Source organism: Strigops habroptila, chromosome Z (assembly GCF_004027225.2).
Source record: "Strigops habroptila isolate Jane chromosome Z, bStrHab1.2.pri, whole genome shotgun sequence".
NCBI classification, from domain to species: domain Eukaryota; kingdom Metazoa; phylum Chordata; class Aves; order Psittaciformes; family Psittacidae; genus Strigops; species Strigops habroptila.
Genome location: NC_044302.2, coordinates 58103324 through 58175412, shown reverse-complemented (window position 1 = coordinate 58175412; position 72089 = coordinate 58103324). Strand labels below are relative to the sequence as shown.

The window sequence follows — 72089 nt, the reverse complement described above, 5'->3', positions numbered from 1 at the left end:
TATGTTTTCCTAATGATTTTATTTGCTCTCTCTGGTCACACTGATGAACTACATGCCATATTTGTCTATTTAGATGTTGTTTGTTTTTTGTCCCAACTATAATTTACTTTAGAACAATACTCAACTCCAGGAATCTGGGAGGGTATGGTAAAAGTAACAAGTATTTTTAAGTAATCAAGACATTTTCTGAAGGTGGTGGAAATAAAATCATTCACAAATGTTTTAAAAGAACAAATGTCCATCACAGTGGTGGTTGCTTCTAGGTGGGAAAAAGGCTATGGCTAAGAGCATTTACTACACTGAGTTTTGTGCAAGTATGGATAAGGCAGTGAGCACCCTGTTGCCAAAACATAATTAATTTAAATAAAGTGATAGCCTAAAGGCTGAGAATAATGATGAAATCAGGTATGTAACAGTTGGAGATACTTTCAAAAAGGTACCAATATTGTCTAACAACTTACTTTAGTGCTACCATCCACTAATTCTCTTTCATAGCACAGATTTCTGCTGAGAAGTTATGTCTTTATCAGTATAGGACAGATGATTTAGAAAAGTAAGTATTCTTGAGAAATAAAAATATTTTGGCAACTATAGAAATAAAAATCTATGCTGGCCTTAGACTTTGGGAACTCCGGAATCCTGGGCCCTGAACAGTCTGCTCAATGACCTTCCTTTGGTCTGCCAGCTGGTGAGTGAAAATTACTTCAACTTTGCCAGTTTTATTAATTTGCTCCTGGGTCCTCATATAGTCTTTTGTTTTGGATACCTTATGGCCATTTTAAAGAATCTGTGTCCCTAAACTTCTGTTGCAGGAAAAAAAATTTCAGCAAAAGAAGAAAAATCTTTTTTAGAAGAGTTTGGAGTTTTTTTTGGGGGGGTGTGTGTTGTTGTGGTTTTTGTGTTTTGTTTTGTTTTTTTTTTTTAAATGAAAAGATGTTTCCCACAAACAAAATACTGAATTTTGGTATTTTCTGCCTTCGTCTGACTTTTAATCTTTTTCTATGTCTTTGGAGTATGATAGGAGTGAAAGTTGTTGGCAGGGTGATGTGAACTTTAGGGTCTCGTGTTTAATAGCATAAGAGCTCCTCAAGTGCTGTATGAATGTCATTTTTTTTCAAACTAATTTCCTTAGAGATAGTCATGCAGTTGTAAATTGTCCCAGAAGGGAAAGGTTCTGAGTATATTGGAAAGCACAGACAGAAGAAAGAAAAAAACTCTTCCCCTTCCCCCCCCCATTCAACAAAAATTAAATTAATAGATATATGGGGGAAAAGAGAAAACAGCCCGTTTCCCCCCATTCTAATAATTTAGTGCAATTTTATCTGGTTAAGTGTTATATTTCTGTTACAGCCAGGTAAGTTTAAAATTATTTCTGTATCTAGTTATGTTCTGCCCAGCCTACTTTATATGTGATAATTGTCCTTTATAATCAAGCTATTAGAATGACATCAAAATTTAGTCCTCAGAAACAACAGTCATTTATCAAATGTTGCGTTAGCCCGCTTGACATTTTAATTTACAAGCTTTTTCTTATTAGTTTGGTCTCTTGGTTATTAATTGCTTGAAAAACATGTCATTTTTTATGTTTTGTGTAGACAAATACGAGAAAAAAGTTCAAATTTTAGTCTTGGTGAAACCAGCGTTAAGTCAAAGATAACTGCACTATGTCAGTAAAAGAGTTACTCCTGGATAAGACAGAGAGACAGCTTCTCCCATATCTAAGCAGACTCAGAAGAAAGTTTGCGTCAAGCATGATTTAGGAAAGACATAATTTCTTTACTTGGATTAATAAAATATTTTAAGCTGGGTTTCTTTTGACAGCAAAGGAAAAGTGTTTTTTCCTCTCTTCTTTCTCCAGTAGTAAAGTCATGTAGCGCATCATGTAATTTCTCAGCTATGTTTCTTCCAGTCAAGCTATGTCCTGAAATGTTTCCTGTAAGGGCTTGGGTGTCATTTTCTGAAGCCTATAAATAAGGACTTCTTGAGCAGAAAAAAAAGATGTAAAATCACCTTCTGCTCCCATTGAGAAAGCACTGGACTTCTGCTTGTTTATGAACTGATATGTATGGCATGTATATTTATCTTATTGAAAAATAATGAGTTTTGCCGAGAAAACTTGGTATTGATGTAATGTTTATTGTCATTTTATTCTATTGTTAGGACTGTGATTACCAGACTGCTTAATAATTTGCAAGCAGTACGTGAAAAAATTTGCCAAAATCCTCTTGTTAAATTGTTGGTGGTGAAAGCAAAATGTTGAGCACGTATAACCAGCTGACCTGGAAAGCACAGTACTGTACATCAAATCTAGACTTGCCCTTTACATTCACATCTCAAGCAATAAACCTAAAAGAAGTGATCAGCTAACACTCGGAGGTGCTGTCTGAAGATATGTGGCCTGTTTTTTTTTTTTCCAGACACCCAGAGAAAGCAAGCATGGTACAGTTATCAATACTGGAAGTACGAGGAATGCTCTGCTTGTTTACAGAGCTTTTTACTTACAAACCTTGCAGTATTTTATTTTAATGTTTTAATTTTATAAATGGGAAGAATGAGACTTTGAGGAGTAAAGTGATTTGTTCAAAGCAACTCTATAGCTGATCCAGGAATCCATTTATTAAACAACTGCAGAGAACCTGCACTATCCTATACTTGCACTGGAGACTGAGACAGAATCTTTCAAGTTCTTCACTTTCACCACGTCTCCTTTTTCATCTTAATGTGCTTTCTTTGGGCCATGCTTGGGTATGAACAAATGCTGGGAAAAAGGATCTGTTGTTGTGATGTTTCTAACTCAGGAAAAATCGGGAAGTGTCAGAAATCTTTCACATTCTGGTTTTGCCATAGAATCTCAGTATCCCTGTAAATAGGGCTAACATAGCTGTGTCACCAGTGAGTAATAACTTTCCTCTCTGTTTCTTCTTTTATCTTTCAGCCTCTTTTAGCCTACTATTTTCTGAATTGCCATAATTAGACACAGGTAACCTATTTTAAAAAGAAAGAAAGAGAAAAAAACTTTCAGCATAGTATCTGAGTGCCTTCACTGGCTTTAATGTGTAAGTAGAGATCATAGAGAACGCCTGTGTGTGTTATGAAAGCAACCTTATTTCTGCTCTACCATGGGAAGTCAAGGCATAAAAGAACTGACATATTATTACCACTCTATATCTTCTACAGACATACTGTAAGAAGTTACTGGCTTCCTCTGTATTTTTTTTTTTTTTAGTGTGTTCTCACATTCACACTCATCCTTTTTCTTGCTATCCTTTATTCCCAGATAGCATCCAAGATCTTAATCCAAATAACCCAGTGAAAGACACTCACTTAATCTGTTAAGTGAATGTGACCTGATTTAAGTGATGGGACCAGACTTAATTCAGATTAAGTCTGCACATTTTGCATTTGATTTGTGATAGTTTTCTTATCTGTCTGGTTTCCGCAGGTCTACAATTCATCTTGTCTACATAATTTTGTTTTGGTTTTTTTTTTTCTCTGTAGATATATCTTTACCACACCTCTCCTAAGCAAGCAAGGGCCTTTAAAAGACCCAGCCCTAAATCTGTAGTAGCTGGACCCAACACTGTATTTTATTATGATTGAAATTCTTTTTCAGTCCAGATTGAATGACATGCTAATATCAGAACATATCAATGAATTTGATCTGAATGCAAGAAGAAAAGGAAACTCTCTCTTGCGGATTTCCTGGACCAGTCCAAATTGTGTATCACTTCTCACTATAGGCAGGAGATCCTCATCTTCCTTTTCGTCAGAAGAGGAGTTTTTAGGATTTGGAAACAAGGTTAGAAAGCTGTACATACTGGAAGGTATGTGAGTGGTGAACATGGAAGAAAATAGGAACAAGGAAATGGAGGAAAGCAAAACTATGAAAATGAAAAAAATTAAGTGGATGTTTTATTTATCTACCCTAAATAACCCATGCATGGCTTGGAAAGTCTACGTTCACTGCTCCTCTGTTTTGAACTGAGTTTTCAGACTTACTATAAATGACTGAACAGGCAGTTTTAATTATAGTAAAGCATGACAACAGAAATGAATCCTCATGGTTAGCAGGTCATAAGACTGCATCACAATCCTCGGGCACTGAGATGGCGAGGACTCAAATGTTTCTAAATAGTGCAGGTGTTGAAAACCAATATGAGGTTATCTAATTTCTTGACCAGAGAAATGCCAACACATGTCTTGCAGCATTGTGGTGTGTGACAGTAGATTTCTGGTGGCAATTTACAGGCAGGGAAAAAGCTCTGTGATGTCACTGAAGTTGGAAACCTTTACATTTCATAATCACTCATCACCATCTCAAGATGTGCTAGCTTTCAGACAGAAATAAGACTAAGAAAAAGTGGCCAGCTGTGCTGCTAGTTTTTCAAGAAGAGATCCACATGGTTTATGTGAATAAGTTTTAGCCCATTATGTATGAAATATTACTGTTATTAGTTTCAGTTTTTAATTATTCTTGCATGACTGAGGATCTAAGTCTCACAACTCTGTATCTACTATTTAACAGCGTGACCACAGCTTCATGGAAGAGCAGAAAAAGTGATGAATGTCTAAAGATAAAGACTATCTGTCAAGGATAATTGGTATGAAAACAGTGCAATTTCTGTAATTGAGAAATAACCCACTGTCATATGTCCACAAAGAGACAAGATGGTTGTCAAAAAACCTGCATACCGGTGATATAGGTGAATACCATTTCTCTGAATAGATTTTTGTAAGGTTATCCTCAGGACTCAATATGAGCATAAGAAATAGCAGATTTTGTGAGATATTGGAAAATATATGCAATACTTTCAGGGTAAGATTTTCAGGACCATTTTTCTGTTTTGTTTTCGTTTTACTTTTCTGAAAGAACTTGCATTTCTGTAGCGCTACAGATATATTACTTCTATAATTGCTCACTCAAGCCTCTGAAATGTTACAATAATGTAATTTTAAGTCAAATGATAAGACACTCCATTTAAACTGCACTGTTGCCCTGAGCTGTACTCAGAGTCCTCTGTAATCCAGATTTATTGCCTTCCCTATTCTCAGCAAGCATGAGCAAACATGAAATAGTTTTCTGTAATTATGTGAAAAAGAAATATAAGCAAATTTTCAAAACCTTCTATGAGATGTCAAGGTCAGTTATATGCCACTGAATAATTTCCTGAGCATCTGTTCATTCTGGCTATCGCAGTGTCCAACAGTGCAGATATGGTGTAAATAACAACGATAGTACCATTTACTGGGGTCTAAACCTGCAACTGTATGTTTTGTAAAAGTCCTGCTGAAGGACATGGAGTTTTCAATGTGGAAACTTTGTGGGGCTGGGCTGTGATTTTAGACTGATCATAAAAATCAGAATCCCGCTTGACCTTCACTGCAACTATGTGCAAGTACAGCCTGAAATCACACATGTAGCTACACAAAGGGAAATACAAAGAGTTAGTATATCCCAGCATGGGGAATTAGCTGTCCTCTTCATAGCTGGACGTTGCAGAAGACGGGGGTTTGAAATGTGATGGGCTGCAACACTTGGCAGCTGTTAACTGGTTCATAATAAAAACTTGAAAGGACACCTCACTTCTAAGTGTGGCTTCTCAAATGACTTTCACAGGTTCCTTTTAATGTTAAGTTCATAAAGATATCAAGAAACCAAAGACTTGCTAGTTCACAATCTCTTTTCACAGATTAAATTGTCACAGATTTTATGCCACGGTTACACTATTTTTTTTTGTGGATATTTCAATTGTATATCAGATAAGAGAGGCATTATCTTAATAGCTTTTTGGTGGGACTCCACTGTCTGTTGTCATACAAATACATATTTTTATAACACTGTGAGAAAGGCCTGAATCAACTAGAAAGATTTGGTCCCTGTTCAGGTCATCTGTGGCTTCTTTGGGCTTCCTGGCAGCCATTCCTGATGGCCCTCCAGGAGACAGAAACTCTACGACACTAATGACACACAGACCTTGTGTATAGCTGCCAACACTGCCTTCCTAATCAGAGATTGTGCCTCTGATGTTGTCTCAGCAGATAAGACTCTAAAAGAGGTACTATTTAGTGTCTCCTGAAGGCTGTGATTTTGCCAAGATCAATTTAGCAGTGTATCTGTTCCAGGCTCACTGAGCAAATGAGATGCTTTGAGATACCTTTGTGGCTGAAAATTATGGTAACATGCTTCAAGAGCTCTTCTAGAGAACGCAGCAGCCAGCACATGTCCGAGGTGTTGGCAAGGCACATACAGATGTATTTGCGGCCCAAATCCACATCTGAGCCTGTTGCTTTTCTAGCCCTGTGGAGGAGCGTGACAAGCTGCTTGGGGAAAGTGGGCTCAGTGCTTCGCCGAGAGAGGATAGGGCAAATTGCTTTCATCTGAGGAAACAAGCCTTTAATTATGACTGTTGTAGTGAGATTTGCCTTTTCTCATAGTTCCATAAAGAAGTGTGGAGAGAAAATAAATAAAGAATTGAAGAAATTGAAAACAACTCTGTATTTCAACAAGACTAATACTTACAGTAAAAATAGAAAACAGCTGTGTTTTGAAAGAATAAGAAAAGTCACCTGGATAATTGAATTGTTAAGGAGTACCAGTTGTAATGAATAAATTTAATCAGGAAAGAGGAAGTACAAATATTTGCTGTCTTTTGACTTATACTTTCCAATCTGTGCACTTCTGTCCTGGCCCCTTCTGTTACCTAATAAAAACTAATGATTACTTCCGTGATGAGATAATGTATACAGAGGGATAATGTGTTTAATCTAATTTAATTATGACTAACGTAAGTAACATTTTTTCCCCTCTGGTAGCTCTGATTCTCTGTGATGAGAGAGACAACAGAATTGCACTGGACTCCATTGCACTGCTTTTCCCTCATCTCCATCTAACAAACACAGAGTGAAGGATTAGTGTTCTAGTTGCTTTCTAATTTTAATTTGTTTTTAATAACAGATAAAAAAAAAAGTACATGAAATATATCCCCTTAAGTGCTTAAACCTTACTTAAAAAAAAAATAATTGGGAGCTAAACAGGATTAACAGAGCTTTCTGAACTTTCTGCTATTTCCTTAACTACATGTCAGTGTTTGCTATCTTACAACAAGTTAAGACATGGATGGCCAGCTAGGGTTTTATGCGATTCCTTATGGGGTGTTTTTTTTAACATAGAGCAATGCCAATCAGTTATCAGGTCGATCAGATTGGGGATATTGCTACATGTTTGCGTAGGTGGGGATAGGAAGTGTAGAGCCTGATGTTGTTGGCAGAATTAATTCTGCCAACAATCTATACAGTGCAGCTGTATAGATTGCTTCTGAAAAGTTGGCTGAAAACAGAACTTGTCCCATGTATGCATAGAACTCTTTTGTCCCAAATTAGGCTGGGTGGGGAAAAAAAATCTATTTCTGAACTCTTGATGACTTCTTTGTCTTTTTTTGAAAGGAGGAAAGTATTTTAATCAGGTTGCTCTCATGGAGGAAAAGACAAAAGCTCTTAGGCCCTATGGGGAACTAGACAATCTGAAAGAAAATGTTTGTTAAGAAATTTTTTTACCTCCTTCCATTACATCAGCTGACATGTTTTTAGGCAAGATGTGTTGTAGTCCACATTAGGAGTGAAATGTTTACTCTTGTGCTGGATAGAGTCGTACCTGAATCCATTCTCCCTGCTGCAGGAAATGGCTAAATTACTGCTGGTCTGTACAGGAGCAGCTATGATGTGATCGAAATTCCCAACACAAGAAAAGGTTGTGAAAGAGAAACTATTGCTTCTGAATCAGATCCCATCTGGGTATGAACATACGTTGTTTTTCTTATACCCACCTCACTGGCTGTCTACAGGCTGGCAAACATGGAGCTTTTCTGGGTGTAGAAGTTATTGTGAGACATGGTGCCAGAAAGATTACCTTGAACTTCCTGTGTTAGGATAGCAAAGACCTCTTATTTACCTTTGATTTCTTTCTAAAAAAAAACCAAACCAAACCAACAACAACAAACCCAAAAAAATAAACCCCCCCCCCCACATGCCCCTCCCCTCCCAATAACCCCAAACCAAATCAAAACCTGCTCTTGACAGTAAAGATATCAGTCACTGAATATGATGAGAGTTAATGAAACAACCAGGACCTAAGGGTGTTGTGTGTACTTTAGATAAATATTGATATTATGAAATCTACTCCAGTGTTCTATGTATCATAAGCAGATTCCTAAGACTGATGGAAAGATCAGCTTTCATTCAATTTGTGTTAAAGACTTCAGGCTTAATAAATACGTAACAATAAACCATCATTGAACATACATTTTAGCATTCGGCTTCAATGGTGTGCTAGGTCTCTTATGATGGGCATAGACATAAATCTGCTCTGCAATAGCTCCAGACTCTTCCCTAGAGGTAAAAAACATATGAAAAGTGGAAATGAGATTGAATTTTGTGATCCTGCCAGTTTTTAGTTTCAAATGAAACTTTTTAAAGTAGAAAATAGACACTTTGATCAGTTAGTTACTTATCAGAACTGAAAAGGCTCTGAGTGTGCACAGTGAAAAAAAGATATCTTTATTTTAAGGCATGTGAATTTTACAGCTCTGTTGAAATAAAGAAGCATAACTGAGAACCCAAGATAAAATTGTTAAAAGAAAATAAAATCAGTACTGCTATTTCTGCTTTTGCAAGGAAGGTTTGATATCTTGAAATTTCCCTATGCTGTATTACCTGGTTAAACAATGTATTTCTACATAATTTACATGTTGGAAATGCAGTTTCAAAATTCTGACAAGCATTAGTACTGTATGCTTATCATTTGTAAGTGTAAGAAATGGAAAGTGTGTTTGAATTAGTTTGGAAATAAAAATTTATTTACACATGGTAATAGTAACTAGAAAGGTGAAATACACACCTAAAACCCCAATACATATTTAAGAAGAAAACTTTTAAAACTGTGATGTAAGAGAAAACTTTCTCTTGAGAAAAAAAAAAAAAACTAAACAAAAAAACCCAACCAACCAACCAAAACCAACAAACCACCCAAAACCAAAAAACCCCAAAACACCAAACATCCCCCTCAAAAAAAAAAAAACAAACCGAAACCCAAACCCACAAAACCAACAAAAACCACACCCCAAACAACTTTATACATAATGTTAGAAATCATAAAGTTTGATCAGCTTGATTAGATTTCAATCATCAATATATATAGAGAGAGACTATTTAGACTTATTGATTTGGTTGATTTGTGTTTTGTTAAGTTTGTTACTAAGTCAGAGAAGTCTGTTAACTAGGATGTGGACATTGATGTACGAGACTATCCAAGCGATATCCCTATAAGGTGATGGTCTGGTAGAGACAGTACTCTACAGAGTATTTCAAAGTAGAACTTTTAAGATAAGAAGCAAAGTTGCATACCAGTACCAGTCAAGGAGAGATAAAAGAAAGAGCGCTGGTGCAAGCACGATCGTTGAGTCTTATCCAGAACTCTGAAAGGTGAAAAGGACATAGCGAGGAAGACGTCTAACTTCATCTGAGGAAGACTACTTACTTCATCCTGACGACCACCAGAAGGGGGCTGCGCAAGCATAGAAACGACTGATGATGTAATCAGGAGATGAAGCAATTTTAAAATACATATGCATGAGAAAATGTTGTAACCTGTTGAATATACATTAGATTGTGAAATCTCAATAGGATAAATTGTGAGCACGTTGTAACGGTCTTTGGAACCAGATTTGGGTGCGTACCTCTGGTTCCCGGGGCCTCAAAATAAAGCACCACATATAACCTCCTTAGAGTGGTTATGTGTTCTTCTCTCGGCTAACAATAACACTAGGAAAACAATTTTATGTTTATCTTTTCAGTAGCTGAAATAGACAACTAGCAGTGTTAAGAAAACCAGGTAACAAGTACATGAAGTTTTTTGCTTTCACTGGAAGAATTGATCTTTGAAGACTAATTAATATGGCAACTGTTGGATGATATAAGGCCATTTGAAGATGCAGAGAAATGCAGGGGTTTACATCTTTCTTTCCATTTCCAGGAGAGGTGCCATCCCTCTAGTGTGGTGGCCCTTCCATGCATGCAGCTGTAGGGAAGACGGACATGGAGGTGCCCTGCAATCCTCCCACCACAGGCAGATAATCAGTCAAGCCTGGAGCTGCCAGCTACCTGAACCTCCATATAGGAACTGTTTTGTCAGTCAGGCTACCACTGTTTTTTTCCTTTCTGTTACTCCTTACAGAAGCTGCCAAAACAGTGGGAATAAGGCTGGTGCAGAAAGGAGGTAGGCTTTATGCTGAAGTCTCAGTCCTTCAGACCTGGGTTCAACCTGCATTCAGTCAGGTGAATTTTCTTTTGTGAGACCTGAACAAATAGAAAACTTCCATTTAAATAGCTTTAAATTAAGCAGAAACAAGAGTGTTTGCCTGGGTTGTTTCAAGTTCTTTCTTCCTCTAAACTACTTCCTTTCAGCCCTCCCAGAAACTACTTCACCTGAACAGGCAGTGATGGAGGGTCCTTAAAGACAGCGTTCACAGTTTTGAAAGAGCAGCAAACAGCAGCACTCAGAACGTTTAAGAAATGACTGATGAGATTTTATGGTGCTTAGGAGAGAAAATATCTAAGTATTCATATGTAAATCTCAGATATTCACCAGAAAGTTGCTTTTTAAGTGCTGCCATATTTTTCTTTGCAAGTGCACAAGTGGAGTAAGTAGCTGGAGGTAATGTTCCCTCTAGAGACTCAGAAATTTGTTTTAATGTGAAACAAAAATGTCAGAGTACTAAAGCTCTCAGGCTTTTTCTTCTGCTGCAAGGAAAGTCCTCAAGGGAACACAGATAAAAAAATTCATTCAAAAGAGATTAACAAAATCCAATTAACCTGGTAAAACCATTAAGTAAATTAGTAAATTTGGTAATCAGAATATTGTCCTTTTTTGTTTGCTCAATTCTAGAGTAATAGCTTAACATGGTAAATGTTTAACAAAGATGAGCCTTCTTTTTTTTGTCACACGAAAGCACAGATAAGCTCATGCATTTAGAAGACTTCTGTTTGAATTGAAGAGCCTCTGAAAGAAGTTCACCATAGTTGCTCAACTATAATGATTAACATCACCTTGTTTGCATATAGAAAGCCAGGGGTTTTTTTATTTTAGTATATTGCGTATATATTTTTATATATAATTTATACATTGTGTATATGTACATATGCACTATGTACATAGATAAATATAAATCTAACTGTATATTCATATTTCTGCATGTGTACTTTTTTTTCATATGCATGTGTGTATGCGTACACACACACATATACTCATCAGTTCTCTTCTTCAGTTTCTGGTAGGTCAGACAGATAAATTAGAATCACTTACCACTAAAAGTAAGAAGATTAAAGTGTTCTTCTCCATTTGTCTTCCCACAAGGGGTAAGTTTCACACTTTGGACAAGCCTATAAACTCCAGATATTGTTTATCCAGGCCTTTCAAGCTTCATATTGAATTTAATGTGGAGAAAAAACCCCACCCCTAAATAATCCACTAAAAAACCACACTAAATCCAGACCTCTACTTTCTGAAGATAACACCATAAATTGAAACTGTGAAGCAATGTCCTGCATGTGCCTAAAATCTGGATCTACAGATGTCATTGTAGAGCAGAGAAGTCTACACTTGTTGGGTCAAATGTCATTGATCCTGAGGTAGAAAAGATTTGGCAAGATAAAACCTAAAGTAACTAGTGATGGGCTGGCCTCCAATGGGACTGATGCTGGCTAGCAGAGCCTGTTTTCATCACACACCTCCCCCCAAGTTCTCACCTCCCCGAAAAGCTTTCTGCCACCCACACCCAACAACCCCAAACCCCACCTGTCTCCCTCCAGTTTACCTCAAGCCACATCCACTCTCTTTATTGTGGGGAGAGTTAAGTGTTACCTTTGTAGCAATTATGACTTTACACCACATTGGTGATCAGGAACATGAGCACCTGGTTATGGTCGGGGGGAAGCATCACTAAATGCCTAACACATTTAACACTTTGATGCAGTCAAGTGAATTGACTCAGCGATACTCAGAAGCATGAATAACAAGACTGGACAGCTGGATGCTTGTATAATGACTCACATCATAGAAGGCATCCTGTGTTTCTTACCACAGACATCTCTTAGACCATGAGGAAAACAGTGAAGGACCCCATGGATACACTGGCAGAGCAGGCATCTGTCCTTGGTCTGCTTCTCATGCCTCACCAGGCCACAGAATCTGTGATGTTAGGAAATAATAGCAGTAACGATGATAATGAAAATAATAATAAATAATAATAAAATAAAAGCTCCAAGCACAGGAGTGTTCTGTCCTGACAAGAAGGAAATGAGGCAAGAAGGCCAGGAGGCCTTCATGGATGGATAAGGAACTGCTGAGAAGACTTAGAAGTAAAAAAGAAGCTTATAGAATGTGGAAGTGAGGACAGGTGGCCTGGGAGGAACCAGGGATATTGCCCAGGAAGCTAGGGATCAGGTCAGGAAAGCTAAGGCCCAGTTAAAATTGAGTCTGGCCAGGGATGTCAAGGGTAACAGGAAGGACTTCTATCGGTATGTCACAAACAAAAGACAGACTAGGGATAATGTGGGCTGTCTCCAGAAGCTAGCGGGAGAATTGGCTACCATGGATTTGGAGAAGGCTGAGGTTCCCAATGGCTTCTTTGCCTCAGTCTTCACTGGCAAGTGTTCTGACCATGCTGCTCAAGTCTTGGAAGGCAGATGCAGAGATTGTGAGAATGAAGACCTTAGGCCCACTGCAGGAGAGGATCAGGTTCGAGATCATCGTAAGAACCTGAACGTGCATAAGTCTATGGGATCTGATGAAATCCATCTGTGGGTCCTGAAGGAGCTGGTGAATGAAGTTGTTAAACCACTGTCCATGACATTTGAAAAATCATGGCAGTAAGGTGAAGTTCCCAATGACTGGAAAAAGGGAAATACAACCCCCATTTTCAAGAAAGGGAATATGGAAGACCCAGGAAACTACTGACCAGTCAGTCTCACTGTGCCTGACAGGATCATGGAGCAGATTCTCCTGGAAGGCATGCTAAGGCACCAACAACAAGGTCATTGGTGACAGCCAGCATGGCTTCACTAAGGGGAAATCCTGCCTGACCAATTTGGTGGCCCTCTATGATGAGGCTACAGAACTGATGGACAGGGGCAGAGCAGTTGACATCATCTTCCTGGAATTGTACAAAGCATTTGACATTGTCTTGCACAACATCCTTGTCTCTAAACTGGAGGGATATAAATTTGATGGATGGATCACTCAGTGGACAAAGAATTGGCTGGATGGCCACATGCAGAGGATTGTGATTAATGGCTCAATGTCCGATTGGAGACTGGTATCAAGTGGTGTCCCTCAGGGGTCGATGTTGGGACCAGTGCTGTTCAACATCTTTGTCAGCAACATGCACAGTGGGATTGAGTGCACCCTCAACAAGTTTGCCAATGACACTAAGCTGTGTGGTTCAGCCGATACACTGGAAAAAAGTGCCCTAGGAAGTGGAATTACGTGTCTTAGCAGTACGCTTGTTATTATTTCTGGGAAAAAAATCCACTCCACGTTTTACTCACCTGATACGCTTATCATGTTCACAATGTCTACCAGTAAAATACTTCGGACATATGCAAAATGTCCCCAGGAAACAGGTTCCTCTATTTTGGCAGCAGTTCCTGTTCAGCTCACGGGCTACAGTCAGAAAAGAAAAGTTATTGCAGAAAATTTGTTGAGCAAAAAAGGTACCCACTTCAGCTGCAGACAGCTAGGCCACCAGTTTAAGCCTGCTGCTTTTAATATTTGCTTTGTTTGCCTATTGCAAAGACTCTGCAGTTATCCCAACTTATTAGCAGATTCAAAAGGTTGAAGACGAAATTAAGCAGCACCCTCATAGGCTTTAATTACTCTTTCAGTAACAGATACAATTGCCTTCAGGCTTTTGTTTTGTTCCTGTGCTTAACCAGAGATTAAAAGTTTACATAGACACTCAGTCAAGGACCTGACCTTTCACATGTTATTTAAAAACATAGCAAGAATTACCTTCTTTGTTACAGGTTTCTAGCCGTCATGTCTGGAAAAGACATGCAAACCCCGCTGTTCAAACAGATAACTACAGCTCTTAATTAGAATATTTCTGGGCTAGAAGTGTCTGGATTCTTAATAAAAGATAGTGGGTAGGAAGATGTCACCAAGAAGAAAACTCTTTTTACTGGGTGTATTTTCAGAGATGTTTTGGAATATACTTCCAGATATGGAACAGAGACAAGTGCCACACAGATCTAGTGATCAGGCATTGCACATATTGCTGCAGTTGAAGCTTCTAACACACCTTATATCACGCCGAGAGCAGGCTGTGGGAAGCATCTTTATTATTGTAATTTTCTTTTTTTCCTCTAGGAATTTAGAATGGAAAATTTAGAATTTTAGAAATTCTCTTCTCCCCAAGTGAGGAGAAGAAGAGAATTTATAGGTGGTGATAACCAGTGCTGCTAATGCATGTGCCTCAGACGAGGGGGGCTGTGACTGGCCGCCTGGGCCCTGTGTATGAAACACAGGAAGTTGTCCTTTTTGCATGCCAGCTTCTTGAACTTGAAACTACCCTTACACATCAAAATCAGGACTTGAAAAGTGTTTTTCTCATCACGTACCATCCAGTGTTTAATTGGCTGTGCAACCTGAAGTTGGTGCCTCACCTCTGAAGGGGAGAAGATTTGGTACAAGCTTCTGAATTTACCTCCACATCTGCTTCCTTTTTTAAAACAAAATCATCAGCCCTTTCTAGCTTTCTGCACCAGTTAACAGAAGTAATGCAATGATCATGCAACACTTGAAGTACTTCAAGTACTTCAGTGGATGTTTTATCAGGCATTTGTGATGTCTTCAGGAGCACAGAAAAGTGCATTTGTGTTCATGAAAGGGCTTGCTAACGGTGTTGCCAGTGGCTGCCTGCATGCTTATCAGGCTTCACAAGTTCAAGGACTCTCTGCTATCTGCTAAGGAAACCACACTGTAGTGTAAAGGACCTTTGCATGGGAGTCTGCATGTTTTCATTCACATGTAGGGCTTTTGTTTGACTATTTAACTAATACAGCTATCAGTAGGTATCAATGCCTTTTGTACATTTGACTGTCTTTTTAAAAGATGATAACAGAAAGTATACTCTGGAAAATAGACTGTTATATGACTTTCATGCCCTTTTACCCTCTCTAGAACACTTTCACAGAGGTCATGAAAATCAATTATATCCTCATGTGATGAACAACTTACCATGTGTTAACCCAATGACAGGTAAGATGTCAGAAGGGTTTCTCATTTTCCTCTTGGAACTGAGGTTATTAATTTCCTTAAAAGTGTTTAAAGATGTGCTCTCACTTTCCTGGTTTAGGGAGCTGTCCCAGCTTTCCCCTTAGCACCTTTTAAACACATCAGTTAAAAAAGGACAGTGAGATTCCTGGGAACAACTAAACCACAGAATTAGCATATGACACTATTTAGAAAAATTCACAGCATAAAATTATTTCTTGTGAAAGTAATGAGCATCAAAGCTGTAACTTTAGAAAATGTTAGAGAGGCTGTGTTTTCTATCTTATGTTAACTTTTTTGCTTTCTGCTTCACAGTTCAATCCAGTGTCATTACACAGGTTCAGAAGGTGGTGGGATGGTAAAATGAAACACACTAGAATGTTTCAATTGTTAATTTTGTTATTTACATAAAGAGTAACAAGGGATCAGGGCACATACTGTGCATCCTGATAGACAACAGGTAGATCCTATAGCTAGGTGCTGCTCACTCTGAAACTCCATGTGGACATCCTTCATCCTTCATAATGCAACAGAGTCTGGCTCACTGAAGAAGTCAAAGTGGGCAACATTGCAGAAAATCTTAAACCTACAAAGATGAGGGTAATGTCACTAACAAGAGTAACTCTATTCATGCTCAAAGATGTCTGAAAACTGAGACTATAAGACAGTAGTTATTTTATTGCTAGTAATTTACGGGAGGGGGATGGAACACTCTTTAGTTTTTAATTTGCTTGATAAAACCACAGCCCATTAAAAACCAACTAACCAAACAACAAGAAATAAAGGTTATGTCTTCCCAGTTTCAAACTGAAGCACTTGTATAAGTAGTGACATACTTAAAAGAAATCTGCAATGCAAAGATAAAGATAGGTGAATAATGAATACACAAAACCTTATTAAATTATAGCGTGAAGTTAGCAAAATGTAATTGTAACTATAATTTTGGAACATATAAGGGGAAGGGGAGTAAGCCATTGTCTAGATACAAACCAAATATTAAGAGAGAAGAAATCCCCCTAAGTTTTAAGTAACTACTAGAAAAAGAGGTGTGAAACACACAAAATACAAGGAGTTACTAAGCAAATAGATTCATAGATTCATATAAGCAAATCGGTTCATAGATTTGTTTCTTCTGTAAGCAGCAGCAAACATTTTATAGACTGCACTTTTATTATTATTAAAAAATAAAAAATCTTGCCAAAAAATCCTTAATTTTTTTTCTCTCTGCTTGTATTTCACTCCTTTCTTTGCACATGAAATTCCTCTGCTATAACTTTGTATCTCTAGGTACACACACAAAAAAAATTACTTTGGCAATGAAGTTTTGGTGAAATATAGAAATGAAAGTAAAGCAAATCCTCTGCTTATCATCCAAGAAAAAATTGGTGCACTTCACTGTCTGAGCTTTAACAGTTTACTCCCTGAAGCAAGTAATTTTCAGATGATCAACACCTTTCTACTCTCGCCTCCCATTTCCCTGCTTGACCTCTCTTCATTAACCCAGCAATTTGCGATGACATTGGTTGGTGGATTTATCACAGGGCCTTCTCTGAAGTGGTCTCTGGGGGCAACAGAGCTAAAGGTAAAGCGAATTTCCTATGTGAAGGCTGCTTTTCCTTTTTCCTGTTTTTCTTCTTCTCTTGTCTTAAAATGTAGTACGATTGCCATGAATCAGGTCTGGTTAATGACATAAATATAGAGCCATATGGTCAACATATTATAATTGCTAGAATAAATCAGGATTTGATCTGAAAGGTAATATTTTAAACTTGATTCTATTGTAATAATTTCTATTTTCTATATGCCTTTTAGGCTTAGAGTAAATTTTTTATTTTACGTGTAGTCTTTTCAGGATTGGTTTATTTTAGCTTGACAGTATTAGGGTCTCAATATTACTGTCCTGGGAGGTGAGAAAAGGAATTTTGAACCTAATCTAAACCAAAACCCATTAAATGCCAGAATTTGCCTTGCTTTAACTGAAAAAATGTCCCTAAACTAGTGCAAGTTTGAGTGGAAACCTTTGCAATGAAGCCCATCTCCCTCCTAGACATTTGTATGCCTTAAAGATCATGTCTTTCATATACCATCTGCAGCAGTGTCTAATCTCTGCTGTTTTGAAATAACTGGTTGACCTCACCAGAAAATGTTCTTCAAAAAGCTGAGTTAGGCCTGAGCCTTTTGGCTTCACTTGGTTTGTGTTTTCTTTCTTGTTATTGCTTTTATTTTCTAGTTTCACTTTTCCAAAGATTGCTCTGCACTCACAAACAGAACAATCACTGAATTTCTGTTAAGTGAAGAACAATGTCATGCGACTCTGTGGTTCCAGCAGTTTAGATTAACAGTAGATTGACATGCCGGGAAGAAGGCATATGGTCTTTACATACAGAAAATACTTTTCAGAATTATTTGCTGGATTATGGGAATTTGATCAGAGATGGAGCCAGTGTCCTGTTGCTCTTTTAGTTTTGCCCTTGGAGTTCAACCGGCAAAGAGCACCTATTTAAGAAGCATAATGAGTAAGGAGTATCTTTACTCTATTGGACTAATCTTCCAAAAGCAAGTCATTGCTCCTCTAATGATTTACTCGCAAAACTGATGTGATCTCTTCCCACCATACCTTCCACATGCACATATACAAACGACTTTGAAACAATTACCATCCTCAGCATCCTGGGACGATTTAAGGAGAGTAAGACTTGCAAATTGAAGCGGCAGTAATTTCTATCGACTTGGATTTAGGTTAATGATTGTAAATAGTAATTAGTAGTTGCTATTTGAACACCTTGTCATTGAAAGCTCGCCAGTGATTACAGCACATCTAGGTCATATAGATGAAAAGTTCCCCTCATTCCAAGGCAAATGAGCAGGATTCGTGGCTGAAATCTAGGGCCTTAAGCATGATTAAAATTTTGCATGCCTTGAATAATCCAGCTGGAAGTGATTCAGTGCACTCTACTACATTTGTCTTGTGTGAATTACTGTTTCACCATTTTGCCTCTCAAGATGAAAATTCCTACAGCGGGCATGATAGATGAATGATTAAACCCCCTAGCATTTCCTTTTTTATTCTTCACAACATTTATCTATTTTTAAAATTATATTTAATTAAAAATTAGGATAAATATGCAGTTGCTGTAGTGAGCCCTGAGGAGTTTAGGATTACCTCAAGAATACTAAACTCAAAATGAGCTTGATTAGTTACCAGCCATTACTAGGAAGTTCAAAGTACTTGCTGCATTACTTCAATCAAAGCCTATTTGCTTTCTCTGCTATCCTTTACTTTCTTTAAAGTTTGATATTTGCTAAGGTTTATTAGTAGGGAATTTATTTTGACCAGTGATTTTCTTAGAAATCTCAATAAAAAATCAGTTTATCGAAGATTGTTTTGAAATACTAACTACTGTTTTAAACTTTTTTTTTTTAACAAACTAAAGTGTCATGAAACCTCAAAGTGGGTTTTTAAAATCTTTTTCTTGTTAAAACAAAAATAAATATTTACTGCTTTACCTTTTGATTCTTTTTTTATTTTTCTTCAAGACAAAATTGAAAGGCAGTGCTTTTGGGTAGTTGAAATAAAATTTAGCAGCTTTTTAAAACCTAATGGCTCTCAGTGTAGTAGTGTGTGGGTGTCAGGGCAGAGGGCATGGAAATAACAAGGCAGTTAACACCAAGATTGTTCCAGTTTATCATTGCTAGGTCTTATCGTGATGTGGCCCTTTGCCTTACTCAGTGTCTGTGGTTTTTCAAAAGCAACAGGTTAAGTCTTGAGAACATTGGAACACAATTATTTTTTTTCCGGTTCTATCGATATAAATTACAGATTTCCTGAACTTGCTTACTTCTTAGATGTGCTCTGCAGTTTCTTTCTTGTTGGTGTGTATTTAAGCCAAAGGTATGATCAAATCCAGTGTTGCTATAGCATAATACTGATTAAAACTACTTTAATCACTATTCGCTGTATTCTAACCATAACTTAGCATGAGTAAGGTGAGTAAAGCTGGTAAATTACACGTTTTCCAAAAACGTCATCCAGAAAGTGCTAATGTTCCCTTACCTGTATGTTGTTTCATATCTCTGTGGTTCAGTTCCCCATTTATAAGAAACCAGATGAAAGTATTCCCTTGCATCAGAAAAACATTATGAGCTCTTCATAAAAGTGAGGAGTTACATAAAGATGTTCATAAACATATTACTGAGAAAGTAGCATTACAAATGACTTCAGGATGATGGGCCTGCCTATCTAATGGTTAAACCATTTTCAAAACAGTTGTTAAGATTATGGTTTTCATCTTTTTGATACACATATTATACCAGGAAAATGCAGCTGTCTGAATCCTGTAAAGATGATGTATAACTCTCTTCTCCCTAAGGTTATGGAAATTTTACCCTGGGTCACTGTTGTAAAATGTCAGTTTCGTATTCTACATTTGGCTAGAGATAATTTACAGACTCACCTGCACATTTTGTGCAGCCCAGTGGCACCATTATGTAGGCATTTCTGCATGTGTTTTTCGAAGGAAATGAAGGCTGCTAGAATGCTTGAGGCATTCAGGGTTGAAAAGCAGAAGAACAGGGAATTTTGAGAGATTAGAGTTGTTTAAAACTAGGTTCTTTGTGCAAAGTAAGTCCATGGTCCAGGTAAAAAAAAGAAAATAAACAAACAAAATCAGATGTTAAAGTCAAATTTTACAGGTAAAATTTTATATAGAAATTATGCTAATCCTTATGATTCTTCCTGTTGTCAAAATTTTTAGGGGAATTAGGGAAAATAATTCTCTCTAGTGGGTTTAATTTTTTTCTTTGTGATGAGAACAAACGAGTCATCCAATGAAAAGAACTGATATACTCAACCTGGACAAAGTCTCACATTATAAAACTGAGCATGGGCGCCAGTATGTTATCTCTTTGGATGACGATTGTTTTAAACGTAGGTAAACCTGTGTGTTTCATTCAGTGTACTGCACTATCGTAGTAGATGTGCCTTGATTTATTATTGGCATTGTCCAGTCAAACAAATGTAAATCGAAACTTACTAATTGGTGTTTAGGAAAATCCATTTCCCTGCCAAGTTCAAAATGAGAATATAATGCCTTGTTTTTCAAGAGCTGCCTATTTCAAAGAGAGGTCATGCATGGTACTGACACAAATAAAGTGAGAGTTAATTTCTTGTTAATGAGTTAAAGATGTCAAAAGCACAATAGCTTTAGGGCTCAATTATGTCTCTGTAGAAGCAGAGACCAGATCAGTTTTGGTTTTTTCCTACTCAGTCATGTTTTATCATAGAAATGTCAATGTCTTCCCCTTTTAAAAGTCCTTTGGACTCACACCTGCTGTTTCTGAAATAAATGGTTTGGTATTTGGAAGTGTACATATCAGGAGTTTGAGTTATTTTAACACAGTTTATTTCTGTGATTTGTGTTACAATTTGACGCCATAAATATTTGTGTTGGTAGTCTGAATGTGCATAGAACTGTGACACAGGGCTAAAAGCCAAGATATGGTGTTTAACTTCACCCTGAAGTTGCACCAATCATCTTCAGGACAAGAATATTTTTCAAAGGAGTTTAGTTTTTGAAAGATGCTGTTTGTGGATTCACAAAAGTTCCAGACACTGCCTCACACTCTGCAGGTCCACACCTGGAGTGACCCCTCCTGGTATTTTTGTGCATAGATTTTGTCACCCTATCAGTGTCTTGCCTCACAAAGGAATACACAGCCCAAGAGAAGGTAGATTATCCATGTCTGTTATAAGCCACTGTCTTCCTCACCTTTATGTGTGAGGCTGATCAGGGGAAACGTGTAAATACATCTCTCTGGGGCTATAGACCATGATATGCTGGCCACGCACAAAAATCTTCTATGTATTCTGAATAAAAACAGTGTGGTAGAGAGCTCACTAACAGACAGAATGAAAATGTTACAGAAGAAACTTTTTTTCTCTGAGTGTTTTGTGCAATGTTACAGTGCAACTATAATTGAGGTTTTCAGCCATTTCCTTCTGGGATTAATTATATACTGCTGTAAGAGACAGAGGTAAGAACATTTGTCTGAATATTCACTGTTTAAACCTCCACGATGAACATGGTTGGCTTGAAGGTTTATACCTATTTTCCTGATATATCAACTTCACCTTGTTTGTATTTATGGCTGTCCCCTGCTCTTTCTTGTCTTGCCTGCTGTAGTGCCTCCAGCTGATGCACTGCATCCCTTCCCTCATGCTTTCAGAAAATGGGTATTAACAGGTCTAACAATGAAATATATCTCTTGGCATTATGTTTGAAGAATAAGCAGATGTAGAGAAAGATCTTAAAATAATAATAATAATAATAATAATAATAATAATAATATTCAACTTGTCCCCAAATACTGCTAATGCACAAAGCCCAGTGGGCATTCCATGAAAAACATTTCTCCATAGAATCAAAGAATCATAGAATGGTTTGGGTTGGAAAGGACCTTAAAGATCACCTAGTTCCAACCCCCTGCCATGGGCAGGGATGCCTCACACTAGACCAGCTTGCTCAAAACCCTCAGCCTGCTGGCCGTGCTTCTTTTGAAGCAGCCAAGCATACAGCTGGCTTTCTGGGCTGCGAGCGTATACTCCCAGCAATCTCATCAACCAATACCCTCAAGTCCTTCTCAAGGCTGCTCTCAGCCCAGTTTCTGCCCAGCCTGTACTTGTGCTTGAGATTGCCCTGACCCAGGTGCAGGACCTTGCACTTGGCCTTGTTGAACTTCATGAGGTTTGCACAGGCCCACCTCTCAGGCACGTCCAGGTCTCTCTGGATGGCCTCCCTTCCCTCCAGCATATCAACCGAACCACATAACTTAGCGTCGTCGGCAAACTTGCTGAGGGTGCACTCGACCCCACTGTCCATGTCATCAACAAAGATGTTGAACAGGATCTGTCCCAACACTGACCCCTGAGGAGCACCACTTGTCACTGATCCTCACTTGGACATTGAGCCGTTGACCACAACTCTCTGAGTGTGACCATCCATCCAATTCCTTATCCACTGAGTGGTCCATCAGTCGAATCCATGCCTCTTCTGTTCGGAGCCAAGGATGCCGCGAGGGTAAACGTCAAATGCCTTGCACAAGTCTGGGTAGACAACATCATTTGCTCTTCCGTTATTCGTCAACACCGTGGCTCCATTGTAGAAGGCCACCAAGTTTGTCAGGCACAATTTGCCATTAGTGAAGCCATGCTGGCTGTCACCAGTCACCCCCTTATTGCCCATGTGCATTAGCATAGTTTTCAGCAGGACCTGCTCTATGATCTTGTTAGGTTCTGAGGTGAGACTGACCGGACTTTAGTTCATCAGGTCTTCCTTTTTTCTTTTTAAAAATCGGGATTATATTTCCTCTTTTCCAGTCAGCAGGAACTTCATCAGACTGCCATGAGTTCTCAAATGCGATAGCTAATGGCTTGGCAACTTCACTCACCAGTTCCCTTAGGACCCGCAGATGCATTTTTCAGGTCCCGTGGACTTGTACATCTTCAGGTTCCTTAGGTGATCTCGAACCTGTTCTTCCCCTACAACAGGCTGTTCTTCATTCTCCAAGTCTTGCCTTTGCCTTCTTTGAGATAAGCAGTGTGGCTGGAGCTCTAAAGCTGTATTCTCCAGTCAATACCCTTACAGAGATTTTCAACTTGGAAAAATAATCAAGGAACTCTGCTTATTAATATTGAAATTGGAGATAATGGTCTGCATTTCCACAACTGTGCAAGGAAAAACATTGACAGGGACTGGCCATGAAGCCACTATTTCTTTTGCTCCTCTTACCCATACCAAAGGCACATAATCCTGTTCCAACCTAGTACTCCAATGCCTTACCCAGGCCATGCAAAGATGCTAAGCCTGCCAAGTGAAGAAAACTTCCCTCCAGTTGGCTGTAAACCAGCCCTCACATTAGCAGAGACACCAGGAGCTCAATTCCTCTCTCCTATCCTCACCTCACAATAACAGTTATCTCTTAAGGCCATGAAGACATGACCGGGGCTGAGCTCTTTATAGTGCAGCCAGTTTGTACAACTTCAGCTCACAGGAAGAGAGTTATCCTTGTCCCTGTTTCATTTAAAGAGAGTTTTCATGACTAGTGTGCTGCTGCTACATTTTCACACTGAGCCTGGTATAAGTTTCCATTTGGCTTTTGTAACCTGGAAGTTCTTCTATTTCTGCAGGTCTTTTGGCTCTGTATCACTACCCTTTCATGTTAATCAGTTCTATATGACAACATCCAGAAGCTTCCCAAGTTAGACTGGTCCAGATATATATAGTTTTCCAAAGTAAACATTAAATTTAAATCCCCTGCTCCTTCTCTTCTTCCATTAGTTGAGTTAGAGTAACATCTGCATCCCTCTGAAACAGCAGAGATAAATCTAGCCACCTGCATCACTGCAAATACACGTGCCATCTGTTTCTTATTAAGGACTGTCAAATTCACATCATTCAGAACTATATCTTTGCTGCCAGAAAAGCTGTTCAGAAGAGGCACTGGAAATATAATGAATGCCAAAGAGATAATCAGAGGAATGTGTTAGTTTTAATTCTCATATAATTTTTATAGTTTCTTGTAGATATGAATGAAGAATAAAATGGCAAGAGATGGGTTTCCTATCCTGAGACATCTGCCCATAGTACAGATTAGTTAATATGAACAAAGGTAGAACTGCAAAGAGGAAAAGGATTCACCAGAAAAACTATGTATGGTAAGAAAAGATATGGTGGATGCTGCTATACTTAACTGTTGTGTTCTTTCCTGCGAGTGAGGAAAGTAGATCAATGTAATATTGCCATGGAGGCATGGCCTTAATGACACTGCCTTTGTATCAGACAGATTTATAAATCATCATGCTGTCCCCACGCAGTAGAAACATTCAGAAGCATAAAAGAGTGAGGACACTGATAACTACCAGAAGACTGAGGCAGGTTGAGCTTGACCTTGATAAGGAGTACAGCTAAGTTACTGGTGCCTGATTTTCCTCCCAAATTCAGAAGGTTGTAGTTCAAAGACCTGCTGGAAAATAGGAGTGTGTTGGTGGCCTCGAAGAAGATCAAAAGAAGAGAACTGTAAATTAGCGAGGAAAACAGAGCTGTCATCTGCTAAAACTGAACTGGAGAAATGCCTTGGGGTCCAGGAGGGAGACAACTATGTCAGAAAAAGCAACATTCATTGCTTTCTACAGAAATGGTGTAACAGACTCAATGACTGAAATGCATAGGTGAGCTACAATTACTCTTCTGTGTCTTCCTCTTGCACTAATCATGTTCCTGTTCAGTTTAGCCAGTTCCTTTTCAATGTACATCAGAAAGTGGATAGAGATGTATTAGATCCTCTCTCCAAGACTGACAGCCAGAGGGTAGTGTAATTTGGATTGTAATGCTAGGAAGCTTCTAGTCATTCCTTTATGGTGTGCTTTACTAATTGCCTCCTAGAGTCAGTTCTAAGTCATGTTTAACATGGCAGCTAATGGTGATTAGAGTCGTCTCAGGAAGCAGATTATATCAGAACATCATAATGTGCCACCATCCTTATTACTAAACGATCATTGGCAGTAGTACCTTTATTATTTGATTAAAAGGTGCTGTTTATCCATTAATGAAAATCAACTGTTATAAGTGAGCTGACAGCTTTTATGAAGAGAGCATAAAATGAAAGCAAGGAAAATACTTCTTGCCTGTAAGGGATGTAAGGCTACTGTGTCCCATATCAAAATGAAGCTGTGAGACTTGTAGGAGATCCTGGAGGTCCTCTTCCATCAGCTTTCTAGTATATATATTATACTGATGCAAAGGTTCTGTATGAAGCTTACAGGTTCAGGAAAACAGCTTTCCTTTCACATATTGCTTGTATATATACATGCTCAGCTTCATACCAGTAAATTTGGTCTTTTGTTTATTTTTTGCTTGTTTTTGTTTTTTTCTTTGTTTGTTTTTGGTTTTTATTTTGTTTTGTTTTGTTTTTCCCCCAACCAAGTTTAAATACCATAAAACAGTCGAGTTTTTTTGTTCTTTTTTTTCACAGCGATGCAGTCAGAAATCTGCTGGGGCTGAGAAGAATCTGTATCTCTTCCTTGCTGGGAACATGCCCTAACTGCTAGGCAGAGTACCTCAAGTAATGAAATGGAAAGGATTTTCTTTGTTTGTTTGTTCTGTATCCTTTCTATATAAGCTGATATTCTGCCTCTGCTATCTTCCCTAGGAAAGATGCTCTTCTTGGCACACGTGAGAAATATGCCAACCACACTGGTCCTGTCAGAGGCCTTGTTTTCTGCCTTGCCTGTTTTAATGCCTGAGTAAGGCATAAGTGAAGTGCCTAATGGTTCAGGCTGGGGCAGCTCTGGCCTGTCTGGTAGCAAAGCAGTAACCATGCGGGCAACATTAAGCTAAAATGACAGAGGTTTTGGAAATAGCTCTTTTAGAGCTCTGCACCTGCTGTATTTTAATCTCATGTGTCTTAACCTGGTCTTTTTGGTTCAGCATGCTGTGTCTCCTGAGTCTTTGGAAGAAAAAGATCAAATTAAAGAAGAAGCTGGTCCAAGGTGAGTTTCAACATATGGTGTTCTGAAAGAAAAAATAGTCACACTTTAGCTAAATAATTCTTCCATTTTATCTGCATGTTGCCTCATTCTCTCAGGGATATGAAAGTAGAGAAACGTTACATCAATATTACACTAGGAGGCAATGTTTTGCTTGCTCCTCAAAGCCACCCTGTTCAAGTAAAACATAGTCTCTTTCAGGTAATTTACACTGTCAAGTTGAGGAGCTTTATTTCAATTTTCTTGAAAAAATATTGCCCTTGAGCTGAAACAAATTATAAAAGAAGAGATCAAGGTCATCATAATCATGAAAGTAATTTGTGGTGTTCTCATGTGTAAAGAAGGATTACTTAGTTGAATATGATAGTATCTGACCTGAGATGGCCACTTTCTTGAATAAACCATTTTAATGTGAACATATGTTGGATGAATAAATGCTTTCTACAGACGATGCCCAAAACTAAGTGCTTCTGTGCAAGCAGTTTCATAGATGGTCTTCAAAAAATTCAGCCTGGATCAGTTTCCGTATAGGATTGTTAAACTCCATGCTATTTATGTTCTGTCTTTTTCCCTTTTTAGTTGCTTGGCCTTAGAATGCTGGAGGGGTTAGAATGCAAAGCAACGGTAGAAAAAGGGTGTTTCTCCCCACCTAAGCACAGGAATAAAACATGGCTTTAAAGAGAACTTGAGCAGGACAGGTTTGCTATTTGTGTGATTATGATAGAGAGTACTTTTTTTTCTGGAAAATGATGAATGGAGTAAATCATAGTACTGGGACATGTAATTTATGAATAAGCCAAGGCCATACACATAAAAATTTGCAATATTTTGGCCAGTTTGGGTGCATTTTGATTATGTTTGGCAAACAGGCAGTGTTTCCTGGCAGACAGGGGGCTGGACTGATGCACAGAGCTGGGATTATAAGCCAGCTCCAGCACTGGCCAGTTATGTGCCCTAAACCACAATAGTTCCCTGCCTTATTTTCCCTGTCAGTGAAAGAATGAGGTAATAAGTCTCATCTTTTAATGCTTTAATACCTATTAATAAAAATCATCACATAAATTTTAGGTATATGTTACTGTTTGGTGGCTTGGATTTTATTTTTATTTTTTCTAAGCCTTTAGACCAGTTATTAATGAAATACTTTTGCATTCAAACAGACTGGGGAGGTAGCATGTTAAATAGCATGGATATGGGCAGAATGGAGTCTGCCTTAAATAACCAGAATGAGTGGAGTGCTGCACAGCTCTGCTAGCCATCACCATGCTGCTGGTACCCTCCTATCCTGTATAAGTACATGAACAGGGTGAGAACAAGATCAGGGAGTAGATCTAGCCGAAAACCATCCCAGCAAAAATATGTGTATATCCGTTTGTTTTGGCTGGATGGATTCTCTGACCTGCTTCACTGCGCAGCCTCCCCAGCAGCTCTGCCAGACCAAGGAGGAAGATGGGGAGGTTAGAGGAGAGGGCACACCTCATGGCTAGGAATGGGCCTATGAGCTGCTAGTGTTTGTCTGCTCATTTATTTGTTAAATTGCAGACCATGGATCACCCTGTGAGCTTGTGTTGAGAAATCTTCATGAAAAGGCCTTTTGTGGCCCTCCAAGATTTCTGTTTAATGGAAAGAAAACTTAAGGATCAGAACAAAGCTCTCCTCAAGATTCAAATACACAAAAGAGGTGGGGGCTGAGAGAAGGTCGTGGAACAAGCAGTCTCTCTGTGTGTACAGGGCCTGGGCTGTGCTGCAGAGCTCATCTCTTGAGCTCAGCTGCTCTTCTTTACACTGTGCATCAGCTGGGCTAAAGGGTCTCTGTGTTCCCACAGGTTGGTAAGTCCTCAAGGGCTATGAAAAATGCCTTGGTATTTCTGACTTGCTGGTTCTAGTTAATATAGTTGCTTTTAGTCTGTTGTGTTATATGATAAGGGCCAAACATGGGTGCCTAGGGCTTTGGTACCATTTCAGTATTCAAATCTATGCATTTGTAGCTCTAGTAACCACTGAGGAACCATTTAGAGAGTTCCTTTTTGGGTGGTGTGATACCATGTGAGGGACCATTCATCAATCCACAGAGTCCCACTGGTTTTGCTTGTTCCTCAGCTTTGAAGCTGCTCTCTGTGGGTAAAAAGGGTATCCCAGGATTTGGCCTTTGGTAACATTGCCTATTAATATCTTGCAAACGAGTGAAAGATTATATGAGCTGATTTCTATTTGTTTTTCTTTTTCAATAGACTACTCGATAATTTCCTTTAAATAATTTCCTTTCCTTTAAAATACAACCGAAACCATGAAACAGTGCTTAGGTATTCTGACAACAGCATTTAATCTAGGTAGATCAAGTCAAACAGAGATTTTTTTTTTTTTTCCTTTTTCCAGTTGATTTCTGCTCTAACCTTTCTAATTACAATAATCTTAAGCAACACATGAAGTTTCATTCGCATTGCTTGGATATTAAATGAATGATTAGGTAGTGTAGGATTAGAGCAACATCAAAGCCCTCACAGATTTTCAGCATTATGCAAAACCTCTCATTTTACTTTTGACTTAAAGCACCATGAAGATTATAGGTTGTATTCAATAATTATACTGGCACTGTTCTTTCCTGTCCATAGGTAATGCTATGTCAGCATTTCTATTATAATCCCTGGTTTCAAAGTGCTTTATTATTTGTCCATAAAAATTTGTTCAGAATAGAATCTGGTATTAAACTCTTATTCTAGGATAAGGGGAAGAAAAACTATTTAAACATTTGGTGACTGCTCCCTGGTTTTAGAGACAGTAGAGACAGTATGTGCATTTTAAAGCAGGCAACGTCAGTGCCTGAAAATTTGCTACCAGTTCTACAATTCAAAACCAGCTCTACTTTCTACAGTGAATGCTGGTAGGTTGCTATTAGACTGCTTGGTGGATTTGTTCTTTCTCCTTTCCAAATCAGAGAAGGGACAAACGGACACAAATATAAAGCACTCAAATCTCGGAGTAAGCTTCACTAGTGACCTCTGACACCAGGGCTGCTGCACTGAACCCTGTGGCTCAGAAGAGTGGTGAAATTGTAAAAAGGAAGATGTGCATGGAGTGAGGTGGGAATAAAAACAAGCCTTTGGAAAAGGTTCGGTGCTTCTAAAGCTGCTGCAACTAAGATCTTGCACACTGTGCTTGCTAATAAGAAAATGGTTGCAGAGGAGGATGAAGAACTGAGGGAGTTTTTTCTTTGCGAGGAATGCTCTGGTGTGCTCACATTAGTAGTATGCATCTTAAAAGTAGGATGAACTGTAGAAATGTAGGATAGGTTAAGGATATTATATCTACATATTAGCAAAAAGTAGACTGTGTTGGTAGAAGAGTAAGTTAAGAGATGTCAGTAGGGTATCCTGTGACAGCACTTTATGAACAGTCCCTGTACTGGGCTAACTTTCCAAATGGCTACCAGCTGCTACAGACAGCAAGTTGCCAACAGAGAAGTGCCAAGAAAGTGTAAGGCACCAACCTAAAGAGCTGTGAGCTTGGTGTATCACAGCTGTCTTCTCTGGAGGCTCTCAGACAGAGCATGTCTTTGGGCAATCTGGTTTGATTTTTCCCTTCTTACTGCAGACACTGTTCTGTCCTTGCTCTAATTATAGAATCAGAAAATCACAGAACCATACAATTACAGAAAGGTTTAGGCTGGAAGGGACCTTTAAAGGTCATCTAGTCCAACTCCTCTTTCCATAGACAGGGACATCTTCAACTTGACCAGATTGCTCAAAACCCTGTCCAACTTGGCCTTGATCACTGCCAGGAATGGGGCAGCCACAGCTTCTCTGGGCAACCTGTGCCAGTGCCTCACTACCCTCACTGTAAAAGATTTTCTCCTCATGTCCAGATCAAATCCACCCTCTTTCAGCTTAAAACCATTGTCCCTTGTCATTACAGGCCCTGGTAAAAAGTCTCCCTCCATCTTTCTCATAGGCACCCTTCATATACTGAAAAGCTGCAATAAGGTCTCCCTGAAGCCTTCTCTTTTCCAGGCTGAACAACCCCAGCCTCTCTCCATAGGAGGCTACTTTCCAGCCCTCTGAACATTTTTGTGGCCCTCCTCTTGATGCACTCCAACACATCTATGTCTTTCTTGTAGCGGGGACCCCAGATCGAGGTGGACATCTCATGAAATCAGAGTAGAGGGGGAGAATCGCTTCCCTTGACCTGCTGGCCATGCTCCTTTTTGTGGAACTCAGGATATAATTGGCTTTATGGACTGCAAACACACATTGCTGGCTCATGTCCAACTTTCCATTCCGCAGTATCCCTGGGTCCTTCTCCGCAGGGGTGTTCTCAATCCATTCATCCCCCTGCCTGCATTGATACTGGGGATTGCCCTGACCCACAGGGCCACTCTCAGAATGGGTTTCTCATCCTGTAAACTCAGGGGGCATTCAAAAAGCTATCTATATTTTGACATACTTTGTAATGGATAAGAGCATTCCCCATCAACCTTGAAACTTCACGACTCTCTTACCAGTCCTCCTTGCAGGATGTAAGCCAGTTCGGCCCAAACTGAGTCCTCTTTATTCAAGAAGAGGGTGGCTGCACCTTTTAGGATTGGGAAATGTCTTATCTGAGTATAGAAAGGCTCACACACCACCATGACTTAGGGTTCAGATCCATCTCTGATGTGACTTCCACTGAGCTGCTGCTGCAGATCATGTGTGTTTAATGTGCATGTGGCTGAGCTAACACCAGCAGTGATGTCTGGGAGACTGTCCATGTGTAACATGGAAAGGTGAGAGAATGAGTTCAGAACAGTAAAATCTGTAATCAGCTCTAGGCCTTCAGTTGAATCTTCCCAAAACCCTTTCAGTTTAAGACATTACCACTTCTTCATCTTCTTTAACTTCCCTTCCCAAAGTCATCCATCCCGCTTCTCCAGGCACAATGATCTCCACTTCTCTTAATGAATCTGGCATCCCAGTGGCATCTGACTCTTAATTTTCCTCAGACTTTTATGGTGAGAATCCAGTTATATGAGTAGCGATTCCCTCAACATACAGTGTATTTTGCAACAGCTATGGCACCTTTCATGGACGGGTTCAGGATGTTTTTGTTTTTCAGATCTCTTTCTTACAAGAAACTGGCTATAGATTTCAGTTGCAGCTGGAGCACTGGCTACTGTGTACATGGATCACCCTATCCCTGTGGAGCAATTGGATCTTGACTTCGTAGCCGACCCAGGCACCATGGCTCTTCCCTGACGTCTGCGTCTGGCCCATCTTTCCACTCCCCCTCCACTGTTTCCGTCCTGTTTACACAGTGAGCTTTTTGTGGCTGGAATTCTCTCTTATGCTGCTTGTGTAACATGGGCCGTAGGCTTTTCTGTAGTGCAAAATAACTCCTCTGTGTTTAATGTTACATTAAACACGGAATATGTTAGGTAAACTTTGTATTGTATGGTGGGTTTATTTCAGTGCTGACAACTTCAAGCACCTCAGAATTGACAATAGGTCAGTCTCCTCTTCAGTGAATGTGGCCAGAAGCCCAGAGAAGCATAGCCGCATGGACACAAAGTTCTTGTGCAGTAGGGAACACAGGACCTACAGTTGTCACAATGAAGACAGTCTGTGATCCTGCACTGGGCTGCAGTACAGGCTTCACTGCAGAAACTCTGCTTTAGCAGGGCTGTGGACCTTCATCCTGGCATAGCTAAACCATCTTCCTGATTTTTGTCTCTACCATCTTACCAGAAAGACAACTTGCCTTTTGTTTGACTTGCATCAGTTGTTTGAATTCAAAACCTTGCCACAGTGGCTGAGTTATGCTTATTTGCTCCTTAATTTGAGAGCCCCAAAGAGGAGCATCTTGGTTAGGGAAGGACGTTGGCCAGGAAGGACTACCGAGCAAAGAACTGTATTTAAACTGTCTCAGTTCAGGCTAAACTGCTAAGAAGTCTGTTAAGTTACTGATAGAATCATTCTTCACAGCTGTCAGCCCTTACCCATACACTAGAAGGATCATTAATGCAGCTAAAACGGAGTATCTGTCACTCTTATGCCAACACACAGCGTACTTCCCATAAATACTATTTAAAGGGGCTTCTGTCTAAAGTGTTTCTTATTTGCTTCAGAGAATGGTATAACTTTACTATATTTGGCTTTTGTCACTGCTAAAAGCTTTTTCGTAAAGTTCTGTACCACGTGTTCGTAATAAGAAAGCAACATATGTTTTCTTGCTACTTAGTGTCAGGGTGAAGCAAAGGAGTGGTAAAATAATGAAAGCTAAGAAGATAAGCGAGTATCTACTGCATTTTAATTACACAGCTCATAAAATTAGATTGGCATAACTCAAAATCTCTTGCTATTACACTCAAAAGCAATGTGAAAATATGGGTAGAAGAAATCAAGAGAAATGAGTTATTTTTCAAGAAGCTATTTTAAAAACATTTCAGTTACTAAGTTTAACACATTTAACTGAATACTGCACTCCTCTGAAACTGCATATTGGTGAAAAATAGGCTGAAGAGCATCTCAGCATCCTCTCTAACCATAATGATTTTATAAAAGCTAGATGATTTTATCAGTTTTCAGCTGATGACTTGCCCAGTCCTACAGTCAGGTTTCTCTGCTCATTTTTATAACTCTAGGGCTCATTTCTGAGTCTCAGAGAAATTGCAGTTTATTTTTGTGTTTTTTTGGTTTGTTTCTTTTCTTTTTTCCACTCCTTTTAGTTTCTCTTATGACCTTCAAGGTAAATTAAAGATTTATATTTTTCTGGTTTCAAATTGCCAGAATCCTTTTCATCTTGGAGCCTGCTACAGCTTCTGATTAATATTGTTTCTTGACATTTAGATTTGAATTTTACTGCTATCACACCTCTTTATTTTTGCTGATTGACTCTAGATTGTAATTATTTCTCTGGATATGTTGGTTTACTTTTTTTATTGTTTTGGGTTTTTTTGTGGTAATTTACAAAACGTCTGGGTAAATTACCCTTGAAAAAGTAATGGCATTTTTATGAAAACATGTTGCTAGCATTTAGATAATAAAGATTACGTGGCCTGAAGTCCTGAATCTAATTCTGTGGAACCTGCGCCTGAAATAATTCATCTAGACACTAAAGGTGAAATTGCAAATCTCAGAAGAGAAGTAGCTTAATTCTGGAGATACATTTTCGAATTTCTTTTGGCCTTGGGCTGGAATAGATGAAGTCTGTAAAAAATAAGTTCCTTTTTATAATTTTAAAGGTATTATTTTGGTGTGTTCTAGCTTGGTAGGGACCTATTCCAAAGCATTTTTAAATTGCATAACCATAACAGATATGCAATGAAGGACTCAAACAGGAGTCACTTCCTGGCACGTCTTTTCCTGGCTTTTCATGGATTTTCCCCATTCTGATTTACCTTATGAGAAAAGAAGAAGGATCTCAACTAGGTGAGATGCAAAAGGTGAGGGGCACATTTTTCATTTTTAAAATATACCAACTCTGATTCCCTCTGTTCTGCACCTTTTGTGGTCACTTACACATGAATGAGGGGATGCAAATTGTTTCCCTTAGCTTATTTCAAACTCTAATTTTGGCCAAAAATGGTATAAAAATCAATCAAGATGGAGTTTGGGTAGAGCTTCAGTGAAAAAAAGGCACAGAAGGTGATGGGAGAATTGAAACCTGTGAACTGTCATTTTCAAAGAAATCTAACTTTTACTAAAACCTAATATTGTGCATGTACCTGGTGACTGTTTATTAAAGCATAGCTATATTGTAATTATACTGTTGTCCTGCATATTCCTCATTAATGACATTTTATAAATTGCTTAAGAAAAAACCTCAACTGAAGAATACAAGTTTTGCAGCTTTTTTCAGCTGTCAGGCAAACTCTGCTCTCAAATTTGGTGACATACCTGCTGGTGTCTTCATTTTTGAGTACATGTTCCAAGGTCATCTTTTTTTTTCAGACTTTCATGGATTTCTCAGGTTTCCCAAACATTATTTACATGTTTAAATTATCATAATATATTTGGTTCAACCTTGGGAGACACAAATGTGGATTTAAAAGGTGATGGATAAAGAGAGAAAAAATAGCATTTCAAAGTTTTGTTTTGCTTTAAAAAGAACAGATTTTCTAAATATTTTAAAACCCCAAACCCTTCTGCTGTTCTCTTCTGGGCCCACTGGCAATTAACAAATTCTTTACTCTGAAAATATATGAATTAGCAGAGAAGTAGTGAATAGGTCTTGTAGAAAGGGACTAAAATTTTAACCAGTTGAATGAAGAGATTTTTAGCATGCTCTAAACAACTCATTTTGCAGTACATTGCCCCAGTCATTCTGGTGGCAACAAAGCACTCACCCTAAAAAGAAAGCAATTTTATTTCACCTGCCTGTTGAAATGCTTTGATACTGTTGGAGGAAATGCCACATTTCCTAATGAGGCATTACGAAAGAAAGGAACTACAGACATTTTTTACTAATGGCAAATGTGGGAGAGGAAGCCTGCCATGTTTCTGAAGGTACTGGTTGTCAAGGAATATGTACTGGGCCTTAGAGGGAAAAAAAAAATGTTAGAGGAAAAAGTGTGCTTGTCAGTCATGACAGACACCTGTGAAAATGCATCAGGCTGCTCTGTGAAACAGATTATCAGTCCAGCTCTAGACAAGCCAGGTCAGGAACCAGAAGCAGACTTAAAATGCCAGGTTGTTTTGTCCTTGTTAATAAAGTGTCTCAAGTTAGCTAATGTGGATTAAGTGATTGAGCAATTTTTTTTGGTGTCTCACAGAGCCTATTTGTCAGGGTACATATTAATATCTTTACAGACTTTATATGGCAGCTAGGATCTGTAACTACCACCACTTTTATTTCCACTAGTGATGTGGGATATAGTGCCATCATTTGTGCATGTCCCCTCATTCTTAGTCTGAGTTGGGGTCTGCAGTGTTCAAACCAAACCAAACCAAACCAAACCAAACCAAACCAAACCAAACCAAACCAAACCAAAACCCTCAACTATTCATTAAACAATTTTGAAAGAAAATAACTTCATAAGATTATGAGTAGTCTATACAGAAACCTACAATGTTGAGGAAATGCCCCTGCTGATCACTAACTGTGTAACTAAATTTTTTTCCAAGCATCTACAGCTCAGCGAACCATGATTTATTACTCTTCAGAGTACTAACACTGAAGACTTCAGAGTACTTTGGTCTCTGCCAAATGGAGGGAGGGATGCATAATCTTAAAAGCAGCATCAGATATGTTACAAATGAAACTTCTAACAACGACAGCTAATTAAATATAGCTCATTTAAGCCACAAAGTAAAACTGACTGTAGGCTTTGCATCACACCATCATGCTTTCCTATGGAAAAATTCATCTTTTTCCCTCAAACATGTAATGAGTGTGGGATCTTCAGCTGGATGAGTCTTCAGGTTGGGTCCTCAACGTCTTTATCCTCTTTTCCAGCCTCTCCAACCATTCATTTCTGAGCCTAAGGACAGAAACATGGATTAGCTTGCTGTGATATTTTTACAGGGAACAGGCTTATACCCTTCATATTTCCCACCGGTGGTATCCTTTGGTGCTTATTCCCAGTTGTCATGCAAACTGGCCTGCCCCTTAGAGTGCTTTGCTGGATGGCACTGCAGGACCAGCTCTTAAATCCTGATGAGGGCTCACCTGAGCTCTGTGGTTCATCTTCATCATGCCCTTTCTTAAGTGCCTGTGTGTGCTTGAGTGACTTGTCACCTGCACTGGAGATTGCCTGCTGCCACCTGCTGGGTAGGATCACCTGACATCTGCTCAGTCCCCCTCCTCCTAAGAAATGCCTTAAAATGTACTGCATAAAGGCTACTGAGCACTGTGTGGCTTAGAAACACTGTGTGCATTGAAACTTCTGTTAGACCCTCAGTGCATACCTTTAGGTGATAGGTGGCACTTTGTGTGTTTTGGAGTGGTTTGTTTTTTTTTCGTAGTATCTAGATACCACAGAAAGATTGCCTTAAATAAAAAAGACAGTATTTCACAATTGAAGAATCAGTCGAGATGTTGAGATCGTGTTAGTTACAAATGGATAAAACATACTAGAGAATAATTCCAGTGTTTCTTCATCCAGTGTTATTAATGCAAGGTCAATCTTGATCTTATATTTTGAAGCAACAATCCAGAGAGGTCTGAGGGAGATTTTGAAAAATTAAAAAAACTTTCTCATTGAATAATCTCAAACCAAAATACCCATCTTTGCAAGAGCCTCCAATTTATGGAGACTTCACGTGAACTAAAACTACTTGATCGTGCTGCGGACTGATCTTCCTCATTGTGGCTGATGAAGTTAAATAGAACGGATTGACATAAATACGGCTATGGATGACAATTGCCTTGGTCAGTCAGTACACTTAGACTGCCTGCATTATTATGGATTTACCTTCTGCAAATTAAGATAATGAATTCAAACTATGTTCTTGTGAAAACAAGGGTAGAGAGAGCGAAGCTGGGCCAGGTACACATCTGTGCTAGGTCTGCTGTGAACATAAGCCTTGATGTTCAAGACAAGCCTGCACTGCTAGATGTTGTCCTGGTAACTTCAGAAATTTCTAAGCTTTAGACCCATTTACAGAATAAGAGTGAATTATTCTCTTATCCTGTGAAGCCATAGCTTAGACATGTTAGGATTAGCATGCTGATTTGGGAAGATTTATTATTTTCTAAAAATCTAAGAAAAATGTTTTCAGCTTTCATCGTATGACTTACATACAGGTATCACTTTTCTTTAAAAAAGAATTACAGTGCAAAGTCGAATAACCTTTCTGGATGCAAACTACCCACTTTGTCAGAGCACTTCTTTGCTGACGTTCTTTTTCAATTTGCAGATACTGAGTTTGTTGTTCAATAGTCTTTTCCCAGAAGTTCCTCAGATCACTAGTTTCACATCCCCGCACTTCATGACGTATGTATTGGCTATTCATTTTCTCTAAAGGAGAAATCTGAAAAAACATATGACAAGTTATTGGTTCCTTGTCTGTTTTCATGGCTAAAGCACACTCTTACTGTTTTGGGTTTTCACAGCATAAGGGTCACACAATTTGGTTTTGGTTTTGCGTTTGTCTTTTTTTGTAGGATCAGGATAACAGTGGGCATGACTCACTATTTCAGCTTTTCATTCCTAGCTGTGACACTTGAGAATATGCTGTCTTCAGTGATTTAAATTCTTGCTAGTTGACCTCAAATATCTCACTTTCATAGGCCTGCAACCTTTAAGCCCACAATGAGGAACAGTTCTGCTGTATTCTCTAGCTTAATGATTAAGATACTTTTTACTGTACTCATAAATTGAAAGGAAATACAAAAATTGTCAGATCTAGTGGGATTTTTCTCACTGTTTTAAGGACTATAAAATGATAAAGTGACCATTATAGATTAAGATTAAAACAGTGAAGAAGAGCCCTGGTAACTTGCTGTTAACACTAATTTTACCTTAGCTTTATTTGGGAATGGAGAAAATTTTTGTGTATAAAAATATGTACATGATTTTATAATATATTGATTTGCAAAGTCAATTTGCTTATTAAATATTTCTCCCTCTTCTGCAACTTTCAAAACAAAGCAAATTCATTGAATATATTTGTATATCTGTGACAATTCTGTTTTCCCCCCTTCATTTAATGTAATCCTAAAAATAAATTTTGGAGGGAATTTTATCCTAGAAATCTATCTGTCTGTCTCAGGATGACAGTCATAGTCTAACAGTCAAGCCCCTGTATCCCACATTACAGCCAGAAAATCATATCATTACTTTCAAAACTTTATTAAATATGGAATGAGTATATCTATGCTGCCTTCCAAATAGCTGTGTAGTTTTGCATAACATGTCATTATAATATTTTCCAGAACTTTTTTTTTTTTTTTTAACATGTATTTAGGGCTCTCTCATGCATTTTTTGAATTCATGGCAATTATTTGTAATTCATTTTAATCAGAGCCATAGAGAACTAGTAAACAAGTCTCTCAAGACTAGCTTGGAAAAGCTTGAAGAAACTGCTGTCATTCCCCTGCCAGGCACTGTAAGAAAAGCTAAATTGGGAATTGGTAATCTTTACAAAATTTAATTTAGAAATTTGGCTGTTTTGTGAAAATGTGTGAGACACATTATGAAGACTCTATGAGCAGAGAGCAAAGGCAGGCCTTTCGAAGAGGTCCCTGTCTTGCCGAGATTTCCCTGTGACTCTCCTGTGGCTCCTTGTAAAACCTCCATACGTCTCATGGACTCCAAATGATAGAAGCACAGTATCTGAGCCTGCCTTTTGCAGGAAAAAAAAAATAAAATTACTGAGCACTTTTTTCAGGTTCTGAGTAAATTATAGATGGATGTATAAGTGTTTACATCAGTCTGTAGTGTGAATTCCAAGTACAACTGAACACCTCCAGCTGTGCTAGGGGATGAACAATTCCAGGGCAAAAGTTTTCTTAATAAGAGTATGTGTTTTTATAAAATATATTTACTCTATAAATATCCGCATATATATTAATACCAACCCAAATTTCTTTTCCCAGGCAGCACTTACTGCCCTTTTTTAATTTTTATGTAACAGGAGTGATCTAGAAATATATGAAAAATACATGGTAACAGCCATCTGGGTTAGACTAATGGACTTTCCACTCCAAGAGTTAATCTCTAAGAATAACACTATTTCTGAAGAGCAGCAAGCAAAATTCCCAGATATCCCTGAGGCTCCAAAATAAACTGCCAGGAAATAATGTTTCCTGGTTTCTTTAATCAGAAGTAATCCCAAAGCATAAGAACTTCATCCTTCTGAATGATTATGAATTCCCGTTTAATATACTGTAGATGTATCCTTTCTATATATATGGGGGTGAATATCTCTCTTGAATACGGCAAAGTTGTGGAACCCATTGCCATGAGGTATAACTGAGCCCAAGTGTATGCTTTCACCACACACTTATCCTTTACCGATTTTAAATGCTCTGCCTCCTGGTTAGATTGCATATATTTTTGTTGCCGGCTTAAATGCATTTTATAGATGTGTCTCTCCAACACCCCTCCCCACAACAAAAAAAAAAATCCAAAGGAAAAAGCTTTAAACACAGTGAAAAAGTTCAGAATTACTTTTCATTTTTATTCACCTCACATCTGGTGCTGGATGTTAGAACACTGTTGAGATTACTAAGTATGAGTAGTCTACACATTACAGGTTTAGGTGGGTTTTTTGGGCGTGGGAGCAGGAATTAGTGCTTTTCTCTGTTTATATTATCTGTGCAATTTTCTTTGTATACGCTTGCTCAGGCACGCCAAGAACATTTTCCAAGCCTGTCTTTCTTAACCTATCATTTTGTGTTAACATATGGATACCTGGGTGTTGAATTTTCTGTTACTCAGACCTTAATCTTCATTTTCTTCTCCCCTAATACTGGAGAACTGTCAAATATGTATCAAAGAGACTGAACTTAGAATTTCTGTATCATTATTTAATTGATCCTTGTACAGCCTTCATAAACATGTGTGTCAATGTGCCAGCATTTGCTTCTCTGAACTCTAAAATCATCCTATCCTAAATTACCTTTTATTTCAACGTCTATTTGAGTCTGCTCATGTGCTGATTGTAGGAACTGCATGATAACTCTGCCAAAATAACCCACCTAATTTGCTTTGCCTTTATTCATGTGTCTAGGTGTTCGAATTCACCTCTGTTCTACCATCCATTTCAAAAATGTTGCCATAAACCTTCAGGGTTGTGTGAGAAATCAGTGATATCAAACCTAATCTGTCAGTGTTTCACTTGTCCCAAGATAGAGTTTCGGTGCTAAAATCTCAGTGATGGAAACTCTTTATTTTCCGCTCCTACTACAGGTTTTTTCAGAGATTAACAGGACAAAGGCCTGTGTTGTGGCTTTCCACCAGCAGTTATCACCTGGGTACATGTTATTTTCACGTCTAAAAACCTGATTCAATGTAGTTAGCAAAAGGGACATCATTTAATATGGAAAGAGAAGAGTGGAAAAGACTTAATGAAAGCAGCCTCCAAAGCAGCCTTAACAAATAATCTCTATGTATCATACAACAGGTGGGCAGAAATACACTGTTAAATCATGCAGGCAGTTGTAATAACTCTTTTATAGATCTTGCAGTTAGGTCTGACTTAAACTACCCTGCAACAGCTAGGCCTAAATGAAGCTTTATTTAAGTCTCTAGTGACAATCCTTCAAGATGACAATAACGCGAGACTCTTTCTGGTAATCATCTTTGACAGAGTCCTGTTTGCAAGTTGGTGAACAAATGTAGCTGCTCTCAAATGAAAAGAATAACTGGATAAACTCTAGAAAGACTTTATCCTACACAAGATGAAGATGATTGTTTTTTTTTAGATTTAAAAATTTTTTTATTTATATTCAGTTTGTTAAAAGATGTCTTAGAAAGGTAGGGGAGCAGTGACACCAGCACTGTTACCTGGAAGTCTGGAAAAATTATGTTTGTAAAACAAAAGAGGAACGTAAGATCAAGTCGATGTGACATCTTGACTTTTTTGTAAGTAAAAAAATCAATAGTTTGAGGCTGGAACTCACTAGTTGAGAAACTATTACCATGACAAGAAACATACTGTTTCATGGAGAGAATTGGAAGTCACAAGCTTCTTAGCTATAAAATGATATGTAAAGAGAAGTGTAGGGCTTTTTTTCCTGTAGAAAAAAAGTAGTAGAACACAAATTGTTATTTTAAAATGTTTTTAAAATTTACAGAGCACCTATATGCATTGGGAAAGCTATTTTCCCCCCTTTTTATGCCTCTTGCATAGCACAATCAGTCAGAGTTTTCAGGGTGTTATGTATCTTCCTGGAAACAATACAATATTTTATTCATCTACCTTTTCATGGACCTTGCTTGGAGACTGTGCTTATTACATAAATGCATTTTATTAATAAAAAATTGCATGATGTATGGGAGAGTATGCTATTTATGCTAATGTTGATGTTTGACTTTAAAACAATAAGAAATCTGCTTTGATTTTAGAAAACAGGACTAGTAATCACAACCACAATTTCCGTCTCTTTCCTGGCATCTTGAATACATATTTTATGTTCTGCTTCTGCAGCTAGCAGCAATTCACATCTCAAAGGGCTTAATGAGGTTTGCTTTGAGATCCTGGCTGGGGAAGCATACCAGTTTCAAGTCTAACTTCGGTCCTCAGACCCTGGGTAAAACTCTTTGGGGGCAGAAGAAAGCACTTTAATTGAATCCCCTGTACCTTTCTGTTTGTATGGCAGTTTCATAATGCTGCCTATCTCATGAACAGCCTGAGCCTCATGTATTCTCAGTCAGGAGGCTGTTGTCTGGGCATAAACTCCGGTCAAATTAGTTGGATTTTTCCATGCAATGGGAATTTTATGTGTGTGAAAATGCCAACCATACTAACATGTGACTGAGCAATACTAGTAGGAGTTACCTATGCGCATGAGTTACAGGTATGCCTTTAGCTAATCAATTCTAACATGCAAGCTGAAATGTTTGCACTCAGGCACTACGCAGCAGTCTCTATTCAACCATTTACCTTGTTCCTAATTCTCACAGTTCATTATTGCTTTTCTGTGAAAAGCTGATTGGTCTGAGTCTATTTTTCCGATCTGGAGAATACCTATTCTTAAAATGCTTTGAGCTATTACAAAATTTGGACCTTTTCTCATATGAAAAAGCCAGGTTGGATTTAAGGTCCCTTTCAACACAAACCGTTATTCTATGATTCTATGATATCATACCTTTTTGACAAAGAAACATGCTAAGGCAAGGCTTGTGACAGTTATGTGGTTTTTGGATCTTATACTGGTACAGTGGCAGTATCAATGAGTTTAAACACCACACACTCCAAGTGTTTTCTTCTGTCTTCCTCATCTCTTAAGCCTCAGTTCTCTTTATCTGCTTTCACTCTTCCCTGGCTATCAGACAGTAGTACAATTGAATTATCAGACTGGAGGGAACTGATTCTGTGTCTTGCTTTTCTGTACCAGAAGGCTCAGCAGTCCTCAGGATGAGGGTTAAAACTCTTAAAACCTTCTGAGCAAAACACTTGAGGAATCAACAGTCTCATTTCCCTCCAGGTCATCCATTCGATTGTTACTATCCTAGTTCTGCTTCTGTGCCTGTTTATTTATTTAGCTTCTTGCTCTCTGCCACTCTGTGGTTCTCAGTGAGACTTTTCCCTTAGCCCACAGTCAAGGGTTTCCACAAGAGGTCACTTCAGTTTTCCCTTCTCCACCTTCGTGTCTGCTGAGCTCCTCCTCCTGCCCTGTTCAACTCCCATGCCAGCCCTCCGGATTAACCTGGCTGACTGACACCTCTACTTTCAAACATTTTCAGTTGATTTCCCCAGGTCTGTTGCTCCCTCTGGAAACTCTCTCTCCATTTCTTGCTGGAGCTGCTTTTCTCCCCGACTGCCCATGCTGATATCACCAGACTTCCTGGACCATCTTTTCAGCTCCCTTCTGCTCCCCAGCTTCTCCCACTCCCTGCACCTGTCTCTCTGTGGTGGCCACCTGCATTCCCACACATCCTGCCACCAGCACACACAAACATGACTGTGGTGGTAGTTGCACAGAAGTGAGCATCAAGGAAATAGGCATTCATAAGCATCGTCTAATACAGAATGTCCAAATACCTTTCCTGAGCTTTTCATAGATTTGTCAAACTTTTTTTGGCTTTTAATTTCAACATCTAAGGCATGTTTAAAGTGGCTGTGCTATCTTGTGTGATCAAATATTATTTCTGATCACTAGATTTTCTCCACTGCCAGGTACATTTGAAGCCTAATCCTACGAACTGCTGAATTTGTAAGATCAAGTATATAGCATAAATTAATTAGTCTAGAATCTTGAGCATATTTTGTTTTGTTTTATTTGATGTTTGAGTACAGAAGGACCCGATGGTCTACGATCAAAGAAGATAAATCCTGCAAAAGGCTCATGTTCTTCATTAGATCATCCAGTTCTGACAAAACATGCAAAAGAAACTAATCCTGATTCATGTGAAGGTGTCTACCATCAAATTAAAAAGCCTCTTAGCAGCAGATCACTCTTAAAAAATGCTTGTGAGAGGAGTGTGTGTGTGTAACCTTGGCTACCGTTTAGCTTATCAGTTAAGAATCTACAGCCACAAATCCTGCTGTTTTATCCAGGGTTGTGACATGGAAATTGCCCATAAATATTTTTTCTGTATCAGTGCTACTCAAGTTCCTTAGAATGCTGATAAACTGGGCACTCTTCACTGGTATTTTCCTCACAATCTCATCTTTCCTAGAGTAGACTTTAGTGAGTATTAAAGTTAGTGAACAAATGTATTTCTTGTTGACATTACTACAAAAAACTTGCTACAAACCCCCAGATACTTGCTTACCTTTGCAGCTGAACTCTTCCTGCAAATATATCCTCTGTGGGACACAAACAAATGAGGAATATTACCACTGCAGCCCTGGCTTCTCCAGTGTCACAGGGCAGTAATGAAATGCATCCCTCGGTACTTTTTATTTGAAGTGGGGGTAACGTAAGTCCTTCATCATATCAAGGCTATTTTGAACAGAACCAGCAGCAAGATAAGATCATTTAATGAACTTTGCAGCCCCCTGCCTGAGATGACCATGAAACACAGGACCCCTTGAGAGCATGCATCCCTCCCACACTGACAGATAGCTCAGAGAGCATGACTTGGCAAGTGCTGAGAATTTTCTTTAAAATATGTGCTAGTATTATCTATTTTAATATTTAATTGTGTGAAATTTGAAAAATTCCACACTGCTATCTTAGCTGTAATGGAGGCTGAAATGGTGTGACAAATCACACTTGGTTTTGCATTACAGAGTGACTTACAGAAGTATGCAGTGCTTTGGAGCTGTTAATCTAAGGATGTGTGCTAGATTATAACACATTCTGTTCTCTTCAAGGCAATAGTCATAGGAATTGTCTGTTTGCTTAACATTAGCGAATAAAATGCATTGAGCCAGCACTAGTTTTACGATTTGGAGTTATTATAACTCTATTACAGGTGAGCACTTTTATCATTACATTTCCTTTTCTAAGGAAAATATTTTGTAGGTTTGATTGATCGATGACAAATGTATACACTGATCTCAGTTTTCATTAAATCCATCTACATTGTTAATATACCACATGTGACTGCTGGCTTAAGTAGTATTTATACCATTGCTGATTATTTTAACCTTCTTTTGTTGTAATTTTTCACACCTTAAGTTGCAAAAACAGCACCCATATAATGGCTGCTTTCTGTAGTTCATATTTAAGTATTTATTTTTTCTGCAGTCAGCTTTACAGGAGAAAACCCTGAGCAAAACCTAACAGCTGCAGCCTTTCTCTGTAAAAGAAAATTTTGACTCTTTCCAAATACTGGTCAGTTTGTTTAACTCTTTAAAAACATTAAGATGTTAACTTTCTTCAATTTGTTGTTCCACCTCATACCATACGAAATCACAAAAGTCAACTCTTCCCTCTATACATACAATAATAACAATGGTAACCTGGTCTCAGAGCTTTTGATCCATGATGCACTGAGAAAAAAGCGTATCATTCATTGTTCTATTTTTGGAACATCAGGTCAAACTCTCTCCGGCTTTGAAAATCACGAGCAAATGCAATCTGCTGCGTGAATATTAAAAGAATACAGTATTACAAAGATAGGTTGGTGCCCAAGCTTGATACAGCAGTAGTGCTAACCACCACGGTGCTGCAGAACAGTATTCCTGCTTGCCATTTGAGCCAGAGCTTGAGTAACTTCCCGTTGTCCCTAAACACATCTAGCTAAATTTACAATACACTGGAGTTTTGTTTTCTAATGTTACAATGTAGGCAATACCTTCCCTAGACATTCCCAAACACCTCATTTCAGGAGGGCATTTCAGTGTCCAGGCTTCATCAGACCATCAGACCAGAACATTAGTTTCTGGTGCATTGGCATTTCTGCATTTGTGCCTATAAGATACCCTGTATAAAGCACAACCAAAATGTGATAGATGTTGCAAGCACTCTGATCATCTCCAGTAGATTAGATACATCTTGTATGATACATGCTGACTGAATTTGCAATGAACAATCCGTCATTCTTGGTAGCATCTTATGTGGCAATAAATTGATGACCAGCATCCAGAAATCCTGGCAGAAGTAGTAGTCTGCTGGGCTACCCATATCTGGAGAAACAGTCAAATGACAGGTGGCTAGAAAGACATAGTTTACCCTCAAAAGCAGGGCAGATATCAATTAAGCTTTTGGATAGCGAAAATTGTTTAAGCTGTTTGTTACTTCATAAACAAACCTCAGAGCTCCTTACTATAACCTGCTTGTATGACAGCACTCATCTCTAGTTTGCAAAAGTTCTTGCAAACACATGCTTAGTGTCAGTAGCAGGGACCACAGAAGAATCTGTAAAATGACTGACACAGTGTAAACCCTTGGAGGGTCTGAGATGTTACTTCTCTGCAGCAATTAAGCTTCTGTGTTCTGCCCGTGTGCTGTTGCTAGGACAGTTGGAAATAAAAAGTAGCAATCACCCCTTATACTTAAACAAGAAATCCTGGTATGTTTTGCTTGTATTTTGTCCATTTGGCCCCTTCACTCTGTGTGTATTCTTAGACCTGATGTTAAAGAGGAGGACGTGAAAGAAGAAGACGTCATAAAAAATGTACGAGACCTTGCAGCAACCTTCCAATACCTAAGGGGGCCTGCAAGAAACCTGGAGAAGGACTTTTTCTAAGAACAAGTAGTGATAGGAAAAGGGGGAATGGTTTTAAACTAAGAGAGGGTTTAGATTAAATATTAGGATGAAGTTCTTCACCATGAGAGTGATGAGACACCAGAACAGGTTGTCCAAAAAAGTTGTGGACGGGACTTTGAGCAACCTGATGCAGTGAAAGGTGTCCCTGCCTGTGGCAGGGAGATTGGAACTAGATGATCTTAAGGTCCCTTCCAACCCAAATCATTCTATGATTCTATGATTCTGTGATCCTTCAAGAACTCATCAATTAAATAAACAGCTCATGCTTCTTTTCTCTTTGGTGCTAGAGAAAATAAAATCCAGAGCAGTGAGCTTTTAAAGTAGATATTGTACCATATTGTTGGGGTGGCTTTCTTCTCTATTCACCATGCATCTAGTATTTATATCTTTCTCATTCTTGATTGATGCAGTGACAGTCAGAAAGTTGTGAAAAGGGATTTCTGCCAATACTGGACCTTTTCCTCGCTTGTCCAGGAGCAGCACAGGTCACAGCAGTTTTAGTAGCCCTTTCAAAGCCTCACAAATTCTAGAATTAAGCGGATGGCTCAGATGGTATGTAAGAGCCTGGTCAGTTTAGATGTGTATCTTCTCATGAAAGTTGGTTCTTAACTGGTTTTGATGCTTCTGTAACTATTTACAGTGTGAGGTTTTTAAAATTTGCCTTTGAAAACCATCCAACTGGGGCCTTTACTGGGTCTAATATTCCAGAGTAAGACAGCAGGCAGGAGGTTTGTCGATGGGCTGTCCTGCAGCCACTGTCATATGCCTGTGCAGAGGGCCAGTGTTCCCCTGCTTCCCTGCTGCACATGCATTGATTTGAGCTCTGCTATGCTGCATTGGCACCTCTGAAAGCGCATCTGAAGAAAACAAGTCTGCTTAGAGGTTTCTAACCCTTCCTACTGGATATGACACTGAGTGTTGGATTAAAATATATGGGGAAAATTGTCGTGACTGGGCAAGCGAGTTTTTCAAAACCATTTTTCCTTTGTTGGGCTGAGCCTTGAAAGCAGCAGGGACTTATTTAACTAACAGAAAAAAATCAGGACTAAGTAGGAACTAGAATTCCACTTTATGCACAAGAATACCTTATGTCTACTCTGGATTTTTCCTCTGAGTCCATTCTGGATGGTACGTACATCACATCATCCATGCCTAAGACACACAATTGTTTTCTTTTTAATACCTCTTATAAGACAATCTCAAGGTCAGTAAAGCAGCAGATTAAAGAGATGACATGCTTTATTAGCTGAATTGAACTTCTTATTGACACTACTTACATGACATCTGAAACATTTATAGAGGTTTTTTAGTGTTTATTGCAATTGTGATATTGCCTTTGTGACAGAGATCACAAAAAATTAGGTATGTTAAGATCCACTAGTAACTTTTGGTAATTCTTCTCTAGTTGCCTGCCTGCAGCTTTCTAGTGATTCTGTTTTACCAGGAATGTAAAGTTTTCAAGCAGTTTTAATTGCATCAGGCTGAATTTTACCCACTGGAGCTGCTAGATACACAGATGCTTTCCCATGGAAGTGTAATTGGCCTGGCTCCTTGCACTGCAGGGGGGAATTCTGCTGCAAAAGAAGGAAAAGGCTGCTGGTGTCACCTGCTCTCAGCATTTCCATGTGTTTGAAACTACCTTGAAGTCCACATCAAATAAACCTCTACAGGGACCTGTCCAGAAAAGCTTCTATGATGATGTGCTGATGATATGTTTGCGTATAAATTTATCTTGGATATTTTTCCATCTTAATATGACACTGGAGTTAGGAACTCAATTGCTCTAGACACCCTCAGGCATCAATATAATGAATGCAGGAAAGAGGTTTTTGATCCTCTGTTAAAATCAGCCAATGCAGAGCATGCTCAACTGCACATGCTGTTTGAGCAGAGCGTGAAACTGTTCTACCCCCATACAAACCATGGAAAGAGAACAGTTTCTCAGTGGGGTAATACAGTCTTCTGTGCCTTCTTGTAGCATTATACTTCCTATTTAGCCAAATTTTAGGTGCTTCAGTTAAATAAAGTTAAACAAGATGAACTAGAGCTGTTGGAGACTTCAAACATGCTGCTAGAAAATTAATGATGGTCCACAAAGACTTTGCAATTGGTATTAATTTCTACTGGGTAGTGTCACGGAAGGTGATAGGGAAGTAGAGGGTTAAGGCAGCGTGTTAATTGCATGGATTTTTATCTTCTTTTAATATTTACCAGAACTAAAGTCTACAACTGTTCTGCACCTGAGGCAAATACTGCACTGTTTTCTTTATGGAAGCTCACGTAGTTCCCAAGATCATCTTTAGATGATTTTGAACAATCTTACTTGGGATGAAGATAAGGTAAGAAGAAGGATGATTAAGGTCCCTGTACATCCCTATTTCCTTTTAAAAGTAAAATTCATGGTCATGAATAAATCTGTGGTCAGAGTCCCTGTGTAAATACCCAAGGAGTGCTATAGCTTTACCCCAGCTGAACCCCAGTTTTAACTCAAGTAAAACTTAAGCTACTACCGAGCAGAAATGCACTTAGATATACTCACTCTCCTTCTACCAGCATATCAAAGGGAAGAGATATGCCTGCATTACATCCCCAGGGCACCTCTGTGCTACCCAACAGTGCTTTACTACAGCCAGATAACTGAACTGAGAGCAGACTGCGTTTTGCTGCTGCTTGGCTCCTGTTAAGTATCAGCATTAAAAAGACAGCCCAGACTTTATTCTGGCTAGCCTGAGACTTAGGGGAACATGAATGTGAGATCTGAGGGCCCATTCTGCCTCTTGTGTGTGCTTCATTGAAAGAAATCTGATTTTAACTCTTGCATTCAATTCAGTAATGAGAAGTAATGTCAGATGTGAAAGGTTGTCACCAACATGTTTCTTGTAAACACTGAGACACAAACTGACCATTAGCTCTTAGAAGCTGACATTATAAAAGTCTCAGACTAAAACAATTCTCAGTGAGCAAAGATTGCTAGCAAGATTACTAAGTACCAGGTACGTGTTAAGTAAAATTCAAGTCATGGCAGATTAAGATCACATATTTACAAGAGAGCAGGGAGTGGCCTGGGCCATTACATAGTAGTGGACATTGGCACCCAGAGCACTGCAAAAGCTCTGCTCATTTGGTTGCAAGACCTGCTCTGTGAATACTTTGGAGACAAAAATCTGCCAGCTGTGAAACAGCCAAACTTGAAGGAGGGATGAAAGTAAACAGAAATATTTTCCTGTTCCTTTTCCTTTTCATTAGTGTATATAGGTAATGCAAATTAGCATAGATGATAAACAGTTTTAAGTGTGAGTGCTATGGCAAATTAGACCACTTAGACCACTTCCTAAGTATGGATTTAAATGCCTAATACTATGTACCAAGAGTTGAAGCTGTTGTCCACAGTTTTTGGAAGACCACAGTGACTTTAAATGGAATGAAAAAAGGAAATGATATGCTGCTATTGGCTAAGAACGTTTTTCTGAACTGGAGCAGAGTAAATTCTTTCCTTGCCTGTTGTGTAGCCGTAGATTGCTAACAAAATTTTAAAATGTTTAATATGTCAAACATATCAATCAAACACATCTAAGGAACCATTATATCCCTAGCAAGTATGAAAAGAAACTTCACAAAATGTATTATCCCATGTCTTTTACTTGAAGTCAAAAGTTCTTCAGTGTAAGTCTGACTTATGCTGAAGTTGTTCTGGAGTTGAATTATCCAGAAAATAATCTTAGCTGAGCAGGAATTTAAAATCTCCCTTGGTAGGAAATTTAATGAGCTTGAATAGGCTACAGGAAATTCTTCAAAACTGTGCCAGTGTGTGTGGCTGTTCTCAAAGCACATCCCTCTACTTGTTTGAGCTCTGACCCTGGAATATCATCTTGTCTCCCTTCCTGTTCACTGTGGAACAGAAGTGTTAGTGGAGAGACATAGGTGACATCACTAAATGCTCTGCTCCCAGCCTGTGTTTGTTACCCTCTTGTGATGCAACTCTGTAGCTGGCCACCTTGCTGCCTGCACAGTGGAGATAAAGTCATGAGGGATGAAGCACACAGTTCAGATATGGGCTTCAGAAAGATGCATGGATGTGTGCCAAGAATACCTTTGACAGAAGAGACCAATCTGCTGTTTATTAATCTAGCTAAAAATCTGTATGTGTCCCATCCCATCCCTGATGAACACGACTGGAAAACTGGTAACAATGGACAAGGAAAAGGCTGAGGTACTCCACAGCTATTTTGCCTCAGTCTTCACTGGCAACTTCTCTTCCCACACGTCTCGAGTGAATGGACCTTAAGGCAGATACAGGCTCAAAGTCCCTCCCTCCGTAAGAGAAGATCAGGTTCATGACAACCTGAGGAACCTAAACATCCACAAATCTATGGGACTTGATGAGATGCATCCCAGAGTCCTGAGGCAATTGGCTGATGTAGCTGCCAAGCCACTCTCCATGACATTTGAAAAGTCATGGCAGTCACGTGAAGTCCCCAAAGACTGGAAAAAGGGAAATATTGCACTCATTTTTAGAAAGGGTAGAAAGGCAAACCCTGGGAACTACTAACCTTTCAGCCTCAGCTCTGTGCCTGGGAAGATCATGGAACAAATCCTCCTAGAAGCTATGCTAAGGCACAAAGAGGACAGGGAGGTGATTTGAGGCAGCCAGCACAGCTTCACCTAGGGCAACTCCAACCTAGTGGCCTTCTATGAAGGAATGACTGCATCAATGGACAAGGGAAGAGCTATGAATGTCATCTGTTTGGACTTCTGTAAGGTCTTTTACACAGTTCCCCACAAAATCCTTCTCTCTGAATTAGGGGGATATGGATTTGATGGGTGAACTGTTCAGTGGACAAGGAATTGGATGGATGGTCACAATATCCAGATGTTGGTCAGAGAGTACTGGTCAAGATCTGGATGGAGATCAGTGATGAGTGGTGTCCCTCAGGATTGGTATTGAGACCAGTACTGTTTAATATCTTTATCAATGAGACAGTGGGATTAAGTGCAACCTCAGCATAGTTACAGATGACACCAAGCTGAGTGGTGCAGTTGACATGCCTGAGGGATAGGGTGCCATCTAGAGGGACCTGGACAAGCTTGAGAAGTGAGCCTCTGTGAACTTCATAAGGTTCTGCAAGGTCATGTGCAGAGTCCTGCACCTTGGCTGGGGCAACCCCTGCTATCACTATGGGCTGGAGGATGAAGGATTGAGAGGAACCCTGAGGAGAAGGACATGGGGTTACTGAAGGGTGAAAAACTGGCAGTGTGTGCTTGCAGCCCAGAAGGCCAACTGTATCCTAGGCTACATCAAAAGAATTGTGGTCAGCAGGTCAAAGGAGGTGATTCTGCCCCTCTGCTCTGCTCTGGTGAGGCATCACCAGGAATGCTGTGTCCAGCTCTGGAGCCCTTGTACTGGAAAGACCTGTTGGAGCAGGTCCAGAAGTGGGCCACCAAAAACCTCATCTCTGAACACAGGCTGAGAGAGTTAGGGTTGTTTAGCCTGGAGAAGAGAAGGTTCCAGGGAGACCTTATTGTGGTCTTTAAGTACTTAAAGGGGGCTTATAAGAAAGATGAGGGCAGAGTTTTTAGTAGGGCGTGTAGCAATAGGACAAGGGGTAATGGTTTTAAACTAATAGAACATAGATTCAGACTAGATATAAGGAAGAAATTTTTTATGGTGAGGGTGGTGAAGAACTAGAACAGGTTTCCCAGAGAGACGGTAGATGCCCCCTCCCTGGAAACATCCAAGGTCAGGCTGAGTGGGGTTCTGAGCATCCTGATCTAGTTGAAGATGTCCCTGCTCATTGCAGGAGGTTGGACTAGGTGACCTTTAAATGTGTCTTACAACCCAAATCATTCTATGATTCTGTGATTCTATTATTCTATGATTCCAGCTGATAAGGCAGAGTAAGGGCAATCTTCTTCTATTAGGTTTGCAGATTAATTAATAACTTTGTTAAACGAACCAGCAAAATTGTAAACTTCAAAGAGAAAGACTATTTGTGTCTGAAACAAGATATATAAGCAGCAGGTGGCAATATACTTTTTGCTTTCCATCTATGTTTAGAAATTGTTTGTCTTGAAGGGAAAACTGTTCTTGTCAGTGTTATGTCCTTGTCACTTCTGATCAGGACAACACAGTACCCGCTGGGCTTTACCACTCAGCAAAGAAGATGTTTCCTGCTCTGCTTCATGTTCAGAGCAAGTCTTTCTTTTTTTTCTCCCCTCTCTTTAGTCCTCTCTATAGACTAACTGCTCAATGTTTCTGGTTAGTATGTTGTACATTTACACACAAATCTACCATACCAATCTCTTCTGACAAGCTACCTATGCGTGACAAAAGTACCCAACCCTAGTGGACTGTATTATGTATCTGTTGCTTTCTGGCTTTGAATACAGTTAATAACATACATTTTGACTTTCAAGAAGATCTCAGGGATGAATCAGTGTGTGGCTTTCTTTTCAGAGAGGTGCCTCATGAATCAGGGCATTGGGTGGCTGTGGAAGTGCCTTAGTTTGAGAGTTTTAGACCAGTAGGGTGAAGACCTGAAAGTGTTGAAATTTCTGAGAAGTCTTTAAGTGGGTTGTTCTCTTGTTATCTTGGTCAGAGAATCTGCTCTTTTTTCAAACTGAGCCACAACTCATGTAGATATTCTTGGGGCCTTGAGGTTGGCAGAGAGAACACACTTTCATGAGTCACCTCTGAAATGAAAAGCCACATGGACAAAAGAGACTGTTGATGCAGAGAGTGCAAAAAACTCCCTCTTACGTGCCAGTGCTAAGGTAACTATGGAAAACAGTAGCCCTATAAAAGAAATAGGCCCTGAAATAGTAACCTTCTTCAATATAAGCCTCATGAGATCAGTACCAATGCTTCCTCTGATCCTGGCAAGAAAGCTGCCAGCACTGAGAATGCAGCCTGAATCCCTTGTAACTCCCTCATTTGACTTCATATTCATGATCTTGTGTAGGCATTTGAACGACATGTGTGATCCTCATCACAAAAATAGACCTTGTTGATGTTCATCCTTTGCAGGTGTCTTCCAGTGGTTCTGACACTATTTCTAAATTCATTTTTTGAAGATTTTAAGGGAGTTGACCCTCATTTTTCCTCCTTATTTTTAAGAGCATTGATTCTTTTTTGGGAGTTTGGCTGGAGGTACCTTCCCTTCACACTGGTGAGCTCCTTTTGTGTTCTTGGATAGTGGCTGCTCTTATGTGACTACTTCCTCCTTTTCTGCCATAGTTTCCCCATTGGATGGTGCTGTGGAAAAATTGGCCTTTCCTTTCCAGACCCATCTTCTGGAATTAATTTCCAGGCTTATGGTCGTTGTACAAGCAGTTATACTGAAGAAATTCGGGGTTATTTTTTAACCAGGTAATTGCAAAAATGGTTAAAAAAGCATTGCTAGTCATAGATTCAGGGTTGTTATTCCTGCCTGAATCACAAGTGTTGATGGAGAATAAAAAGAAAGACCAAAAAATATGCTGTAAGCTAGCCTAGGGAGAAGCACTGAGCATTCAATCAAAACAAAACCCTACCCACCATCTGTAAAATCATCTGTTGCAATTATCAGCCCTAGCTGAAAAATCCTTTCCTGTTATGTTATGTTATGTTTCTGTTGGTGAGATTAAGCGTGGGAAGTAGCATTTACCAGGCTTTGAAGTATGTTAATGCTCCTGCATTTCTTCTTTCCTAGATTGCTCCTTAGACCTGCCCTTAAAAGAAAAGTTACTTAAATTTCTTGTTTGATCAAGTGGCTATCATAGCTGATCTTTTCCTACCTTTGCTTCAGGCTCTTCATGAAACTCAGCTCCCTTGGCTCTTCTGGCTGCCTTTTCTTTACAGAACGGGTAGAAATCGTATTTCAGATCTTTTGAGTTTAAGTTGTAGTAGAGAGCGGGCTCTGTGGGACATGGTCCTCCACAGCTCCATGAGTGCTTGTCTGCTCCATGTGCCAGCTAGAAGTGTTTTGGGCAGAAAACATTTTTATATTTGAAAGTGAGGATGTGTTGACTATGGTATTTGGAAATAAAGGGGTAGCACTTCCAGTATATATATGGTTCGCAGATAGATTTTGGCAGGGAGGGAACAAATAGGTAGTAAGACAGTATTATATCAATAGACGGAAGACTCTTGGCAAAAGAGATACAGACCTGTGGCTTTTCACTGCCTTTTGCTTAATGGCAGAACAGGTATGGAGTTAGTCTAGTTGTACCTGCAAGGATTTTGTGTGAGTTTGGAAAACGGGCATCCAGCATAGATTTTTCCTGAAGTCATTAAAAGAAGGTAGATCACTGTCCAGAGCACCATACAATTTTTCCTGACCTTAATGTTTCTGTGATTTGGGGTACACTAGCATATTAAAGTACCAGTCTCATTTTATTCTTAATTCCTGAGAATGTTATCACAGGCAGAACTGTTTACCCATAGCTTTTTCTTAAGGTTAAAGCAACCCTTTATTTTGCCTGGCAGCAGTTCTCACCAGTATTCAGGAGAAGAATTATACTGTAAAGGATAACAGGCTGCATACACCACAGCACTGGCTTCAATGTATTTTGAATTATTAAAGAAATATTTTTATTGTAGCTAAAATAATCACATATGCAGAATAACCAAGGTCAGTATAAGACTGTTAAGGAAAAACAATAAATGTAACAGATAACTAATTTATCTCTTGGGAATGTTATTTCATGCACTAACACATTTTCCTCTTTAGCATCAATCTATGAGGCTCAGTTCAGTGAAGTGCTTGAATTAACCTATCATCATGTACTTATTTATGGTGTCCTCAAGTGATATTATCAAAATGCAATAGTCTATTTCCTACCTCCACTCTGTAAAATGTTCCAAGATCTGAATATTGATAAGAAATAGTGATTTTTGAAATCAAGTATTTTCAAGCCTATTTTATATGTGTATCTTGGCAGGCTGTCAAACTGTAATTGCCAGCAGCCAGGCAAAACACATACTCTTGAAAAGTAACAAGTCCCTGTTACTTCTTTTCATCTGGTGATCTGATAAAACTCCTTCAAAATTAGTATTCAGCATCTCAGAATCCCTGCGCACAGGGCTGATATAATTTGTCTTTCTGACATACTTAACCCAGCAAGTAGATTCCTTGGTCTCTTTGATAGAACAGTAAGATTAAAGGTAATTATTTCGCTTTCTGTAAGTCTTCACACAGTAATACAAGAATCACTCCACATCCTACAGTAGCTTGGATCATGCTTATTCACTCACTGCAAGTTTGCTTTAACACAAGTGGAATGGTGATATGAAAACTACTTGAAAAAATGGTGTACTATTGCCCATAACTTTAATTTTGTGATAGTGTTTATATAATTGTGTGGTCCTTTTAACAGCCTAAGATTTTATTTCTCTTAATTGCCTAGGAAAAAACTGTCTCTTATTGATTCTACAGTAAATGTAAGAACTGCCTTTGCTAAGTGCCAACAGTATGCTCACCTTTAGTACAAACAGAGATAAATGGTTTGTAGCCAAGGTAACAGATAACAGCAGCTTTGTCTTTTGAAAATTACTTTTAAAAAACTGACACCTTGCACTCAAATACTTGTTGTGGTTTCCTTTGAATACATTAAGTTTTGTCAGTAGCGTGATGCTCAGGAAGTCATTCATTAGTGCTGTATTCAGTCTCACACTTGTATCTGACTGCAAAGCTAAGAGTCAGTGTTATTAACTTCTAATGGTGCCATCTCCTGGTGAGTGGCGCCTATGCTGGTGTTGTGATCTAGGAGCAGTACAGAGAAGATGGAATATAAACAACAAAGCCAACAGGGCTAATAAAACTTGACTAAAGAAGGAGTGTACGCACACTAAGGGTTTTGCCTTGGACTATGGAGCCAGACTCTGTGGTGACATATACGTTATGAACTGTCAGAAAATAATCCATCAGTTGCTGAGGGCAGTTCATTCTTCCTATGCACTTGTACAATGCCTGGCACAGCAAAATCTCAATCTTGGTCGAGGCTTGTAAGCACTCTTCTAGTAATATTGCTGTGTTTTAACACAATGATGATGCTTGCAATTCACGTTCATGGCTTTTAATGTTGTTGTTTGTGACGAATCAGTGCACAGATTGCTAATAATGTCTCATTCACTCCATTTCTTTGGGCTTTCTCTTTCTTCTCTTGTAGCACTTTCAGTGCTTGTGGCATCAAAGCTTGCTCCACGATTGCCGTCATTTACTGGGCACATATGTGCACATACCAACATGCATGCAAGAGTGCCAGGTCACTGGCTTGATAGACTTTTAATATGCAGCTTCTCTGCAAATATCGGATGAATCTTAACTTTTAATACTAGTAATGAATGGTGTCCTTGTCTCATGGAGAAAAGTTCACTGGCTGCACTGGGGCACATCTGTGTAAAACAGTGAAAATGGTTCTGTCGGTTCAACAAAGTAATGGGACTGAATATTTTCCCATGTGATCCTGGTAGGGATCTGGTTATTCTTGAATTCATAATGAACTGAACTTGCTACACTTTCCATAGTAGTGTATATTTTCAGACCTTAAATTATGCTTATATTTTTATTTTTATTTTCTGGAACTTCTGCAAATTTCAATATCCTTTACAAAGTGAAGGTGACAAAATGGCATGTAACATTCTATTGATGGTGTCATTACTGCCAAATATGTAATTATATTTTTCTTTTGTCCCCATGGGATGTTGTGCACTGTAATGGAAATTCATGAGCAGCCGATTGGCATTTGGTTCTTTCCATTGTCTCTGCATTCCAGGTTTCTGTTTTCTTTTGAAAATAAGACCTACATTCTTTCTAACTAACTAAGCTATTAGCATTGAAGCAGTGATTATGTAATCAGTTTTGGCTTGTCTAACTGTGGGGCCCCCTTCACCTTCACCTGCATGTCTCTGCCACATTCCTCTGTCAGTAAAGATGGTCTAGCTGGAAAATAGGCCAGCAAAATCAGAAAAGAAAATTTGGGATGGATAAGTGGGTGGGCTTGGCTGACAGAATGGCTGTGCCTGCTACCAGTACAAAGGGGACACATATCTTTGTGGTGGTCTTATCACTTCAAACTACTTGAGAAAGCTTGCACCTGGAATTTGCATTTGCTACCTAGTTTTGCCCACATAGATGATTACCTATGAGCTGTTGAACTGGAGGTTGACCCATATATATTTTAGCACTCATTACTGTTGAACTTTTGCAGGTTTTATTGGGTTTTTTTGTTAACATCACTCACAACAGGCATATCACGAAGCAGATGTGCTCAGATAAAAGGAGAACACAGCAAAGGAATGTACTGAACTGGCTTTTGTTGCATATTGTTACACTGCTGGAGATGTTATACTCCACCGTATTTCTGCATGTCTTTTTTTGCACTGGTTTGCTACTCACATGTCCATACAGACAGAGCTGAGCTATAGCCTCTGTGAAGAACAGCAGAAGAGAGAAACGCAGAGGAGGGAGCACACTCCTATATGTTTTATGCGCTCTGAAGACCGATGTCAACAGCGATAGGATACTTCCAGTTGTGTTATCGATATGCATCAGAAATGTTATTGACTAAATTTAGCGAACCATCACCAGTATAGCAGACAGGAAAACAGGGCTTAGTTAATTTTCAGCATCATGTGGTCTTCATATCTACCTTCAAAGCTAAAGGCAATGTTTACTGACAGTGTTTTCCAGCTAGGATTTCCTTGTTTTACAAGAACCTGGTGTTGCATTACACAGGTTTGAGGTGAAGGAACATAATGTTGTGACTGAAAGAACAAGGCTGATCTGTAAAGCATTGGACTTGACAAATCCATCCTTCTTTTTTTTGAACTTTTTGGTCCAAGAAACAGACTTCATAAGAGTTCAGGCACAAAGCCAGGTGGAAAGGATATTTGACACATATTCTTTTTGATCCTGACTCTCTGCTTGTTCTGTTTAAAGATGCTTATGCAAAGATTGTGTGTCCAGTATTGTAGCACTTCTTCATCTTTAATTAGATTTTTCATGGCACTCCTTTCTATACCTTTTGGAAAAATGTAATCTTCGTCACACAAAACCAAGAAGCACAACTTTCCCTACAAATCTTTCTAGAATTTGACTAGATAGTTTCTGTCAGTACAGGAGACAGAAGTCTCTGTTTCATTGGTCTATAGATGAGATTTCTTTTGAATTAAAACCTTTTGCAATGCTTGATGAGTAGGATGAGTCACATAAAGTTTTCTGTGCAGATACAAGAATCATATAGAAGAGAAGGGGCAAAAATACGCTTCTGGTAAGAGATGCAGGATATTATGTGCCATACGTATAAAGGAAGTTAATGTTTGGCAATGTTGTGTTGTCTGATGACAGAAAACTCTGTATGGATGTCTCCCACAGTCCTGCCAGACCCAGTCTTGTGACCTGGGGCTTCATAGATTATATGTCTGTTTCTGCTTTCAAATCTCTGTGCCTACAGAGAGGTGACCAGGTAAGCCCCAGACCACATGCGAAGCCCAGAGAATGAGGTCTTCTGAGTCCGTGAATCCAGGAGCCTCAGTATGGATGGTGTGCCTTCTCTAACTAGTAGGAGTATACTCCTGATGCCTTTCTGGCTGTTTTCTTTTGAGCCTTTACCAGTGCTTCTATCCTGGTGGCACATTCCCAGCATTTTATCCAGACATTATCATACAAATAATATCTGAACTGAAGCCTCACAAGTTGGCTTATAAATTGTAGTTTTGTAAAGATGTTGTTGGACTGCAGCAGATGAAGACAGCTGCTAATGAAAGCTATTGCTGTGCCAGCATGGACCTGAAGACAAATGCTAGGCCCAACATGCATAAGGCATCTGGTTTTATACCAGTGGCATACGGCAGCTTCATGCCCTTAAGAAGAAGTCACCCTCACAGTAGCAGCAGCCAAGTGCAAGGCCAATCAGCCAAATGTGGAGGGAATTACATGTTTAAATGTGTTGTCTGACCTAGAACGTGCTTTGCAATCACAAGGAGTACTCATGATGCTTTGGTAATTTTGCAGAGCACAAGTATACGGCTGCTCAGATGTTAAATCTCCCATGCTTATACATGACTCTCCTGTAAAAAGGTGAGACAGACAGTGAATTACAGGCGATGATCGCAGGGTGACTAGATAAGCCTCCACAAGACATACACCTACTTGCATTTCACAGGGCTGCTCTGTACTATATCACCCTTACAATAAAAGGAAGCCAAATATAAAGTTGCCATATGCTTGCTCAGGCACATGGAACTGATGGGTATAATGATCCAGACACATGGCCTGCTGACACACCTTTGGAACATTAGAGTCAATGAAGGACACAATGAAATGTGTGTGGGTAGACCTTAGCAATCTTATATATGCCAATTAAAAACCAAACCAAAACAAAACCAAACCTCAGGATAAAAAAGTGTGGGAAATTACTTGTGTTACTGTTTTGGCTGGGTGGAAAAAAAGGCCTTTTTCACTAGGTGAGGGAAGGCTATTGGCACCTATGGGCACCGTTAACACTTCTCAGGAACAACAGAAATTCATCTCTCCTTGCTAGGAATAAAGTCACCTTGAGAGATAACCATCAGATACTCAAAGTGCCAAATGAGTGACACTTTCTCAGCATCTGGTGCCTGCAAGTTAGTTTTTCAAGCTTGTATGAGGAAACCTTGGTGCACTACATGGCCTTTATGCAAAACCAATTACTTTCTTTAAATGGGCAGCATGTTAAGGGCAGCATCCCTCTGTGGGCCTGTGCCAGGCTGCGGAACTCCAGCTCTGGGGGCCTTTGGTCACAAAGGAGGCAGCCCTCACTGCCACACTTCTCCCCTGGTCTGGGGTCCTTATCAGCAGCATGCCCCAAGGAGTGGTGGAGGCTGCAGTGATTACAGGGGCAAAGCTGTGGAGGCCGGTCGGGCTGCACCATTTGTTTTACTTTTGGAGTCAACTTTGAGGAGCGAAAGATCTAACAGCTCTGCGGCCTGTGAAGCGTTTGATAAATATTTCTCTTTGAGGGTTTTCCCTCTGTCCAAACATGGCTGCATGTAGAGATGGCACAAGCATAAACTTGTGGCAACAGATGTCTATTTTGCTGGGACATACCATGTTTGAAGGAGTGGCGCATGAGTTAGCATGAGGCTGGAGAGCAAGCATTGCTGTTTGCTTATAAACAAACCTTACCAAAGTGCCTCTAACTGCAGTGTTAGAAGGTTGGCCAGGCCTACATGGTAGCAGAGGAGGAAAATAATGCTTTCTTTTATCTGTTCTTGCAAACAGCTGGAGACAGATAAAAGCGGAGACAGTTTTAACCTAAGCAAAGACTGTGCCTGTGTGCTTTCCTCTGTTCCTCAGTGCTTTCTGTTTTCCTCCTCCCTAGTTATTTTTTCATTTGCGGATGAGACTATGCATGGGACAGCTTCTGAATACTTTTTCTTTTTTTTTCTTTTTTCCGCTCTTCTTTTTTTCTTTAACCAAAGGAGATACACGTTTCTTCTCAAACTCAGCTCCTGTGGCTGCCTCTGCTTCAGAGGTGTGCAAGGACAACAGGCTCTGTACTCTGTTCTGCCTAGTCAGGGCAACTTCCAGAGCCCCGACACAAAGACCAGATAAACATCTTTGACAACTAGCTGCCACTGAGGGTATGTTTTGTCATAGTATGATAGATGTAAAACAGTCCTGAAGCTATAATTTTAAGATTTTGCAGTAACACAGAATGCATGATAGAGACAGAAAAGGAACTGATATCTTAAAAACAAACAAACCAACCCCTTCTATCACTTCTTCCAAGTACACAGGAGAAAATTTACAAATCATAGCATTCAGAGTGAGTGATGATTTACACTGGCTAATTAGAATCACCATGCCAAGTTCCCCACGCAATGCTTTGAAATTGTAGAAACTCTACCTTCCTACTTCTAATTAGACGCCTTGGACTGAAGTTTTGGTACAGCAGGAAAATGTTGCTTTGCTAGACCTTTCAATTGCTCTAATTCTTCAACTCATACACGACTCCATCAGGGTGACTCTTGCAGGCACATAGGCTCATCTACATAAAGAGTTATTCTAGATAAGCTTTTCCTGATTAAATCTGCTGTGGATGTTATTGCAACAGAAATAGCTGTTCCACTGTAAAACCTGTATCAGATCACTCTTTCCTTTTGTTAATTGCAATCTTTCATGGCTCTGTATGTTTTCTGTAGGGATGAAAAATAAGTATTACTTCAGATATACTTTTACTGTACTATATGCTTTCCACATATCTTGCTGCTTTCCATCAAAAAGTAAAGCCTATTTGAAGCACATTACAGGCTGCATTGCCTACAGACTTCTCAGGTATGCTTTACGGCAAGGCAAGATGTTTTCACAATGACACTCCTGCAAATTCAACATCTGATAAATAAAGGCGTGACTATTTTCCTCCAGCTGTTCTCTTTGATATTTAGTTGTCCTAAGCTGGTACTTCCTTTTCAAAGTCTGGGGAAACACAGGCATATGGGTACAGATGAGTTTGTGGGAAATAATACAAAAAGGAACATTTCTGGTCTAGTGCATTTTATGTGAAGAGTGAGAAACCTTACTTTTTCCACTCACGTCTAGGATGTGGAAAGGAACAGCCTGGGTCTTTTGCAATATTTAACATGAGTATGTTTTTACACAATGACTCCCTATAAAAGTCTTCTATGGAATAGTCATAGATTCAAAGGCAGCCACAATATCATGTCATTTATTGGTCATGCATCTTTCTCTGCTTGTTAACTGGGTTGATGTCTTGGTTTGTGTTGCAAAAGAAATTAATAAAGAAATTTTGAGAATCAAATATATTGAACTTTTTAAAGTTGTTCAAGATTTTATACATCGATAACTTCTTTTAAGCACACAAAATTATAAATGTTATTGTTTCTACATTGTAGCTCCACATTCAAAGAATGAAGATATATTTTAGGCTTCTCTTCAAGTTTTTTTTTAATCCAACTATGTTTCTGCCATTTTATAAACTTGCATTACAAATGCACTTACACATTCCAAATTTTTTTCATTTTACAGCCTAGAAATATATATAAATGTTATATAAATCAAGACAGGTTTCCTCTAGAAGAAGTTTAAAGAGGCTGCTTTTTGCTGTCCTTTTAAAAATAGAAGAGCTCATATTTCTAGGATGTGAAGTAAACCACAAAAGACAAATAAGTATCAGCTATGTGTTCTTAAGAAACATGCGCTTCCTGCGTAAGATTGTGCATATGAACAATTTAGCTATAATAAATAATAACATCTGAAAAATTATATAACTTTTAGAGTTCTTCTGTATATTAGGGTTTGAAATATATCTACCCTTAAAACATTCCTTATCTCTTCAAATTTCAGGTTGTCCAGTCTACCCTGCCCTTTTCTTACTGTTTTGTTACAGGATAAGATACAATGACAAATGGTAGATACAAATTTTCCAGTTTAAATAAAGCCAAACGCAAAAGCTCTTCATAAATGAAATCAGCTTTATTTGTTAAAATTGTTGTACTGTGTACAAAGGAAATTACTACAAATTACAGCTCTTAAGGCACAGAACATTGGAGATTTTTTGCTTCCTCTGGAAGAAAAGTATTTTAGAATTAAACAATCGTTAGAATCACACATGGATAGTGGTAATAAAATAATAATAATAAATACTTCATATTTATATAATCTGAATTCATAATAATCCGAGCATTTCAGCATTAACTAATACATCATATTCTTCCTCCAACATATAGGTATAAGTGTCTTTTGTAGCTCACAGAAGAAAAAAGTTGTATGACTCATGGTGAGGGTATTTCCCTTTGTCTATTTTCACAACTGCCAGCAGCAGAGCTCCAGGAGGAAGGTGAGCAGGCAACCAAGTGCAAACACTGTTTGCTGTAGTCTTAGTCCATTAGAAAATAGGCTGGTAATTTCTTCATTTTCTGATTTCAGTTCTAAAAAAAAATAAAAAAAAAAATAAAAAATCAAGATAATAAAATGGTGAATGAGCAAAATATGCAAATTTTAAAACAAGAGGATTTTCAACATACTTTGAAAGTCCTCTGACATCTCACAGGTACTTAAGTTAAAGGTATCAGCTGTTAAAGCCAATCAAAGAGGCTATTCTCAGGGCAGAGATGTGAATAGATGTCCCATCAATGATCGTTTGAGGAGCAACTGATAGCACTTATCAGCTCTTGCAGGCATTAATCTGAGAATAATCAAAAGTAAATACCAAGCAAAAGGAGGAGCAAGATCTTCACAAGAGGTATGCCCTCAAGTCTGCACGCAGCCTTTTAACCCTTCCTTTAACAAGAGGAGCACTATTTATTAGCACAAGCAGAAAGCCATACGCTCATGTGCGTGAAAAACACTGAGATCCTGCTCAGAGGATGAACAGAAAATTCTTCACTGCCACCTTTATTGCCTATGTTAAGCTGAGATCAAGAGTAGTAAGAAGTAGAGTGCTTTTACTAGTATGGCAAGGCCTGTTAGGTCTTTTTTGCTTTGTAATGGGAAACAATTAGGCTGATTCAAAGGTGAACACCCAAGGAGCTTGAGCATTTAACTCTTCTGAAGAGTTTAACGAGCGAGTTGGTGCCACACATAATTAGTCAATACAGAATACTTCAAGACAAAAGTGGTTTTGATTGTGGCTTTTTGTTGTGTTTTCGTTTGGTTGGTTTGTTTTCCTTTGGTTTAGTTTTTTGTCCAGGGTTGCAAAGATAGGAATGTCACTTTTCCTTTGCATTTCACTTCTTTGGATTTGTGGGCTTATCACACACTAGGGCGTATCCAGGGGACCTTAGCGGCTCAGGTTTTGAAATTTATATTAACTTCTGAGTTGATGGTATAACTCAGGAGTCACAGCTTTAACAAACTTCTACTCAGACAGGAATCTGGTCAGGAAAAAAGTCTTATAGCTCTTTGGGGTGGAAATGAATCTTGAAGCTATTTAGGTCTGTCCCTGCTAACTAGTGATGTTGGCAGAACTGGAGGAAAGTATATTACAGGGTGGGATTGAGACATCATGTGTGGACAAGGTCCAGCCAAGTCCAGGTTGAATGGGGCTTTGAGCAACCTGGTCTAGTGGAAAGAACTGCCCACGGCAGGGGGGTTGGAACTAGATGGTCTTTAAGGTCCCTTCCAACCCAAAACCGTTGTATAAAGAGCAAGAATATTTTGCACTAACTTTATCACTGAAGAGAAAAATAATATGGATCTTTTATTAGTCATTTCAAAGTATTGAACATAGTCTAGATCCAAGTAGCCTGTTCTTGATAGAAAAGAAGTACCTGTAAAGCAATATTGAAGTTATTATGCTAGGTGATACTGTGTCTTAAAAAATACTCATACTTTTATAAAAGGATTTTCACAAGCTGATGTATAAAGACTTACAGTAATATAATGCTTTTGAGGAGACTGGGTATTACTGCTTTACGCTGATCAGGACTATGCCTACACATTTTCTGTGAAGTGTCCTCAATCTTAGAACTCTATAGAAGATTTTGAAGATTAAGATACAGATCTTTATTCAGGCTCAAGCTAGTTTTCTGACATTTATGTGTTAAGTAGCTTATGCAAGCAAGTGCAAATTTTCAGTACTTGTTTCTCTAGTGTGACACTTTTCTGCTTCTACCACACTAGCTTACACTGTTGTTCTTTCCTCTTTCTCTTTTCTCTTTCACCTAAAAAAGATTTTTGTATGTTTAGATGTAGTTTATTTGTACAAATTGTCCTGGTTAAGTGGGAAGTCATAGACATTTTTAGGTTTTGCAGAACAGAGAAAGATTTAATCTCTATAATTTTCAATTAAAATGCGGGAAGTTTCCTACTGCAAAGATCTCAAAGTGTTTTCTGTGATTTACTATACAGGCAACAGCAGTATCATTTACTGTCTTACTGATGGATTCTCTGAAGCAAAGCAGACCACTGCAGAATCTAAATAGAGCACATACAGCATCCTCGAAGTACCCCACCTTTCCAGATCTGTTACCCGCAGGATAAAAATGATTGATTTAATGTCATTCCTTACCACAGTTATTGTGCATTATTTCTGAGAGACAGTTCAGAGTACCGTAGCCGCACCGACACAGCCAACAGCCCTTCAGCACCCAGGCGCCGTGGGCAACGCTGCCACAGTTGCTGTCAAGGACAAGGGAGACGTGGTATGGCCCTGATCCCACCACAGAAAATAGCCATTCAAAGCAGCTTTCTCACTATTTCTAGCTTTGGTCTGTTTTTTACCTTTGCCGCTCGTCGTGTTCACAGTATCTGCCAGTGAAATGCTTTAGGCAAGCACAGAAGGCCCCTAGGATACAAGTCCCTCCGTTTTGGCAACAGTGTCTGTTCAGTTTTTTGCCTGCAAGACAAAATTACAGAGGCTACCAAGCATCCCGGCGATTCTGAACCTCCCCTTTTCCTCACTTGGTCTCTCAGGCCTCTCCAGTTGCCAAAGGATCTTAAGGATATCTAGTTTTATTGTCTTTAGAGACAATAAAATTATCTGCCTGTTAGGAGTGTTTGTTCAGTTAAACCCAGTTTGTTTAGTTAAGGATTAGAAGCAAACTACTAGGGATTACAGGATGGTCAAGAAGCAATGCCTGGCAAGTCCTGTAGCAGCAGCAGCATATATTCAACTGAAATATTCCACTTTGACAGAGGCAGGTTTCAGTCATACTAACAAATGGGGCATTGTTACTGGGAAGTGGTGCTTATGTTTGAAGAAAGGAGGCTGTTATTGGAAGAGTTGTTTAGTTTTGAGAGAGAAAAGCTTGCCTTTCGCAGACTTCTGGAATTGAGTACCAAGCTAAAACTTTATATATGTGGGAGGAAACATAAGTCTGTTCTTGTTTCTTTTCTCTTAGTACTGTTGTTTTCAGACTGCTCAATTTTTTTATTTTTTTGTAAGTTATATTACTTTTGATTATGAAATATGCTGAATTTAAGAAAATGAACATAATTTTACAGACGCCTTTGCCAATCCAAGGGACCAACCCCTTCTTAATTCCTAGTATCCTTTCTTGTTTTCCATTACCACATTTTCTAGGTAAGAGGTCCTGGTTCTACCTTAAATTATTATCACCATTTTCTAAGTGGCTACAGAAATAATTTAAATGAGCAGCCACAGAAAATCAAATGGCTGGAGTCTTCCCAGACAACAGTCAAAGCATTACTGAGATAGAATATTTTAAAAAGCAATTCTATGGAATTGTTTAAATAAATAATGTTACCTACTCTCTGTAATCCCAGTAAAAGGTACCACTGCCCCGGAATTCTGTTGCTTTCTGATTTCGTAACTCTGATTCATGTCACTGAGAACATTTATAGTAGTCCCTTCGTTCTTGGGCTGCTGCTTTTGTGCTGTGGCATTGAGACTTTTCACATCTTCTTCAAGTTCTTTTTCGCGGCCTTGACGAGAAGTACAGATATGAAAGAAAAGGGTAGCTTGAATGAAGCAATGCATACTGTAAATGAACACACGGAGGGGTGGCCAAACCACGAATTTTTCCTTACCTTTTCCTAAATGAACAGCCTGCCAGACCAGAGTCACCGTGAAAAGAATTCTACAAAAAAAACAAAGAGCTGAAATAAATTTGTGCTAATAAGGCACAAACACCAAAACGAAGATTGAGTGAGCGGGGAGGGGGAGAGAAGCTTTTTCAAAGCTTTATCAGCCATTGATAAGATAGACTATAAATATTCTATGTCAGCAGTAATCCAGGAATTCAAGTTATCACATTAAAAATATCTCTAAACTTGAAAAGTTGGGGGGGGGGGGAGGGGGGAGAGGGGTTTAGAGAGAGAGGGAAGACAGACGGACAGAGAACAGGGAAATACAGCTTAATCTTACTTCCAGAAAGCTACAGATTCCATTCATTTGCTGGTTGACAACCAGTCAAAAATATCTCTTTATGTACATTTCTTTACCACAACAAGGTTGTTCCAGTAGTTACAAAAAGCAGCAAAGGCAAGAGGAAAACATTAGCCTTCACTTCACCCCCAGTTCCAGGCACATTTGTTCCATTCAGCTTCCTACCCTGATTATCACCCAAAAAAAAAAATTAAAAAAAAAAAATAATCAAAAAAAGGCATTGCTGAAAGGAAAAGCGTCCTTGGCTAGAGAAGATCCCTGGCAGCTCAGGCAGCCTTACCTAACATGATTTCCCCAGTACATTTTCCTTCAGCCTGAAACACCCGTGAGGTCCTTCAGCAAAGCTTGAGCGGAAGGAAGAGGTCCAAAGCCCCTCACTGAAGGCTGTTGCATGCAGCAGTCCTCACACCATGCACGGCAACGAGAGAAGGAGAGTGAATGAAATTTTTCTCTTTCTGTCCAGTTTACAACAGCATCGAAGAGACATAGTTACCAGTTGCACCACTTGCTGAGCCCTCACTGGCAGGCAGGGACCATCTTTCCAACCTGGGACTCCCTGGCCAGCTCCCGATTTACATGCATGGCTGAAGGGTGGAGCAAAGTGGGGGCTCCTGCTGCTGGGAGGACACTTAAGGGCCCATGACCACAAAAAAGCCCAAGCCAGGAAGATTTTAACTCCAGTTTATTTCTTAACATAAAAAAAACCTTGTTATCATTACTTACAGGGTGGGAAAGAAAATACTGCTCTGCAGAACTGCAAAAGGTATATAATAAATGCAGAAGGCATATAACAAAGGTTAAAAAGCCTCAACTCTACTTACAAGCTTTGTTTCTGCCGAGGTTTTCCACAGGGGTCTCTGCTTTATGAAGTTGTACCACTTCGCAGCATCAATAATCCTTAGAGCCTGCATTACAGATTTCTACCAAAAGTATTACAGAAAGCAGCACAAGGTTCTTGACAGAGGATTGTTGTCTCTCAGGAGCTGTTAATACTCTTGAAATTCCTCTTGAGACTTATTTACTATTAGTAAAATTAGACCCATTAGTGAGCATTCCTAGCCTGAGCCCATGCAATATCAGCAGACAGCTAGATTTAATTTACTATGTCTGCTGAAATGGGCTAGGGTCACTCACACAACTTTACTATGGCTCAGCAGCACCAGCAAAAAGTGGTAAAAAAGCATCTCTGGGCAGTCTTTTTTCAAATGGCTCTACTTGTACCTGGGAGTGCACATTGCCTCTACCTAAGTTGTAACAGGAAACTGCAGCAATACAGCTTTGTTTTGTTTGGGGTAAGGGAAGCATGTGGAGAAGTCACGCCAGTGCAAACCAAGCTAGTACAAGTTGCATCTTGGCTAGATATATGATCACATCAGACGTATAGGTTAGATCTTCACTAAAGAAATGGCTGTACTGGCTAAAGACATTGTCATCTCTTGTTGTTTGTAAATCTCTGTGGCTGACACTTGTCAGCTTTGTTCCATCTAAACTAGTGATTTGGAAACTATGATCACCTATCATCCAATCTGCTACAAAAGCCAGCTTAGTTTACAGAGTACTGTCCGAATTAAGTCAACCTGCTTGGCACTGAGGCAGATGGAAAGCATTCTGAGGACATGCTCTTTCATGTCTCCTATGTGCACACTGATCTCCAACAAGAGGATAGAAGGTCATGACTGGAACGGCTCTTTCTGTTGCAGAGAATGTTTGCAGGAAGTGCCCTGCTGGACTGCGTCAGTCCTGGTGGATAAGGCGTTTCCAGTGCTGGTACAGCTATTGACTCCAATTGATCTATCTCAACTGTTTTCTTGTAGATGTAGACTAACTCCTTCAGCTTCATGGTAATTTGTTTCATGGTGTGTTTTATGTTTATTACTAGTTTAAACTGATTTAGATTAAGCTATTCTTGTTCCAGGCTTGTACTGAAGTACCTTGCCTTTTGGAATTGAGAGTCTATGATCTATATTTGTATTTAAGTCAGCTAAATTAGCACTAGAAGAACTTACATGCTAATGCTTGTAGGTAAGATGTTTAGTAGAAAGAGTGTTAAGATAGAAATCACAACATGTTAATTCAGGAAAGGATTTTGGTTTTCATATTTTAAATAGCAACAATTTTGAAGAGGCAGATTACTTTCACCATTCTGCTGTCTGCTTCTACCTGCTGTTATTCACAAGAACTTCTAAACTAAGGTTTAGGTAGTTGCTTAAAACCTATCATATGTGTTCAAGTACTGTTGTGACAATAGATGTTGTCACAACAACTGTAAGATGTTTCATACAAAATGAAGATGTTATTTTTGCATGTATTTACAAAACATGTATGTTTGTTTAATCAACGTATGAAAATGTTTACTTGTAGAAAATGCAATTCAAACAGCTTTTGCTTTTGTTGGAGTTCAGTAGCTGTATAACAGGGTTAGTATTTTGAGTTTAAAAAGAACAGCTGTAGTTATATTTGTTTGCTGTGTTTGTTATTATATTAGGAAAAATGAAATATTTCAATTTGGCCTGAAGTTACAAAATTCAGATGCTGAAATGCTGCCATTTAACATCTTGTCTGTTGGTTTTCCCCCTTCTAAAGTTTGAAGGCAGAAAAAATAAACAGAGAAAAGTTAACAGAGGAATATCACACTTACTGGGTTTTTTACTGAATACAGCGTCGATATAGTTCTTCTGGAGAGCTTTCCTGGGTATCAGATTCCCAGCCCTATACTGGAGTTAACTTTCAAAATAAGAATGCCGGTAAAGAAATACTCATCAATTTTCACACCCTGTTTAAGATCAGAAGTCATCCCTGTAGCTGCAAAAGCCAACAATCTGAGGAACTGTAAAGCAGTTGGTAAACATTTCTCGCTGCGATACCTTATTTCTTCCTTCCTTCTCCCTATAGCCTCGCCAGCAAGGCACGCATAGGAATGGGGACAACATAAATTGCTGCACTTGCGTGACTGCCCTATAGAGGTGAGATTGGTGTGACACTGTGGAAAAGCTCTCCTGTTTGTTGTTGACAGAATCTGCCAGAAAGTGATTGCTTCTGCCCAGGAATTTGCGAGCATCTGCAGTAGAGGTAGAAGCACCCGCTTTATCAGCTTCAAGTAAGATAAGAATGGAGCCAACCAAGGAGCTGGTTCTGAGCATTTCAGTCAAACCCGTTGTACACAGGAGATGGTTAACCATTAGTTAAGGGCCTTCACTGCTGTTAGCTCTGACAGAAGGTCAAGGAGCCTATATGGACAAGGGTGGCAGGAAAACATGGCGTTACTTTATTATTAGTCCACAAAACTCCTCTTGTGCTTACCAGGGAACTGTAAGTCTGTAACCTACATCTTCAGGCACCTTTTCCCAATGTGCAAGTTGACCGCTACACTGAAAGGTGAAGTGTGGATAATACATGCTGTTTTTTGGATATTAGTGTTTCATACCAACTGTACTCCTGTGTAGATACTATTTCTAAAAGATTCAGGATCAAGAGATAACTAAGGACTGGAAGTAGCCATGGAAAAAAAAAACCAACCCAACCAAAAATCAAGGATGAGGATAATGTGGGTGTCCCTAACTTCCTGGGAGCTGTGTTGAAAAGCCTGATCAGGGGTTATTCAGTGATGGTCAGTGACTAGGAAGCTTTAGGTTCCCAAATTCCAGTTTAGGGTAGGACCATATCTTCAATCAAATTTAGCAAAGTTAAATCAATTATACAGAATATTATGGAAAACAATGGAAAGCAATCACACTACCACAACCAGCCCAAGACATTTGTTGAAATCTTGGGAATAGAGACTTTAGTGAAGCAAAGCTGTCAGGCTGGATGACTTTCTGAGGAAAAGGCAGACCCCAGGCACTCTAGGCTAGGAGCTCTCAGAGTGCTTAACAAATCAAATGATAAGGATCCTGGATGGAAAGATCTAATACTAGCCAGCCTGAGATTTATTTTTATTTGTTTGTTTTTTGTTTGCTACAACTGCCACCAGGGCTTCTGACAGCTACCCAGGCACTTTTGCTGTCTATGGGCTATGTAAAACTTAAATGCAGTCAGACTGAATGATTTTTATGGTGTCACAGGACCTTCTCTACAGGTGTTGGTCAGACCAACTTTTATTACTGTCAGGAATTTCCTATACGATCGTACAGTGGTTGCTGTTGTTGCCTTTTCATCTCAGTGTATGTATGAAGGGGAGATCTTACACAGGCACAAGAGCTTGCACTGTTTCAAATGAGCAGTATAAATGCCCTGAGCAGCTTTTTCATTCCAGGTTAAGAATGGTTTACATTCATTTAGTTGGAATCTGCCACTAATTGACTCGAGGAAGTAAGAAGCAGGAAAATAAGATAATCCTTACAGAGACTGGCACAGGTTTAACTAATGCCACAGGTCCATGATCAACTTAAGCAGGATAAATGGCTGCTGCTGATAAAAGGATGAGTCCCCCTTTGTCTTACACCGTGTGCTATTTGTTCATACTGCCACCCTTACACTGCCATTATTGTTTGTGCAGCCATGAGTGAGCTGGAGCAGGGAATTTATCTGAGTGAAAATTCATCTCGCAAAAATCCCCATTAGTTTTCATCTGGATCAGCTCCCTGATGTGGTTCACCACATAAGCACTAGTGCTGGCAGAAGTAGGAGGCAGGGATAAGCGGCCATGGCCATTTGATAGGCAGCCCCTTTCTGCAGCAGAGCTGATTTATACCAGATTAAATTGAATGTGGAATTTATAAATAGATTTCAGTTCATAAATTTAAAATGGAGTTTCCTTCCCTAGGAAATAAACCACAGCCAATATATCCACATGATAATGATACCACCTTCTTTGCTCTCATCCTATTAGCACTGACTAACACAGAGGAGTAGAGCAGTCATCCCACATCTCTGACACATATGGATGAAGTTTAGTACAAGCAAGATGGGAGTGATATTACCAAATGAAAAGAAACAGTTACAGCAGTCCCTTGGAGAGGGAGCCTTATGCAGATGCTGTACAAAAATGTAATGCTTTGTCACAGATTGACCTAAATTTACAGAATAAAACCAACCTCAGAGCATACTGTAGTTTTCCCTTCTGTTGAGTCTACTGGTTAGTCATTACACATGATGAAAAAATCGATACAGTAATGAAAGGGTTTTGTAACGAAAATGAATGTAGTTTCTGTCTTTTCTGTACAGGAAAAAAAAAAAAAATCAAGTCTGCCAGTACACAGGAGAAGTGATAAGAAGATCCTGGTTATCTTCCTCTGAAGGAAAGGCTGTTTGGCACATGAATCAACATGAATGCTAAGAGACTGCAAGACTCAGATTACTTTGTTAATTCTTCAAATAAAGAATTTTTAGTATTTTATTGAACAAAAAGAAGTACTGAGGAAAAAGAACTTTTGTGCAATTACTTATTTTGAAGTTTGAGATGATGATGCTTTTAAGCAGCCCAGGATCTGCAGAGAGCCAGAAAGTATTTCTATAGAGTTAGTAGTGTTGAGCTTTACCACATTTTTGGCCGAACACTCTTCTCCTCCACATGCTACCGGGTATGTGTCTCTATCTTGTCCACCATTCAGGAAGTTGTATCAACATGTCAGGTTCAAGCATGGGCTCTTTTTGGATGCATAAACCTTACCAAGTCTTGTGCTGTCTTGGTAAGGGGCCATTTGGGAACACTG

General features: G+C 39.1%; 2 protein-coding genes across 2 annotated transcripts; both read right to left on the bottom strand.

Moving 5' to 3' along the window:
- Nucleotides 1-35240: 35240 nt before the first annotated feature.
- LOC115600782 (protein FAM240B-like) lies at nucleotides 35241-36793 on the bottom strand. Its single transcript, XM_030470129.1, has 2 exons — nucleotides 36654-36793; nucleotides 35241-35319 (listed from the first exon to the last, which is right to left on the bottom strand). The coding sequence occupies exons 1-2, from the start codon at nucleotides 36791-36793 to the stop codon at nucleotides 35241-35243; spliced, it is 219 nt and encodes a 72-aa protein (XP_030325989.1).
- A 25575-nt stretch (nucleotides 36794-62368) lies between these two features.
- LOC115600781 (cryptic protein-like) lies at nucleotides 62369-66882 on the bottom strand. Its single transcript, XM_030470128.1, has 6 exons — nucleotides 66719-66882; nucleotides 66081-66130; nucleotides 65802-65975; nucleotides 64812-64926; nucleotides 64600-64709; nucleotides 62369-62518 (listed from the first exon to the last, which is right to left on the bottom strand). The coding sequence occupies exons 1-6, from the start codon at nucleotides 66739-66741 to the stop codon at nucleotides 62394-62396; spliced, it is 597 nt and encodes a 198-aa protein (XP_030325988.1). The 5' UTR covers nucleotides 66742-66882; the 3' UTR covers nucleotides 62369-62393.
- Nucleotides 66883-72089: the final 5207 nt, after the last annotated feature.

What these genes read in the sequence shown, in the direction of transcription:
- LOC115600781 (XM_030470128.1), bottom strand. Translation starts at nt 66,741, where the DNA reads ATGTACTGGGGAAATCATGTTAG. An exon ending in GGCTGTTCATTTAGGAAAAG is followed by an intron (nt 65,976 to 66,080) that starts GTAAGGAAAAAT and finishes CTTCTCGTCAAG; the next exon opens with GCCGCGAAAAAGAACTTGAA. An exon ending in GAACACGACGAGCGGCAAAG is followed by an intron (nt 64,710 to 64,811) that starts GTAAAAAACAGA and finishes TGTCCTTGACAG; the next exon opens with CAACTGTGGCAGCGTTGCCC.
- LOC115600782 (XM_030470129.1), bottom strand. Translation starts at nt 36,793, where the DNA reads ATGAATAGCCAATACATACGTCATGAAGTGCGGGGATGTGAAACTAGT. An exon ending in CAAAGAAGTGCTCTGACAAA is followed by an intron (nt 35,320 to 36,653) that starts GTGGGTAGTTTG and finishes TTCTGTCCTTAG; the next exon opens with GCTCAGAAATGAATGGTTGG.